A 72,089-nucleotide genomic window follows, 5' to 3' on the forward strand; every position below is an offset into this window, starting at 1 on the left:
GTAACCTGTAAGGCTGTTGACTATATGCCTTGCAGTCGTGTATGTGTATCAGCGGAAGCCACGTACAACATGTTAATGGGCTGGCAAGCAGTCTGTAGTGAATTAAGTGAAGTGAATTATATTTTATATAGCGCTTTTGTCAAGTGACTCAAAGCGCTTTACATAGTGACACCCAATATCTAAGTTGCATTTAAACCAGTGTGGGTGGCACTGGGAGCAGGTGGGTAAAGTGCCTTGCCCAAGGACACAACGGCAGTAACTAGGATGGCACAAGCGGGAATCGAACCTGCAACCCTCAAGTTGCTGACACGGCAACTCTACCAACCGAGCTATGTTGTAGAAAGCGTCAAAGGCAATGGCTTCATAGCACGCCCTTATTATTGTTATCTGGGTGACCATCAGTAGATATTAGCGAGAATGGTTGCGGCTCCCATTATCTTCATTATTTTGTGAAACTGGTCAAAATGGTTCTTTGAATGGTAAAGGTTGCCGACCCCTGACTTAAAAGAAAGCCATTGCAACTATTTGGGATACTACACTTCTCAGATAGCAAGAGGACTTTCCAATGTACGGGTTAACTGTGATTCTACTTAGCGGAAAAACTTTGTCCATTTGTCGAAAGAGAGACAACGAGAATGCGAGCTCCTGTGGATGTGATAAAAAATATAGTGTGTGCTTTGTGTTACCTGACCACCGAAGAAAATGGCGAATGCATTTGGACTGGCAAAGCAGACTGTATCAGATATTGTCCGCCCTGTATGTCGCGGACTCAACGTCTAGGTCCAGAGTATATAAAGTCTCCAACAAGGAATGGACAATGAAGGTGAAGGCAAAAGAGTGAGGAGTGTCCTGACCAGATATCTAGATCCTTAGATTGATTAATGTTAAATGTTCTTTATCACATTGTTTACGTGTCCATTAAAGATTTGATTAATTTATGATGGCTCAGGTGTGATTCACTACAATAGGGCCCCACAGCACACTGGATTCCAGTTAATCGAAATACCACAAAACTGGATATTGTTCAGATAAGTTAAATGAAAGAAGTTGCACCCAAAGCAACACTGGAGGTGACTATGACGTGTGCATTTTCCGGAATTGCGTACTAGGGCGAGTTGCGCCGGCGTACGGAGGGAGGCGGGGGTCTTTAAACGGTGGCATTGTTGTGTGTGGACACGGATAAAGTTAGGTGTGATTTACCCTGGATAACCTTATCCGGCTTAGTGTAAACGAGGCCTAGGGCCCCTTCTACTAAGGTACATAAACGGAATACAATGATTTGCAAATCATTTTCAACCCATATTCAGTTGAATATGCTACAAAGACAACATATTTAATGTTCAAACTGATAAACATTTTTTTTTTTTGCAAATAATCAACTTTAGAATTTGATGCCAGCAACACGTGACAAAGAAGTTGGAAAAGGTGGCAATAAATACTGATAAAGTTGGGGAATGCTCATCAAACACTTATTTGGAACATCCCACAGGTGTGCAGGCTAATTGGGAACAGGTGGGTGCCATGATTGGGTATAAAAACAACTTCCCAAAAAATGCTCAGTCCATCACAAGAAAGGATGGGAAGAGGTATACCCCTTTGTCCACAACTGCGTGAGCAAATAGTCAAACCGTTTAAGAACAACGTTTCTCAAAGTGCAATTGCAAGAAATTTAGGGATGTCATTATCTACGGTCTATAATATCATCAAAAGGTTCAGAGAGTCTGGAGAAATCACTCCACATAAGCGACATGGCCGGAAACCAACACTGAATGACTGTGACCTTCGATCCCTCAGACCGCACTGTTTCAAAAACCGACATCAATCTCTAGAGGATATCACCACATGGGCTCAGGAACACTTCAGAAAACCACTGTCACTAAACACAGTTGGTGGCTACATCTGTAAGTGCAAGTTAAAGCTCCACTATGCAAAGCGAAAGCCATTTATCAACAACATCCAGAAACGCCGCCGGCTTTTCTAGGCCCGAGATCATCTAAGATGGACTGATGCAAAGTGTAAAAGTGTTCTGTGGTCTGACGAGTCCACATTTCAGATTGTTTTTGGAAATATTCGACATCGTGTCATCCGGACCAAAGGGGAAGCGAACCATCCAGACTGTTATAGACGCAGAGTTCAAAAGCCAGCATCTGTGATGGTTGGGGGTGCATTAGTGCCCAAAGCAAGGGTAACTTACACATCTGTAAAGGCACCATTAATGCTGAAAGGTACATACAGGTTTTGGAACAACATATGCTGCCATCTAAGCGCCGTCTTTTTCATGGACGCCCCTGCTTATTTCAGCAAGACAAGGCCAAGCCACATTCAGCACGTGTTACAACAGCGTGGCTTCGTCAAAAAAGAGTGCGGGTACTTTCCTGGCCCGCCTGCAGTTCAGACCTGTCTCCCTTTGAAAATGTGTGGCGCATTACGAAAAGTAAAATACGACAGTGGAGACCCCAGACTGTTGAACCACTGAAACTCTACATAAAACAAGAATGGGAAAGAATTCCACTTTCAAAGCTTCAACAATAAGTTTCCTCAGTTCCCAATCGTTTTTTTGAGTGTTGTTAAAAGAAAAGGTGATGTAACACAGTGGTGAACATGCCCTTTCCCAACTACTTTGGCACGTGTTGCAGCCATTAATTTTTAGTTAATTATTATTTGCAAAAAAAAAAATGAAGTTTATGAGTTTGAACATCAAATGTGTTGTCTTTGTAGTGCATTCAATTGAATATGGGTTCAAAAGGATTTGCAAATCATTGTATTCCGTTTATATTTACATCTAACACAATTCCCCAACTCACATGGAAACGGGTTTGTAGTTCTTTTCAAATAATAAGTTGCTGTTTTACAATTATCGTAAAGTAATATTTTAGTAACAAAATGCTAAAGATTACCACGATTGAATGCAAAGCAAGGGGTTTTTATGCGCGCCATGACGGTCCTCTGCATGACAATTCCAGTGTTTGAATGGGGACTGACTGGGAGCGTAATTGCACACCAGCACAAGCCTCTCTCTAGCCCTCGCTATCTTTCATCAACACTATTCACTCTTCTTTGGTGACCTGCACCTCGTACCCAAAACGCCGTCGCCTTTGCTCTATCAGCACCTGCAAAAAAACAAAAACACACACTGACACAGCCCCCAGCTCATCATTGAAACCTGTCTTAATGTGCGACCACAGAGTAGCCTTTTGTTAAAAGGGGGGAAGGAGGGACCCTGGAGGGCGCCGCCAAAATTGGGTGACTCCCTGGCTCCATCACCCCCCCGCCCCCACCCGTCATCATCAGCCCCTCCCGTTACCCCCGACCTGTCTGCTGCACACACACCTCTTTCTTCAGGGGTATCAGATCACTCGTCCCTCAGGGTGCGTTGGTTAGCATGCTGCAATGTTCTCATGCTAGCAGGTGCATTTAAACGTATCCAACAGGTGGGATCAATAACACCAGACTTGAACTGAAATCCGATATGACTGGTTTTTTTGCTCATTTGTTTACATGGCAACAGCCTTTCTAGAGCCTGAAAGCGCAAAGATTTGAATACTCCGTGCTGAGGACCATTGTAACATTGTAACTTGACCATTCTTTACATCTAACTGTATAAAGTATGGACAGCATTATTGAAATAAAATAAAAGTGAAAAAACAGTAAAAATATAAGAAAAAAAGAGCAAAAAGACTTGAAGGAAAACTGCACTTTTTTGAGAATCATTCACAATCCATGGGTAAGACAAGAACACATATGTGTTTCGTTTTTTATGCATTCCAAATATTAAATAAATGTGATCTAAAGCTCCGCCCGAAGCAGCTGAGATGGGCTCCAGCACCCCCCGCGACCCCGAATGGGACAAGCGGTAGAAAATGTATGGATGGACGATCTAAAGTCCGCTTACAAAGGAGCTTTGGTGAGTCACTCGTTTCTTCCTATAAAAGGCCTTAAAAAGCATCCAAACACCTCCATTGAAGTTTTATATCTAACGGCTACATTAATCCATCCATCCATCCATTTTCCACCGCTTTTTCCCTTTTGGGGTTGCGGGGGGCGCTGGCGCCTATCTCAGCTACAATCGGGCAAGTCGCCACCTCATCACAGGGCCAACACAGATAGACAGACAACATTCACACACTAGGGCCAATTTAGTGTTGTCAATCAACCTATCCCCAGGTACATGTCTTTGGAAGTGGGAGGAAGCCGGAGTACCCGGAGGGAACCCACGCATTCACGGGGAGGACATGCAAACTCCACACAGAAAGACCCTAAGCCTGGGATTGAACCAAGGACTGCAGGACCTTCATATTGTGAGGCAAATGCACTAACCCCTCTGCCATCATGTCTACATTAATAATAACATTTAGTATTTTTAAGGTATTTTGCTCATTTTAAGCTTACTTGGCACATTTGGGGACGGCGTGGCGTAGTTGGGAGAGTGGGCGTGCCAGCAATCTGAGGGTTACTGGTTCAATCCCCACCTTCTACCATCCTAGTCACGTCCGTTGTGTCCTTGAGCAAGACACTTCACCCTTGCTCCTGATGGGTCCTGGTTAGCGCCTTGCATGGCAGCTCCCGCCATCAGTGTGTGAATGTGTGTGTGAATGGGTGAATGTTGAAATACTGTCAAAGCGCTTTGGGCTCCTTAAAAAGGGGTAGAAAAGCGTTATACAAGTACAACCATTTACCATTTTAATTTTTTTTTAAAGCATCACAATATTCGCTTTTTTTTCCAACACCATTACTGATTATTACTCACTGTTTAATTCATGAGAGTCAACAAACATAATAAAACATCACTTACTGTACAAGTTCTGCTGTCATTAGGATGCCGACTGATAGAAGCTTGCTATAATCCTGTTTGGATGAAGAATTACTCAACATGCTTGCGAAGAAAAGGGGGGCGGGGGGTGAAAAGTGTCTTTTAGTGTCGTTCTCGCTATTTTCAGGTCTAAATTGGCTGTCAAAGTGCACCGACATGGCAGATTACATTCTCATCCTTCTACTATCCGGGTGAGAGGCGTGATTTATGATCTACAATAAAATTCCACGAGCAGGGAAGCGAGGAAACAGGTTATCACTCGATGACGTCAACGTAGCCACACACGCTAGTGATCACGGCGCCACTATAAACGGTGTGTCTGCGTTAGCGCTTATAATAACAATATGCCCAATATTTGTAAAGAAATTTCACAAAATGTAAATTGAGTGTTATTGGTGCTTTTTGGATGTTTTATTATTGGGTTTTATGAGCGTAATAGAGGACCTCCCATTGGCTCCGCTGTAAACAGACTTTTATTTACATTTGTCTACAAGTTAGAAATGCATTAAAAAAAGACATCTGTCGTCATGTCCTTCGTAATGATTCTGAACGATAGGCCAAATTCCAAAAAAAGGGCAGTTCTCTTTAAAGAGGTTCTACATTTAGAACGCTCACTTGTGGTCTACATGAAATATAATGCTGGTTAAATGGTCAAAGTTATGCTTACGTTATATTTTACGGACCTATCTTCAAGCCACTTTTTGACTCCTTCAGAAAACGAGCTGTTTTGAGAGGCGGAGTTGATAGATGCAAATGAACGCATCCTGACCACGCCCCTTCACCCTGGCTGAACCTTCTCCCCTGGCCCAGCAGCCATGTTTATTATTGTTTTGCTGTTTCACAGTAAAAGAAAAACAAGACTTGTTTCTATAATAAAATCCCAGCAAAAGTTTTTTTTTTTATAACATACTGAATGTGCTCCTTAAAACACAAGTGGTCATCAATTAAAAATCCTAAATATTTAAAAAAAAAAGATACTAACACAATTTGTTGCTCATTTCTTGTTAAAATGTTCTCACACAGTGCTGATCTGACAGTTTTTGATGGGGTATAGAACATACACTTTGTTTTTTCTGCATTTAAAAACAGTTGAAGAATGCAAAGTTGTTATTTTACTCTGTCAAATGCATGTTGTAAATATTTAAAGGCCTCAGCAGGAGTGGGTGCTGTACAGTATATGACAGTATCATCAGCGTAGAAATGGAAAGTTGAGTTTGGAATATTCTGTCAAGATTATTTATGTATGTAGGGAATAATAATGGGCCCAACACACAACCTTGAGGAACTGATAGATTGTCACTGCCAAACACAGTAAGCATTGATCCAATTCAAACTAGTTTTGAGGAAAACTATTCTTTATATTGTGGCAGGACGGTGACGCAGTTGTCTTATGTTAGAAGGCTAAGGTTGCTACACTACAAATCAATCTAACATTGCTAACGTAATTACTTGCCCTTTCATTGTCTCCATTAGTGCCATAAATTGCAAAAACTAAGCCCGCCATTTAAAGTAGTTCATTAGAAAATCCATCCTTATATTGACAACGGTTTGTGAAGCAGGAGTCTTTGAGGTGTTTTGCGCACACTCAGAGCGACTTTTTCACAGTTGAAGGCACATTTCAACGAATCATAAAAGTTAAAAGTAAGGCACTTCTTTCCTCAGATTAGACTGTAAGTTTGTGTAGTGACGTGTGCTGGTTAAAGCAACAAACATAGCATTTTCCTTCATTAGGCTCCATCGTGGAGATGTTGTGGTCTACAAACGCTCCTACATACAGTATATTACAAATGGCGGACTCGTGCAAAGATGCCTGGGTAAATGGGTACCATATATGGAGATATCCGCTGACGACACTGGGCAGAAAATGTCACAGGACAGAGCAAATTCCAAACGGTTTGTTACGAAGGAAGGCAAAAGTATTTTACAAATGTCTCTACAATCCCTCCACGGTGTGATTTCAAATTTTCGGGACTTATGGGCACCTAAATACATATAAGCAGGTACTATCAGGTTAAAAAAAATTGGTTTTGCATTATAGTTCCTCTTTAAAGCAATGAGAAAAAGCAGAAATGTTGATACAAAAAAATAATACGAATATGCGTGGTAACGTACCCCACAAACCTGACAATGGGTTTTTTTCCTCATAAATGGAAGCTTGTTTTCCCAACTGAAAATAAAATCCCCTCGCGGTATGTCATAATTACAAGATAAATTGTTAAAAATTCTAAATTACGAGAAATATAGTCATACTTATGAGATTAAAAAGTCTATATCTCCTCATTTAGGCTTTTTATGTAGAAAATTATGACTTTTTAATCTCACACTTTGGGTTTGCCTGTCTCATAATTTCAACTTTATGTCTCATGAATACGACGTTCTATCTCAAAAAAAGTTTTTCTAATTTCTTATCTCATAATTTCGACATTTTATCTCATGAATTTTTCATCTTACAATTATGATTTTTATCTCATAAATCGTTTATTTGACTCTCCTATCTCATAATTTCAACTGTTTATCTCATATTGTATTTTTTACTTACCATGTTGTTTTTTTTTGGGTGGGGGGGGTTCAGTGTTGGAAAACACTATACACAGATGCTTTGTTATTATTACATTATATTATAATTCATTTTGAATATGCGTGTGGGGGTTTTGATTAGATCAGTGAAGCAGGTGTCAAAGAATGTCACTCCGCATACATTGCGATTAGCAAGGATTTATTTGGTCATATTCAAGCAATTTGTACTTGGTTGTCATGTTTAAAATAGTAAGATCAGGAAAGAGTCTCCAGTAATTTGTGTTTTAATCAGTCAGGACTTGAATTTGTGTGGTTATGCTTTCAATTAAGAGGCATACATTCTGGTTTTGGACTGTTTTTTAAACCTAATGAGGCTGATAATTTGAATGATGAAGCGATGCATGGTTTATAATAATATAATAAATTATTAATTCCATGAGGGGATGACCAGTTGTGACATGAAAATGGTATTAGGGAGTTAGATAACCATACCAAAGGTGGTAAATATTCCCTCCCAGATGCATGCTGATTGATTCTCTTCATTTCCTGCATGTAGCCACAGACTAATGAACAGCAAAAGTAAAAGTAGTCGCTCTGGTGACTCCTAAAAAAGAGGCGCTTTCTTTCCTTTCTTCTTTCTTTTTGCACTCAACTGTTGCGACAAGCAAACATGGATGCAAGAAGCAGCTGAATAATTAGAGCGTGCAGGATTTTAGCCATTCTCGCCAACACATTCATGCATGCAGACATATGCATGAGCGCTTGCACTTGCTTTTCTACACACACACACACACACACACACACACACACACACACTGATTCATGCACATTTCAACCTTGAGGATTTTGGGCCTATATCTGCACATGTATGCAGGCTAATCAGGGCCTCTTCACTGACAAAAAGCAAAAGGTCACTCAGGGTGAGATGTTTGTGATGGAAATTTGGACGGCAGGCGTAGGAAAACAAAACGAGTAGACAGGACGTCCCAGAGACGACATATTTTACACATGACATAACATGCAGGATTTGGGGGAGGAATAAATCCATAAATGAGGACTAAATAGCGTGTCATATTGCTGATAAAGCACATAATGATTTCTCTGAATTATAAGATAATTTTTGGATTGCGTCAAGTTCTGAAATAATATTTTGTCAGGCAAGAAACTTTGTTTGTACTTTATGAGGTAATTGGTCATTTTTACCCCAGCCAGTCAGAGAATAAAAATATAATAAAACAATTAAATTAATATACAAAAATTAACTATACTAAAATTCTATGTTTTATTGGTAATATTAGCTAGTTATATGAATAAAAATAGGTATTTTGATTTAAACAATATTAATACATCTAATACATTATACTCTTATAATATATTTAAATATGGAATGATAATCACATCACATTTTAAGGAAGTTCCATTATAGTTTGATTATTTAGTCCGATAAAGATCGTGTTTGTAAAAAAATAAAAAATACATCAATGAAAATTATAATATATATTAAAATAATGAAATTAATATAAACAATGTAACTATACTAGAATGGTGAGTTCTATTTGTAATATTAGCTAGTTATATGAATAAAAATAAGTATATTGATTTAAACAATATTAATACATCTAATACATTATGCTCTTATAATATATTTAAATATGGAATGATAATAAGTGGGAGAGTGGCCGTGCGCAACCCGAGGGTCCCTGGTTCAAATCCCATCTAGTACCAACCTCGTCACGTCTGTTGTGTCCTGAGCAAGACACTTCACCCTTGCTCCTGATGGGTGCTGGTTGGCGCCTTGCATGGCAGCTCCCTCCATCAGTGTGTGAATGTGTGTGTGAATGGGTAAATGTGGAACTAATTTCAAAGCGCTTTGAGTACCTTGAAGGTAGAAAAGCGCTATACAAGTACAACCCATTTATCATTTAACATTACATTTTAAGGAAGTTCCATTATAGTTTGATTATGTAGTCCGATAAAGATCGTGTTTGTAAAAAAAATAAAAAATACATCAATGAAAATTATAATATATATTAAAACAATGAAACTAATATAAAAAATGTAACTATACTAAAATGGTGAGTTCTATTTGTAATATTAGCTAGTTATATGAATAAAAATAAGTATATTCATTTAAACAATATTATTAATAATAATATAATACATTATAATCTTATAATATATTTAAATATGGAATGATAATCATACCACCTTTTAAGGAAGTTCTATAATAGTTTGATTATGTAGTCCTATAAAGGTCTTGTTTATAAAAAATAAAATAAAAATGAAATATAATAATGAGTTGTTTTTATCAAATTAAAATTAATTCAATAAAAAAATACATGCTTAAAAATAAAATGAATCAAAGCATCATTATGAATTACTGTAGTTAAAATAAAATGTATTTAATCATAAAAATACATTAAGGAAAACAAAATAGATCAAAACATAATAATGGGTTATTTTAATAAAACATGTATAATTTATTTAGATACAATGAAACCTTTGAAATAAATCATTATATTTTGTTATGTAGTCCAATAAATATACTGTGTGTAATAAAACACCCCTAACCAAAAAAAGAACATATGTACATTTATATACATCAAATCAAGGCACGTTAAAATGCTTTAGCAGCGTTAAATATGATAATGATATGACATTACAAAGATTTAATATAGCTTTAAAAGTGTTCTTTTTTTTATCTTAAAAAGTATCTTATGTGTAAAAAAAAAACCCTGAGCATATTATAAAAGTTTGTTGGCTTGAATATGTCATTGGAAATACAGCGAAACAAATCATATTTAACAGTTGCAACATGCAGCACAATACACATTTTATCCTCCACTAGAAATAATAGATAAATACATTTTAAGTGTAATTGTAATAGTAATGAGTCTTATTTTGTATCGTTCAACAAACAGTGTGTTAGTAAAAAATTATAAACAAAGACATAAAATCCTGTATGGTAATTTATCAAATGTAAAAATAATGACACCACATTTGAAAGAAACCTTATCATTGTTAAAAGTATTTCACTGCTTGACTAATTTGTGCTGCGTTCACTGTCGCCTCCATGCATGGACAATCCAGTGTTGTGTGTATTTGTTGATGACCACTGCACGTAAAGTATGCACTGGAACCTCCTCGCTTAATATACCAAATCACACAAAGATAGATTTTAATAGTGCTACAATTGAGCGGCTATGAAAGGCCGACCTTTGACCCATCATCCCCACCACACCCGTACTCTTCCCCACCATACCCTTACTCCCCCCGCCCCCTTCAAGGTCCACAGTGCTTGTCGTTGGTCATTAGTCAAACCCTAAGCACTGATCTGATTAGCGTTCAATTTGGAATGTGCCGACAACACACTTGCAAGGGTGAAGAATGCTGCATTCAGGAAAACAAGAGGGACTGGGAAAAATGGGCTTTTGGTTGGATTTAAATGGACACAAATTGGCAAATTGGAGATTAACTGTTTGTGAAAACACAAAATACTTATATTTCATATAGAATAGTGACAAAAGCATAATAGCTCTATATTTTTATGACACAATTAGCTTCTGTAGCTCATTATGCGCTTCTTTGGCTGTGGGTTTGGGGGGTTGGTGACCCCAGTGCATGACCCAACTTAAGGGACGGGGCGGGGGGGGGAGGACCACGGTGTTCCTAGTGGGAGGCGGGAGGGTTCATTCAGGGGGAGAAAGTCACTTTTTGGTGCCCCTGCTGGTTGCCTGAAGCTTCCTTGTTGATTGTCAAAACTACCTTTGACTTGATAATGCGGCCAAGACAAAGGCAATTTCATTAAAACAATTGATCTTGTAAACAAATATTGTCCCCATGCGGAGATGAGAGCTGGTATTGTTTTTGAGGTGAGTGGCGGGGGGGGGGGGAGTTCCCTCCTCATCCTCACCAAGAGTCAGGAGGTTTGGTTTCCCTCCAAAACGTCCATTGTGGACCCCCTAGCTGCCACTCAAGCCACTTCAGCAGCCCCCCTTCAGCCCTCACACATCAATCCACTGTGTGTGTGTGCGTGGGTGTGTGTGTGTGTGTGTGTGTGTGTGTGTGGGGGTGGGGGTGGGGGGGTGATTACCCCCCCAGATCCCCGAGGGCGTGACTGATTTTTGTGCAAACATGCCAAGTTTTTAAAAACACACTTGAAAGTAATTGTTGTTTTTCTGCTGTAAAGTTCTCTTTCTGACTTTGGCTGTGCACATCCTTTGTCAGGAAGCTTAATCAGAGGTGTGTAGACGACCTTTAACCCCTGGGTTATGTCTCTGCGCATAGCATCAGGATGTCCCTCATTTAGCTCTTAACCCCACCTAATGCCAAGTCCATTTTGAAACCGCAGGACTGAATACTTAGACTGACAGAAGGATACCAGAGGTGATGACGTCATGTTAAGTGCAAAGGCGGCATCTGCAGCTTCTAATCTCTCATCACGTCGCTCCTTGTTTTACTTCCTGTGAGCTCCCTGCTGGCTCCTGCATGTCAAATTAGTCACATGTTACTTGCATGGCGTACTTTTATTTGTCTTTGCAGTGACGATGGTTGAAAACACATCACATGCCTCCTGCCAGTGGAAATAGATGCTTGATAACACTGTTGGGTTCATGTGCTCACGTACGTGTGTGTCTAAATATTGCCATGCTTTGTGTTTATTCATGCAATGATAATGAAAAAATATGTTCTTTTTTATGAAATATGGTGATTTGAGTTTAAAATTTACAAATGTTGTCAATTAAAATTGAAAGTCGAATAGAAATATATTTAAAATAAAAAATTTAAACCCAAAATATATTTGAAAACAATAGTATAAAGAAATAAAGGAGTGGACAGTAATTAATTTGATTCAATGAATAATTGAAAATATGTGCATTTGAAATACAGGTACATAAATGTGAATATAATTGTCATTATTTTATTTTTAAAAATCCAATCTTTTACCACGTTGCACCTCAAATTTTGCAGCTTCATCACATCGCTGATTTCATATACATATATATATATATATATATATATATGTAAGTGTGGGAAAAATAACAAGACTACTTCATCTCTACAGAACTGTTTCATGAGGGGTTCCCTCAATCATCAGGAGATTTCTCCTGATGATTGAGGGATATGTTTATAAATATATATATATATATATATATATATATATATATATATATATATATATATATATATATATATATATATATATATGCATGTGTGTGTGTATAAGTGTATAAATGTGTATATGTATATACATATATATATACATTTATTGTAGTCCATTGCATAGTGTAAGGTGTAAAGGAGCAATTATTCTTGAACTTCAGCATAAGTCCATCCAGCCATCCATTTTCTACAGCTTGTCCCTCTCTGGGTTGCGGGAGGTGCTGGAGTTTATACCAGGTACTTAAATATTCTCTCCTGTATTTACAGTGCGTTGTAATTAATATACTTTACATTTAGGTTTATATGCTCTGGTTGTGTGTATGTTTGAGCATACATGTAGTGATCTGATGAACGGCGTGGCGTGGCGCAGTGGGAGAGTTGCCGTGCGCAACCCGAGGGTCCCTGGTTCAAATCCCACCTAGTACCAACCTCATCATGTCCGTTGTGTCCTGAGCAAGACACTTCACCCTTGCTCCTGATGGGTGCTGGTTGGCGCCTTGCATGGCAGCTCCCTCCATCAGTGTGTGAATGTGTGTGTGAATGGGTAAATGTGGAAGTAGTGTCAAAGCGCTTTGAGTACCTTGAAGGTAGAAAAGCGCTATACAAGTACAACCCATTTAACCCATTTAACGTCTATTGAGGCAAAGAAAACCAATGATTGTATATCAATTGTGGTCACAGGAAACTGGACTATGTGAGTCAGGGGCAGACTTGAATAAGAAATAGGCTACAGCCTACTCCTCTCTGAGCTGCTACCTTACCGTGGTAGAGGAGTTTGCGTGTCCCAATGATCCTAGGAGCTATGTTGTCTGGGGGTTTTCATGCCCCCTGGTAGGGTCTCCCAAGACAAACAGGTCCTAGGTGAGTGATCAGACAAAGAGCAGCTCAAAGACTTCTATGGAATTACAACGAAATGAACCCAGATTTCCCTCGCCCGGACGTGGGTCACCGGGGCCCCGCTCTGGAGCCAGGCCCGGAGTTGGGGCACGATGGCGAGCGCCTGGTGGCCGGGCCTGTTCCCATGGGGCCCGGCCGGGCACAGCCCGAAGAGGCAACGTGGGTCATCCCTCCAATGGGCTCACCACTCATAGGAGGGGCCATAGAGGTCGGGTGCATTGTGAGCTGGGCGGCAGCCGAAGGCAGGGCACTTGGCGGTCCGATCCTCGGCTACAGAAGCTAGCTCTTGGGACGTGGAACGTCACCTCACTGGGGGGGAAGGAGCCTGAGCTAGTGCGCGAGGTAGAGAAGTTCCGGCTGGATATAGTCGGACTCACCTCGACGCACAGCAAGGGCTCTGGAACCAGTTCTCTCGAGAGGGACTGGACCCTCTTCCACTCTGGCGTTGCCGGCAGTGAGAGGCGACGGGCTGGGGTGGCAATTCTGGTTGCCCCCCGGCTCAAAGCCTGTACGTTTGAGTTCAACCCAGTGGACGAGAGGGTAGCTTCCCTTCGCCTTCGGGTGGGGGGACGGATCCTGACTGTTGTTTGTGCTTACGCACCAAACAGCAGTTCAGAATACCCACCCTTTTTGGGTACACTCGAGGGAGTACTGGAAAGTGCTCCTCCGGGTGATTCCCTTGTCCTACTGGGAGACTTCAACGCTCATGTTGGCAACGACAGTGAAACCTGGAGAGGCGTGATTGGGAAGAATGGTCGCCCGGATCTAAACCCGAGTGGTGTTTTGTTATTGGACTTTTGTGCTCGTCACAGTTTGTCGATAACAAACACCATGTTCAAACATAAGGGTGTCCATATGTGCACTTGGCACCAGGACACCCTAGGCCGCAGCTCCATGATCGACTTTGTAGTTGTGTCATCGGATTTGCGGCCTTATGTTTTGGACACTCGGGTGAAGAGAGGGGCGGAGCTTTCTACCGATCACCACCTGGTGGTGAGTTGGCTGCGATGGTGGGGGAGGATGCCGGACAGACCTGGCAGGCCCAAGCGCATTGTGAGGGTCTGCTGGGAACGTCTGGCAGAGTCTCCTGTCAGAGAGAGTTTCAATTCACACCTCCGGGAGAACTTTGAACATGTCACGAGGGAGGTGCGGGACATTGAGTCCGAGTGGACCATGTTCCGAACCTCTATTGTCGAGGCGGCTGATTGGAGCTGTGGCCGCAAGGTTGTTGGTGCCTGTCGTGGCGGTAATCCCAGAACCCGTTGGTGGACACCAGCAGTGAGGGATGCCGTCAAGCTGAAGAAGGAGTCCTATCGGGTTCTTTTGGCTCATAGGACTCCGGAGGCAGTGGACGGGTACCGACGGGCCAAGCGGTGTGCAGCTTTAGCGGTCGCGGAGGCAAAAACTCGGACATGGGAAGAGTTCGGGGAAGCCATGGAAAACGACTTCCGGACGGCTTCGAAGCGATTCTGGACCACCATACGGCGCCTCAGGAAGGGGAAGCAGTGCACTATCAGCACCGTGTATGGTGCGGATGGTGTTCTGCTGACTTCGACTGCGGATGTTGTGGATCGGTGGAGGGAATACTTCGAAGACCTCCTCAATCCCACCAACACGTCTTTCTTTGAGGAAGCGGTGCCTGGGGAATCTGTAGTGGACTCTCCTATTTCTGGGGCTGAGGTCGCTGAGGTAGTTAAAAAGCTCCTCGGCGGCAAGGCCCCGGGGGTGGATGAGATCCGCCCGGAGTTCCTTAAGGCTCTGGATGCTGTGGGGCTGTCTTGGTTGACAAGACTCTGCAGCATCGCGTGGACATCGGGGGCGGTACCTCTGGATTGGCAGACCGGGGTGGTGGTCCCTCTCTTTAAGAAGGGGGACCGGAGGGTGTGTTCCAACTATCGTGGGATCACACTCCTCAGCCTTCCCGGTAAGGTTTATTCAGGTGTACTGGAGAGGAGGCTTCGCCGGATAGTCGAACCTCGGATTCAGGAGGAACAGTGTGGTTTTCGTCCTGGTCGTGGAACTGTGGACCAGCTCTATACTCTCGGCAGGGTTCTTGAGGGTGCATGGGAGTTTGCCCAACCAGTCTACATGTGCTTTGTGGACCTGGAGAAGGCATTCGACCGTGTCCCTCGGGAAGTCCTGTGGGGAGTGCTCAGAGAGTATGGGGTATCGGAATGTCTTATTGTGGCAGTCCGCTCCCTGTATGATCAGTGTCAGAGCTTAGTCCGCATTGCTGGCAGTAAGTCGGACACGTTTCCAGTGAAGGTTGGACTCCGCCAAGGCTGTCCTTTGTCACCGATTCTGTTCATAACTTTTATGGACAGAATTTCTAGGCGCAGTCAAGGCGTTGAGGGGTTCCGGTTTGGTGGCCACGGGATTAGGTCTCTGCTTTTTGCAGATGATGTAGTCCTGATGGCTTCATCTGGCCGGGATCTTCAGCTCTCACTGGATCGGTTCGCAGCCGAGTGTGAAGCGACTGGAATGAGAATCAGCACCTCCAAGTCCGAGTCCATGGTTCTCGCCCGGAAAAGGGTGGAGTGCCATCTCCGGGTTGGGGAGGAGACCCTGCCCCAAGTGGAGGAGTTCAAGTACCTAGGAGTCTTGTTCACGAGTGGGGGAAGAGTGGATCGTGAGATCGACAGGCGGATCGGTGCGGCGTCTTCAGTAATGCGGACGTTGTATCGATCCGTTGTGGTGAAGAAGGAGCTGAGCCGGAAGGCAAAGCTCTCAATTTACCGGTCGATCTACGTTCCCATCCTCACCTATGGTCATGAGCTTTGGGTCATGACCGAAAGGATAAGATCACGGGTACAAGCGGCCGAAATGAGTTTCCTCCGCCGGGTGGCGGGGCTCTCCCTTAGAGATAGGGTGAGAAGCTCTGCCATCCGGGAGGAGCTCAACGTAAAGCCGCTGCTCCTCCACATCGAGAGGAGCCAGATGAGGTGGTTCGGGCATCTGGTCAGGATGCCACCCGAACGCCTCCCTAGGGATGTGTTTAGGGCACGTCCAGCTGGTAGGAGGCCACGGGGAAGACCCAGGACACGTTGGAAAGACTATGTCTCCCGGCTGGCCTGGGAACGCCTCGGGATCCCCCGGGAAGAGCTAGACGAAGTGGCTGGAGATAGGGAAGTCTGGGCTTCCCTGCTTAGGCTGCTGCCCCCGCGACCCGACCTCGGATAAGCGGAAGATGATGGATGGATGGATGGATGGCTACAGCCTACTCCGTTTGAGCATTGTGTTGCTTTTTTCCACTTATCTATTATTATTTATTGTTCGATTTACATGTTTGATGTCAACCCAACTGCTCAGATAAAGTAACTAACTTTGTTAAGCTTGTGACGGAGTAAGTTGAATGATAGGGACACCTTTGTTACTGTATACTTTCTAATATGCTTTTACCTTCGAGACTCAGTATCTGTAAGAAATATACTATAATTATTTAACATTTGTCTCTGTAGACAAACGTGGTGTTTTAGTTAAGGACATCTATTGCGTATGTCTAGCTTGTGTGCTATTGTGTGCTTAGCTGTTGTGTATCTGCTAGCTTTTAGTAGCCTTTTTTTTGTAAATTACTTCACTAAAACAAGAGAAAAGACTAACCTTTTGTGCTATATGGCTGTTCAGCTTTGCAGAAGTAAACAGTTATTATCGAAGTTTTTATCAGAGATTTTAGCAAGACCATATAATCCGTTTTATTTCTGTTAGCGGACCAATATCCGATATCTTTATCCTTGATCCGTAAAAGCCTACTGAAACCCATTACTACCGACTACGCAGTCTGATAGTTTATATATCAATGATTAAATATTAACATTGCAACACATGCCAATACAGCCTTTTTAGTTCACTAAATTGCAATTTTAAAATTTCCCGCGAAGTGTCGTGTTGAAAACGTCGCGGTATGATGTATGATGACGCGTGCGTTTGACGTCTCGGGTTGTAGCGGACATTATTTTCCAGCCCGATCTAAGCTATAAGTAGTCTGCTTTAATCGCATAATTACACAGTATTCTGGACATTTGTGTTGCTGAATCTTTTGCAGTTGTGGGTTCTTCCGAGGATGTTGTAGTCGTAATGGTTTGTACAGTCCTTTGAGACATTTGTGATTTAGGGCTACATAAATAAATATTGATTGATTGATTGATTGAGTTTGTTCAATTAATAATGGAGAAGTCAAAGTAGATAGATGGAGGTGGGAAGCTTTTAGCCTTTAGCCACACAAACACACAGTGTTTCCTTGTTCAAAATTCCCAAAGATGAATCTTTACTATGGATCATAGCGGTCAAGCGAACATGGATCCCGACTACACAACCGGCAGTTTTCGGTGAGAAAATTGTGGTAATAAGTTGCCTCTTACCGGAGACATCAGCAGAGATGGCGTCCAGCTGCAGCTACGTGACTTCCCTCAGAGACTCTGGCGTCAACACACCCGTGGCCACACCCCTCCGACTTTCAGGTACTGTATAATCTCACTAAAACAATAGGCAGATAAGGGATTTACCAGAACTATCCTAGTAAATGTGTCTAATAACATCTGAAACGCTCCCACTGCAATTGCCTTTTTTTTTTTCCAACTTTTTTTTCAACTTTTTTTTTTCTGGTCCTTCACTCTAAATTTCCTCATCAACAAATCTTTCATCCTCGCTCAAATTAATGGGGAAATTGTCGCTTTCTCGGTCCGAATAGCTCTAGCTGCTGGTGGCTATGGTTGTAAACAATGTGAGGAACCCTACAACCCGTGACGTTACGCGCACATCGTCTGCTACTTCCGGTAAAGGCAAGGCTTTTTTATTAGCGACCAAAAGTTGCAAACTTTATCGTCAATGTTCTCTACTGAATCGTTTCAGCAAAAATATGGCAATATCGCGAAATGATCAAGTACGACACATAGAATGGACCTGCTATCCCCGTTTAAATAAGAAAATCTCATTTCAGTAGGCCTTTAAATGGAGATCCGAGAGCACAGGGGTCATGTGCGCCCATTGCCTGGTCCCTGTTAACAAGCGGGCTGCTGCATTCTGTACCTCCTCAAAGGGAGGACCGACCAAGGCCAAAGTAAAGTGAGTTACAGTAGTCTTGCCTCGATGTAATAAAAGCATGAATTGCATAAAACAATATCCATTCACATGAACAACCAACTGTTTTTCCTCTTCCATGTCTTATTTTATATTTGCTGCATCCAAACAGTCTAACAGCCTTTACCTCTCTCCAAATGAGCAAAGGCAGCCCACAAAGGGCCGTCAACGTGACTCAATGCTACTTTTGTTTTACTCATTTGAACCTGAGCTTTCCCTTAAGAAGACTTCCCTTTTTTTCCTCCCCTCTCTTGCTCTCTTTTCAGCCACATTTTGGCACCGAAAAACAGAGGGGAAAGGATAGAAAGAATCAATCAGGAAGTGGCTGCCTTTCAGCTGTTTGCCAGAAGAGAGCCGGGCAACTTCCTCATCCCGTTGCCACGGCGACAGGAAGCTCAGCCAGCTGGTGCAGCAGGCAGTATAGGTTTGAATTGAGGCGAGGGGGGACCGGCGGTTGGGATACGAGGGACACAATGGCAGCGAGTGAGGGGCAGGCGGTTTAAATGTAAACAACTGAAACAGTATTTATATGAAGCCTGGCCATACTATTAAACTTTTCAAACAAAAATCGAGATTATAGAGAAAACAAAATGACACAGAAAATTGACTTCATGAGCGCTGTCACGAAACATTTAGCACCCCTGTGCCAGTTTGGGCCTGTACTCCTACAGCATAGGTGGGTGTTCTATGGGATAAGGAGGGAACCAGTCTGGTAAACACAGCTGGGGACACACACCAATACCCCCCACCCACCACCCCAACCTTCACTCATTTATTTATCAGTGTGTTTGCACTAAGGATGTGCACTAATCTTCACACAAGGCCTTTGCCGAGGCTTCACAACCTGGAATGAAAGTGATCCCGTCCACAATCACTATCTTGCTAATTCATCTAAAATCGAAATGGCCTTTGTATTATAAAGGGGGCCACAGGGGGTCAGCTATAGACGTATCTCTGGTCGTGTGTTTGTGTGCATGCGTGCGTGTGGTGATTTTTCTTCATGGGTGGGATGCCCCTGATACGATACACCAACGCAAATTATTACGGATTATCTTCCTTTTGAAATTGCTATAGTGATAATGGCGCTGAACAGGCAACAACACCCACTTTGGGATCTAATCAGAAGAGAAGTGCATAATATAACACTTTTAAAGACATATACACAGTAAAATCCCCAGTGTTAAATATGCAGTGTTAACCTGCATTATATCTATCAGAAGGGCTTCACGGTGGCAGAGGGGTTAGTGCGTCTGCCTCACAATACGAAGGTCCTGCAGACCTAGGTTCAAATCCAGGCTCGGGATCTTTCTGTGTGGAGTTTGCATGTTCTCCCCGTGAATGCGTGGGTTCCCTCCGGGTACTCCGGCTTCCTCCCACCTCCAAAGACATGCACCTGGGGATAGGTTGATTGGCAACACTAAATTGGCCCTAGTGTGTGAATGTTGTCTGTCTATCTGTGTTGGCCCTGCGATGAAGTGGCGACTTGTCCAGGGTGTACGCCGCCTTCCGCCCGATTGTAGCTGAGATAGGCGCCAGCGCCCCCCGCGACCCCAAAAGGGAATAAGCGGTAGAAAATGGATGGATGGATATATCTATCAGAGTTATTACGACAACAGCTGGAGTAAAACTCCCCCCCAGTGTTGGTGTTGATTTCCATCGTTGAAGAGACAGTGTTAGATGTACACTGATTAGCCCCGCCATCCAGCCCCTCCTCGTGGCCACACCCTGAAGAATGTTCTGGAAGCCATTTTCTGAATTTTTTAGGACTGTGGTAAGTTGCTTCTCCTCACTTACTGTATCAATTATTTGTAATTTGTAGCATCATGTCAGAATTTACTTTATATTGTTGCTCAATATGTAATGAAGCTATTTGTGTACGGTTTTGTATCTAAAAAATATGGTATTCTAAGAGGGCTAATGTCACCCAGTGAATGCCAGCTAAAATGTTAGCCACCTCAGACTTGGTTTTTGTGACGGATGTGGGACAGTTTCAAACATTATATGAAATAGAATATTTAATATGTAAATTGTACATAGTTATGCTCTGGGGATGTGGCGAAAAAAATAGTGAGTAACCCTGGTTTAGGCACTATTGAGCGTGGGTGGCCAGAGCACAAAATCATGAGGTGTGTGTGTAAATATTTTTGCTTCTACATTGTTAATAGTGAAGTTACTAAACAATCATCTGTTAGCTTACCAGCGTGAAGATATGCAGATAAGATTACAGGTATCATAAATCATGTTTAATTTTATGTGTTTTTTGAATTGAGCGTGCAATTTCACATTTGTTGGGCCTTTTTTTTGGTAGCCCTATTTGAAATTATATATAGGAGTATCAAGTCATTAGGTTTTTCTAATGATCATTTTTCTTATATTTGTGTATACAGTATTTGTTTTGAATGGGCCTTTCAACTTTGGCTGTATGTTTCGCTTCAAAATAATTGATTGGAAACTCATTTAAAAAAATACATCAAATGACCTGTCAATTTCTGCTTTTTTTCTGTTTCCTAGCATTTGCCAAATTCGGTGTCCCAGCTGTAAATGAAGGTGTCAAAGTTGTTGACAGTTCAGCGACTGAGATAGATGATGTTTTTGAGGAAATTGTGAAGGATCCAGCCACTGGGGTACTAACCATCAAATACAAAACAGGTTTGTTGCCGCTTTAAATTTGTAAGCTATATTAACATTTTTATTCCAATATTGAGAAGAGGTAAAGCTTTGTTTATAATCAAGCTAAGTAGCTTTTGTTTTTAAAGTAAACCAAGATTCTCCATTAGATTAGGTGTGGTTTTATGAGCAAATTGTGTCCAACATGTCTTATTTCTCCTTTTTGCAATGGTGGTTAGAATATGTCTCCATGGTAACCTCTCCAAAGTCACAATCATCCGTTTGTCCATCCGACTCAGACACAATCATCCTTGAAGACACCAGAAAGCGTCAGAGGCTGGACTCTGAAGCTATGCAAGTAAGACTTCATACAGGCACTAATGCTTTCTATTGAACAAGGATTCAAATGGTTCAAACAATGATCGTAAATTGCATCGTATGAGGGCTATGTTTAAGTTCTGTCCAGATTTTAACATTGTATTGTACTAAATATAGATTTCTTAAACTGTTTTATATTTTGGTTTGATATTTTTATTTAAGCTGGTGAAATCCATTCTTACCGAGAAATCGGTTGGAGAAATATATAATAAATGAATACAACCAAACTAAGTCCTTGACAGAACAGAGCAGAAGAAAATTGGTGAATATACTGGCAGCTGAGATGACGGAGAAGAATGGGTAAGCTGTTTATTGGTTTTGATTGGCACATGTGTTCTTATTTAGGTTTCAGAGTAATCTAAAGTAAATAATAAACATTTCACTTCATCTTATAAAACGTGTGTATGACGAATAAACTTGAATGCAATATTTTTTAAGTACATCTCCGTCAAGACAGGTGAAGGAAATGTATGCACAAGGAATTGTGAACTTGTTCCCCAACCTCAGACACCCATTTTCCAAGAATGGCTATGTGGGTTACACACTCTTAATTGTAGTTATTGTCTTTATTTTGAGTTTTCCCAAAGTATGTGGTGACTAATAGTGCCTATGTTTGCAATTCTCTTAAAGGAACATTTTTATGGAGAATCAAAACTATTCAGAGATGCAGTGCTAAAGAAAGGCGATCATCATTTGAAGGTAATCCTATATTATTCTTGAAAAATGTATTGAATAGAATAGTCATATGAGCACTTATTGGTTTTGTTGCATTTGTTGCAATGCTTTTCAGCCAATAGCCAAACATTTTTTCATAAAAGTTGGGTCACATTCAACTGACGAAGTGTTTTGAACTGTATGTGATTGTCATGAGTCGTATGTCCCTATATTGTTTAGCTTTGGCGGAAGGACCATCTGATGAAGACAAGTCGGGAGGACCAACTGTTGGACGAGTTACCCAATTCCATCCAGAGATTGTCCTGTCTTGGAAGCGATGTCACTGATGAAACATTCGGCTGACGTGGACATGGTCATCAAAAAGATGAAGCTGACATTTGCCCATCGGCATAACATGGTCCTGGACCAACAGCAGTCAAGCAACATTCTATCTTATTTTCCTCGTTTTAAAGACATCAATGGCTTGGTAATTATCTCAACATTTTCTGTTTTAATGTTGTACAACTATTGCACATTTTAACTGTCGTTTACTGTGTAATTTTAAAATTGGTAACTAACTTCCCGCTACAGGTTGAACAGGATTTTGTTCTAATGTTTGGAGAGGATTAATCGTGCAAGTTTCTGGAAAAGTGGTCAACCACATTCAAAAAGAAGATCTTCCAACAATACAGAAAGCTTCCCTCCATTTTTGAGCTTGAGGAACTCCTGATGGCAGCTGACCCTCCTGAGGATGGGGCTGAAGTGAACGTTGACTTTGGTAAGATGTTTGTAAGGATACATTCATTTAAATGAGAAAGCATGTTCAAAATGCGGACTTACAACCATAACGACCTCTCATGGATTTTGCCGCTCTTACACTTGATCCCACCGACTGCTCTAGGTCGGAAGAGGCCAGGAGAAGTTTCTGCATCCCGGGCTGAGAAGCATCTTGTGGTCTTCAACAAGGTTTGTATTGTTCTCTAATGAAGGATATTTAGTTTACAATAATTTATGTAATCATTTCTATTATATAACCACAACCGTGTCGATTTTTTTATTCTTCTTTCCAAAGACTGGATAAAGCATCTTAGAACATCTTGACACCATTATTACCAGCACTCAACCCTATCTCCTGGCTGTTGGAGTGAGGAAGAATACAATCCACGAGTTCTTCATAATTCTCGACAAGAATGCCGTACCTTGCAGGACACACTCCTCTCTTGGTGCTTTTGATGAACTGTTTAAAGCACACTTTGTGTTTGTGACATCATACCGCACCATGCTCCGCAACATGTACACATTCATGCCTTACTCCAAACCATTTGATGTTCAAATGGCGTATGGAACATCATGTTCCACATTGTATGTTGTCCCATATTGCCATTTCATGCAGACCTAAGTCCACCCTTTATGTATTCTGTCCCTAAAGTTGATTGTCCTGCCTGACAAATAAATAAAGGTTACTAAATGTAGGATATTGTATTACTTACTGTGTTTTGCACTCACTTGCTATTTACAAGACAAGGTTGGTGAGACTTAATTTGACACTGCACAAGAGTAAATCAAGTAGAATGAGCACCATTTTTTTTTTCAGAAATAGTGTGAGGTTTAATAAAAACTGCAATGTTTAGCACATTTTTACTGTTTACTAAATATTTTTTTCTTCACTGCAAGGGAGTGAATAATCATCATATTAGTGTATTATAAAACCTTATCAGAGTTTTATTTCAACACGAAAGCAGTGTTAATGAGCAAATACATTTAACTTGGTGTACAATTATCACCACAGAAGAGTCATTTATCAACACTACTCAAGAGTAATAAGTTGAACAACACTCCACAGTGTTACAATATTGACTCTATTTAGTGTTCATTTAACTCTATAAATTTAACACTATGGAAAGAGTAAATTTAACACCAGCTCAGGTTAGGACCAAATAGACGTTTGAGTAGTGTTAAATTTAACTCTGTGTTGATTTTACACTATAGAATTTACTGTGTACGGTATATTTTTTAATCAGTTTACCCTTGCGCAGTGTAACATATATTTATATATACACACACACACACACACACACACACATATATATATATATATATATATATATTAGCATTAATTGTGCCAACTGCAGACATGTATATAACCCCTGGCAAAAATTTGTGGAATTGTAGGATGTTTTGATTGATTGATTGATTGAAACTTTTATTATTAGACTGTACAGTACAGTACATATTCCGTACAAATGACCACTAAATGGTAACACCCGAAAAGGTTTTTCAACTGTTTTTTTTTTTTGTCTTTTTTTCCCTGGGCCTCAGTCTGCACCCCCTCTCCAAGGCCCAGGCTAAGACCGATTTTTTTATTTCATTTTAATCTTCTATTACCCCCTCCCCCCACCCCCCCTTGTTTACCTGTATTTCATCTTTTTTTGTAAGGGGCGCTGGAAGCAAGCAGACCCGCCAGCGATCCTGTTCTGTCTCCCTGTAATGTTTGTCTGATCTTGAATGGGATTGTGCTGAAAATTGTAATTTTCCTGAAGGAACTCTCCTGACGGAATGAATAAAGTACTATCTAATCTAATCTAATCTAAGTAGGGGTCCATGTAAATCAATTCATGGTACATTCATCAATTCATGTTCATTCAGTTATTTAATTTTGAAAATAAAAAAGCAGATAACAAACATGACACAAAAGTATTTACTTCTTGGCTGAAAAAAAAACAACCAAATAGATCAAGAAAATAAATTGTGGTATTCAGTAACAGATACATTTTTCAATCAGAGACAAAATATGAAATCAATCAATTCTGAGCAGATAATTATGGATTAATGAAAAACAAACAAATAAAAATAGTATGTTGCACCACCTCTGGCTTTTATTACACCTGCCCTGCAGTCTCTGATGCAAGGACTTAACAAGTGACAATCAGTCCTCTTCATCAATCTTGCTCCAACTTTCTCTGGTTGCTGTTGTCAAATCAGTTTTGCAAGTCGGAGTTTTGTCATGAAACTTTTTCTTCAGTTTCTACCACTGATTTTCAAAAGAATTGAGATCCAGACTATTAGAAAGTCATGACATTAACCTTGGGTGTTTTTCTTCAAGGAAAGTTTTTACAGTTCTTGAAAATATTGCCATCATCCTCAAACATCCGTTCGATTGATAGAATAAAAAAAAGTGTCCAGAATGCCAGCGTAAACTTGTGCATTTATTGAAGATGTAATGACAGTCGTCTCCCCAGTGCCTTCAGCTGACCATGAGCCCCATATCATCACTGACTGTGGAAATGTGCATGTTTTCTTCAGGCAGCCGTGTTCATATATCTCATTGGAACGACACCAAACAAAAGTTCCAACATCATCATCACCTTGCCCAATGCAGATTCACCATTCATCACTGAATATGACCTTGATCCAGTCATCCATAGTCCATGATTGCTTTTTTTTAGCCCGTTGCAACCATGTTCTTTCTTTTTTGGTTTTAATGGGTGGTCCAGGGGTTTGTGCGTCTGCCTCACAATACGAAGGTCCTGAGTAGTCCTGGGTTCAATCCCGGGCTCGGGATCTTTCTGTGTGGAGTTTGCATGTCCTCCCCGTGACTGCGTGGTTTCCCTCCGGGTACTCCGGCTTCCTCCCACTTCCAAAGACATGCACCTGGGGATAGGTTGATTGGCAACACTAAATGGTCCCTAGTGTGTGAATGTGAGTGTGAATATTGTCTGTCCAGGGTGTACCCCCTCCTTCCGCCCGATTGTAGCTGAGATAGGCACCAGCGACCCCAAAGGGAATACGCGGTAGGAAATGGATGGATGGATGGTTTTAATGACAACTTTCGTTTTGCAAAAAATAACAATGTTTACCAGTTCGAACGTTAAGTATCTTGTCTCTGCGGTGTATACAATTGAATATAGGTTGAAAAGGATTTGCAAATACCGTATTTCCTTGAATTTCCGCAAGGCATATAGTATGCGCCTGCCTTGAATTACTGCCGGGTCAAACTCGCTTCGCAAAATAATTAGTGCATGCTTAGTATTACCGCCTGGTCAAACTGGTGACGTCACGAGTGACACTTCCCCTGTCATTATTTTAAAAATGGAGGAGGCTGATTTCAATACCGGTAATTTGAAATCGCATAAAGGGAAGAAGATTAAGAGCTATTCAGTAGGATTTAAGGTCCAAGCTTACATCACACTCAAATTTTTCATGCATGCCTTTGGTAAGTGCCGGAGTGAGAAGAGGTTTTAAAATAATTAGCGCATGCTTACTTTTACCGCATGCCTTTGGTAAGCGCAGGAGTGAGAAGAGGTTTTAAATTAATTAGCCCCCCGGCAGCAATTCAAGGATATACGGTAATCGTATTCTTTTATTTATGATTTATACAACGTGCCAACTTCACTGGTTTTGGGTTTTGCACATTTTCTCTATTCAAATTCCATTTTCTTCAGGCACTTTCTTACAGTTCGGTCACAAACGGTGATTCCGGTTTCCGCAAATTTGTTCTTCATGTCATGATCTGACAGCTCTGCTGCGGTCTATCTTACTTTTTTTTGCAATGCCTGTTTTATGGGCTATGGGGCAAACACAACTGCGTGTACACCTGATACTCATTTTCTCATGGCTACTTCAACTCTCCAGTCCCTTCACTCGGCTCTAGTGGATTCTTGATAGTTTAACTGTTCAAGTTGCGTACATCTCCTATGCTTTGGCTCCACTCACGTTTCTTGTTCTGCCATGCGAGGCCCTAACCACAAACCATCAGAAGCAAGGGTAAAGTGTCTTGCTCAAGGACACAACGGACGTGACAAGGTCGGTGGAAGGTGGGGATCGAACCAGGAACCCTCAGGTTGCTGGCCCGGCCACTCTCCCTAACAACTCCACGCAGTCTCCAGATTGTTTTCTTTGTTTAAAAATGGAACAAGCACATTCTGAAATTGTACACATCATAATGTTGTAGTTGTTGTTGTTTTTTTACAATTACCTGTTGTGGTAATAGTATATGTACTTTATTTGTCATTATTTATATTTTCTGAATGAATTATGTGATAATGTTCAGCACTCAACTCAATGGTGTTAATTTTCAAACTATCAAGATAAAAGAATTATACCAAAATCAAATTAGAGTATGTTTTTTATGTAGTCTGACTATTTTCTTTGACTGATGTGCTAACATCATGTGGTTTATTTTGTACATATGTAGCATCATCTACAAAGATACAAAGAATTGCTATTGAGACATCTGGTGGATACATTTAGAAAAACGGTTTCTTTCATTCAAAAAAATTCAGGTTAATTTTTATACTGGGCAAACTCATCCCGCGGGCCGGATAAAACCTGATTTACATTTTTGATATCCCTGGACTAAAGTTTTGTGTCATGTCTGCTATCTGCTTTTTTTCTACAAAAGTCTGGTGATTCTACATCTTACCAGAGGTTGTATACACAACCATCCATCCATTTTCTATCGCTTATTCCCTTTGGGGTCGCGGAGGGCGCTGGTGCCTATCTTAGCTACAATCGGACGGAAGGCGGCGTACACCCTGGACAAGTAGCCACCTCATCGCAGGGCCAACACAGATAGACAGACAACATTCACACTCACATTCACACACTAGGGCCAATTTAGTGTTGCCAATCAACCTATCCCCAGGTGCATGTCTTTGGAAGTGGGAGGAAGCCAGAGTATTCCCGGAGGACCTGTCAGGACCTGCGTATTGTGAGGCAGACGCACTGACCCCTGGCCTATCGTGCTGCCCATGCCCAACCATACATACATACATATATATACATACAACCATGTACATAGTGGGGAAGACATAGTACAAAAACAAAGCATTTTTATTTTCGTTTTAAAACAACCTAAACAAACCCCACAGGCGAAAAGCGAAAGAAACTTAATAAAAAAAAGTTTAAAATAAAGTTAGTTTATTACTTTGGTACATTTTGGACTTTAATCCAAACTTCGTTTAATTTAAATCTTAAAACTAAAATGAGTTAGTGCATGTGCCTCACAATACGAAAGTCCTGAGTAGTACTGAGTTAAATCCCGGGCTGGATCTTTCTGTGTGGAGTTTGCTTGTTCCCTCTGGGTACTCCGGCTTCCTCCCACCTCCAAAGACATGCACCTGGGGATAGGTTGGTTGGCAACACTAAATTGGCCCTAGTGTGTGAATGTGAGTGTGAATGTTGTCTGTCTATCTGTGTTGGCCCTGCGATGAGGTGGCTACTTGTCCAGGGTGTACGCCGCCTTCCGCCCGTGACCCGAAAGGGACAAGCAGTATAAAATGGATGGATGGATGGAAAACTAAAATGAGAAACTGGAAATTGTGATGTATCAAGTTGTATGCATGCATGTTCGAAATAAACTAAAACTCAATTCAACTCATCAATGTTGTAAGCACAATACCAATGGCGCGCAATTTGCAAAATGAGCAACCGCATTTTGCAAATTTAATGTCAAATCAAATCAAATCAAATCAAATCAAATGTTTATTGGATTCATCACTATACAGTGTACATCCACGACTAAACCACTGACTAAACTACTACCAAGTGTGGATTCAGGCCGGGTGGCCTATTTCAAGTTCCAGGTAAACCTACATTATTATATTTTATAAATACTGTATAGTAAACCAAGTTGTAGTAATAGTTTAGTCAGTAGTTCTGTCGTGGATGTACACTGTGTAGTGATGAATCCAATAAACATTTGATTTGATTTGATTTGATTTGACATAAAATATTCAAAATGTGCGCCATTGGTATTGTGTTTACAGCATCATCACTGAACGAAAAGGAAAGCTGTAATTAGAACGCCCTCTGCTGGTGTTACGTTGCACTGCGCTGAATGTGACTCAACAAATATTGAGTTCAACTTGATGAATGAAAATACATTTTTTCTCCATATTAGGTAATGTTGTTGAATATGCATCAAAAATACGTGTTGATAGAATAGTTCCTCTTTTTTACAGACAAGGAAATAGCCATTGCGGCTTCCGTCCACGTCTCTTAGCGTGACGTCAGCACAATAACAATCTGTCATGATAGCTCACCGGAGAGACATTGAACCCACCACAATTTCATAGCGGATCTTATGAAACGCGCTTTGTTTAGATGTGACACATCTTTTCTAAGGTGGGTGCTGGAACTGCCATCACATAACCGCGATTAAACGGCAGCTGTCGTCGGAAACACAATTATAGTTGTTTTGTAAGCAACACACCGCCCAGCATATTAGCTAACTTAGCACTGTTGATGTTGCCTAGCGGTAGTATTTAAACTACACGTTGAGGCCTTAAAAGGCCTGCTTTTGAACTATTTCGAAATATTATTCGCTTTTCGTGCTGCTGAAAGTGGTTTATGTTCCACAGTGAGTGTAAGTGATTCGTTAACTGACACCAAGGACAGCGTTTGTGGTTATGCTAGGTGGCTAATTAGCTAACGTCAATGGGAATGCTGTATGCTAACATGATAGCAGCGTTGTCATTGCCTCTGTTGTTGCTACTTTTGTTTGCAAAGAAAAAGAAAAAGCCAACCTCGGTTAATGCAACACGCCAAGAAACATCGCATTGTAGTTTGCTGTGATTGTGCGTTGGCGAGCCGTTATCTGCCTCGTGAAGCGTTAAATTGCTCAAGTCAGCGAAATATAGACATTTATTTTTCGGGTGCTTTGAACACGCACTGCAGATGCATTGCAGGGGACATGGAGTTGTTGTTTGTTGAGTATGTCATAGTCAGCTCCACATCATACATCCATCCATCCATTTTCTGGCGCTTATTGCCTTTTGGGGTAAACTACAATCGGGCGGAAGGCGGGGTACACCCTGGACAAGTCGTTAACACAAATAGACAGACAACATTCACACTCACATTCACACACTAGGGCCAATTTAGTGTTGCCAATCAACCTATCCCCAGGTGCATGTCTTTGGAGGTGGGAGGAAGCTGGAGTACCCGGAGGGAACCCACGCATTCACGGGGAGAACATGCAAACTCCACACAGAAAGATCCCGAGCCTGGGATTGAACCCAGGACTGCAGGACCTTCGTATTGTGAGGCAGACGCACTAACCCAGGGGTGTTAAACTAATTTTAGATCGGGGGCCACATGGAGAGAAATCTACTCTCAAGTGGACCGGACTGGTAAAATCACGGCACGATAATTTAAAAATAAAGACAAGTTCAAATTGGGTTTTTTTTGTTAAAAAATAGACCAAGTACGTTCTGAAAATGTACAAATCATATTGTTGTTGGGTTATTTTTTTTTACACTTACATGCTGTGGTTAAGAGTATTCTATCTTTATTTGCCGTTATTTATACTTTCTGAATACATTATGTAACAATATTCATGAGTCTACTCACTGGTGTTAATTTTCAATCTACCACGATAAAAAAAGTAATACAAAATCAAATTACAGGATGTGATTTATGTAGTTTACTCATTTTCCTCAACTGGTGCACTAACACCATGTTTGTTTGTTTTGTTTTTTTAACATATGTAGCATAATCTACAAAGATACATGTTGCTATTGCGACATTTAGTGGACACATGTAGAACAATAGTTTCTTTGATTCACTAATTTCAACTCCTTTTTATACTTAGCGAACTCATCCCGCGGGCTGGATGAAACCTGTTTGCGGGCCTGATCCGGCCCACGGGCCGTATGTTTGACACCCCTGCACTAACCCCTCTCCCACTGTGAAGCCCCACATCTTACATGTAGTCCATAATATACATGCATACCTCCAGTGAGCAGTCTTGTGCTCAATGGCAATATTATTATTTCACAGTAAAGAAAAGAAAATTGAATTAATAAATCCGTCCATCTATGATTGATTGAAACTTTTATTAGTAGATGGCACAGTTCAGTACATATTCCGTACAATTGACCACTAAATGGTAACACCCGAATACGTTTTTCAACTTGTTTAAGTCAGAGTCCACGTTAATCAATTCATGGTACAAATATATACTATCAGCATAATACAGTCATCACACAAGTTAATCATCATAGTATATACAGTACATTGAATTATTTACATCATTTACAATCTGGGGGGTGGAATGAGGAGCTTTGGTTGATATCAGTACTTCAGTCATCAACAATTGCATCAACAGAGAAATGGACATTGAAACAGTGTAGGTCTTAACTTAGTAGGATATGTACAGCGAGCAGAGAACATAGTGAGTTCAGATAGCATAAGAACAAGTATATAGATTAGAAATACATTTGATTATTTACAATAGGTTATTTACAATCCAGGGAGATGGGATGTGAATGGAGAAGGGTATTAATAAAGGGTTGAAGTTGCCTGGAGGTGTTGTTTTAGAGCGGTTTTGAAGGAGGATAGAGATGCACTTACTTTTACACCTGTTGGGAGTGCATTCCACATTAATGTGGCATAGAAAGAGAATGAGTTAAGACCTTAGTTGGACCGGAATCTGGGTTTATCCATCCATCCATTTGCTACTGCTTGTCCCTTTCAGGGTAGCTGGAGCCTATCTCAGCTGCATTTTGGCGGGAGGCGGGGTACACCCTTGACAAATCAACACCTCATCGCAGGGCCAACACAGATAGACAGACAACATTCACACTCACATTCACACACTAGGGCCAATTTAGTGTTGCCAATCAACCTATCCCCAGGTGCATGTCTTTGGATGTGGTAGGAAGCCGGAGTACCCGGAGGGAACCTACGCAGTCACGGGGAGAACATGCAAACTCCACACAGAAAGATCCAGAGCGCAGGATCGAAATTGAATAAAATTAAATCAAACATCTCAAAAGGGTATTGGGAAGAAGATTAAACTTTTTGTAAGTCATATAAGTAATTCACACTCGCATTCAAAACAAGCCTCGACCTCACATGCACACCCCTAACAAAACTTGCATGTATGCACACCTTTAACAAACCAGCATGTCCTCTCTTGGAACAGCATTCGAGATCCAGAAAGGACAGGGTGTTCTTAAAACCTGTCAGTTCAGCCAGCCGAAGAGACGGGGAACAGGATTGGGAAGCAGGGCGAGGCGGGCCCCGCAGAGCCGGTGGAGAAGATGGCTGGCAGCCCGGAGAAAAGTTCCACCGCGCAGGAGCTGAAAGAGCAAGGGAACCGCTTGTTCCTCTGTCGCAAGTACCAGGAGGCTGCTACATGCTACAGCAAAGCTATAGTGAGGGAATTGCATTGTTATTTGATGCATTTTGGAATTGTTTCAATGTGTGAAGTTTGCCATGTCCTGCCTTCCAGATCCGGAACCCGTCCGTGGCAGTGTACTACACCAACAGGGCCCTGTGCCATGTGAAGCTGCAGCAGCATGACAAGGCTTTGGCAGACTGTAAGCACGCCCTAGAGCTGGACAGTCAGTCAGTCAAGGCCCACTTCTTCCTGGGCCAGTGTCACCTGGAGCTAGAGAACTACGACGAAGCCATCGGGAACCTGCAGAAAGGTCAGATGGTGTTTTTTTCTCTCTGTCTTGTAGGAAACATGGCAGCACATTCACTGATCACAAAATCAGGTACACCGGTGTCCTCCAAGGGATTTTCAATATAAAAGCTGTATCATAAAATCTTACATTGTCCTTATTGTCCTTAATAGGAGGGTTGCAAATGACGTCACATCAGTTTTTCTTCTTTGTGGCCTAATTCACACAATGATCAAGCAGCTAGAGCGTAGCATTTAAACAAGTGAGAGTGCGTGTAGCTTTTGAGTAGAATATGCCGTATTGCTGTTCTGTACTTTGTTGTCCCAGTTGTTCAAATGGAGAGATAGGAAATACATTTCATAGAGTCCCGAAAGAAGTGGCTCATAAAGGTAATAAAGTCAGGATAAAAGTGCATCAAAGGAAATGGCTCCTAAAATAATCAAATCATCTTGTGGAATACAATCGGATCGCTCTGTGATGCATTCAAGTTTATTCTCTACTATATTAGTTGTGTTTGACAGCAGAACCAAACGTAAAGAAGTGGCAATAGACCGCATTAGTTTTTTGTTCTTTTGTGGTTGCTTTGCCTAAATATAAATACGAAGACTTGGTTGTGCAAATAAACTTAACGTCTAACTAGTAATGAATATTGTGATTGTTGGTCCAATACACCGTATTTTTGTTGTTGATTTTCTTAACAGAAACTAAGAGCTTTGTTGTTATTGTGTAGGAAAGCCAAGTGCTTTATTCGACACGGATGATTGAATTATAGCCTCTTTAGTGATATTTGTTAGCATCAAGGAAATATCTTTAATAGTATTAATAAACTAAATGAAGAAATCTGACGTATGCTCAACAACATATACTGAATCTTGATACTGTATCACTAGCAAACATTGCTGAAAAACAGGGACATAGAAAACTAAATAATTGGACAAAATCGGAACATTACAACATAAAAACAACTGCAGACATGAATTGCAGATGAGACTAAAATTTGTAGCAGGAAATCAACTTCAAAAAAATGTATCCTTTTTTTCGTTAGCCTCACGATCACAGCAGCACCATACTCGTTATGTCAATCAAATATGGTACTTACCGATGCACAAATAAATCCAACTTTGTCTTTCACGATTATTGCTTAATCTGTGGACCCCTCAGATGTAAAGACATGATTTGCCTCCAATCTTTTCTTCTCTTAATACCGTAAGTGTCAATTGAAGTGAGGTAGCAGGAACCTCTTGGTGATGATAAATGGGTTAAATCATTAAAACATATAGTTTTCTTAAGAGTGTAAAAATCCACTCCATCCCATTTTACATCTTTTTTCATTATCACTTTTATATTTGCCTCTAAACCTTAAAATAAGCCTAAATCTGCACGGATTCAGCTAAATATACAATAGCCTATTGGGGCTTAGAACATCGCCTGGAACCCAGAAGTGCCTAGATGTGGTGCTACGTCACGTGATTTCAACCTACCTGTTAAAGTGTGAAACATTAATCAAAACATTGTTGAAATAATACCAATAAAAGGGCAGAATATTAGATACAGCATTTGTATTGAATCTTATTAAATTGTGGTTAACATTATCAAGAATACAATAATACTGGACCTTTGGTCATTTTTTAAAAAACAAAGTGGGTATGCTCATATTACAGATGTTTACAAAATAAAAATATTAATGGTTGGATGGACTACAACACAAGTTGTAGTCCATCCAATCATTAAAATAAAAATCCAATCAAAAAAAAAAAATAATGATTGGATGGACTACAACACAAGTTGTAGTCCATCCAATCATTAATATTTTTATTTTGTAAACATCTGTAATATGAGCATACCCACTTTGTTTTTTAAAAAATGACCAAAGGTCCAGTATTATTGTATTCTTGATAATGTTAACCACTCACAGAGGTCCCACAATCGTGTATTGGAAGTGTGTTGTCTAACCTTAATACTAGACTTTTTACAGTTTAAAAGTGCTTTTTGTAAGTCGTACTAGAAACACGCCATTTAGCGTGTTTGTAGCTTTAATAATAATTAGCTGTTTCTCCACCCCTGTCTTCGACAGTGTGTGGATTAAAAAAAGGCTGTTGTGCACTCAATCCAAATTGTACATACACACTGTAATTCTGCATTGTTCCGAAGTAATTGATGACATATTTTACATACAACAATATAACATTAAGGACTGTGACTGCAAACACAAACATTAGTAACACAAACAAAGCTATGTTAGCTATGGTCCTAACTCTACACTCACATTTTAACAGCAACATCATGCTAGGTCAGCTTTTTTGCTCAGAAAAAAAATAAACTTTATACAAAACTGGATGGATGGTTTACAGCTCTCTTATATGCAGCTTGCTTCATTTTTAAGATGTGTAGCTATGTCTGCCTTGGCGGAGTCCAACCCTCACTGGAAACGGGTCCGAATATACGCCGGCAATGCGGACCAAGCTCTGACACTGATCGTACAGGGAGCGGACCGCCACAATCAGACAGTCCCTTGCCCCTTACTCTTTGAGCACTCCACACAGGACTTCCCAGGCTACACGGTCGAATGCCTTCTCCAAGTCCACAAAGCACATGTAGACTGGTTGGGCAAACTCCTATGCACCCTCAAGGACCCTGCCGAGAGTATAGAGCTGGTCCACAGTTCCATGACCAGGACGAAAACCACACTGTTCCCCCTGAATCCGAGGTTCGACTATCCGGCGTAGCCTCCTCTCCAGTACACCTGAATAGACCTTACTGGGAAGGCTGAGGAGTGTGAACCCACGATGATTGGAACACACCGTCCGGTTCCCCTTCTTAGAGAGGAACCACCACCCCGGTCTTCCAATCCAGAGGTACCGTCTCCGATATCCCCGCGATGTTGCAGAGTCTTGTCAACCAAGACAGCCCCACATCATCCAGAGCCTTAAGGAACTCTGGGCGGATTTCATCCACCCCTGGGGCCTTGCCACCGAGGAACTTTTTAACTACCTTGGCAACCTCAGCCCCAGAAATAGGAGAGCCCACCACAGATTCTCCAGGCACTGCTTCCTCATAGGAAGACGTGTTGGTAGGATTGAGGAGGTCTTCGAAGTATTCCCTCCACCGATCCACAACATCCGCAGTCGAGGTCAGCAGAACATCATGTCCACCATACATGGTGCTGAAATTGCACTGCTTCCCTTTCCAACGCTGCCCTTTGTCACCGATTCTGTCCATAACTTTCATGGACAGAATTTCTAGGCGTTGAGGGTATCTGGTTTGGTGGCTGAAGGAGTAGGTCTCTGCTTTTTGCAGATGATGTGGTAGTGATGGCTTCATCTGGCCAAGATCTTCATCTCTCACTGGATCGGTTCGCAGCCAAGTGTGAAGCGACCGTGATGGGAATCAGCACCTCCGAGTCCATGGTTCTCGCCCGGAAAAGGGTGGAGTGCCATCTCCGTGTTGGGCAGGAGATCTTGCCACAAGTGGAGGAGTTCAAGTACCTCGGAGTCTTGTTCACGAGTGAGGGAAGAGTGGATTGTGAGGTCGGCAGGCGGATCGGTGCGGCGTCTTCAGTAATGCGGACACTTAATCGATCCGTTGTGAAGAAGGAGCTCAGCTGGAAGGCAAAGCTCTCAATTTACCGGTCAGTCTATGTTCCCATGTTCCCATCCTCACCTATGGTCAGGAGCTTTGGGTTATGACCGAAAGGACAAGATCACGGGTACAAGCGGCCGAAATGAGCTTCCTCTGCTGGATGGCGGGGCTCTTCCTTAGAGATAGGGTGAGAAGCTCTGTCATCCGAGAGGACCTCTAACTAAAGGCGCTACTCCTCCACATCGAGAGGAGCCAGATGAAGTGGTTCGGGCATCTGGTCAGGATGCCACCCGAACGGCTAGGGAGGAGTTTCGGGCATGCCCAACCAGTAGGAGGCCAAGGGGAAGACCCTGGACACGTTGGGAAGACTATGTCTCCCGGCTGGCCTGGGAACGCCTCTCGATCCCCCGGGAGGAGCTGGACGAAATGGCTGGGGAGAGGGAACTCTGGGCTTCTCTGCTTAGGCTATTGCCGCCGCGACCCAACCTCGGATAAGCGGAAGAAGATGGATGGATAGCTAGGTCTGCATGCTATCCAGTATTATACTTAATACTGGTATATTTTAGAAAGCGGTATATACCGTATTTTCCGCGCTATAAGCTGCACCTTCAATGAATGGTATATTTAAAAACTTTGTTCACCTATAAGCTGCACAGGGTCATAAATTGCGCCTATGCTGCGCTAAAGGGAATGTCAAAAAATAGTCAGACAGGTCAGTCAAACTTTAATAATATATTACATACAAACCAGTGTGCAAATGTGCAATCACAAAAATAGTAACACTCAAAACATAATGCGCAAATGTGCAATCACAACAAAAGTAACACTTAAAATATTGCAGAGCAGTAGCAACACAAATAACGTTGCTCGAACGTTAATGTCACAGCACACAAAATAAACATTTAAAGCTCACTTTCTGAAGTTATTCCTCATCCATAAATCCCTCAAATTCTTCTTCTTCGGTGTCTGAATTAAAAAGTTGGGCGAATACGGCATCCAAAATGGCGGGCTCCGTCTCGTTGAAGTCATTAGAGTCAGTGTCGATGTTGTTGTCCAGCAGTTCCGTGAATCCTGCCTTCCGGAAAGCTCGGACCACAGTTGAGACCGATATATCCGCCCAGGCATTTACAATGCACTGGCAGATGTTGGCGTATGTTGTCCGGCGCTGTCTCCCTGTTTCAGGGAAGGTGTGTTCACCTTCAGTCATTCATTGTTCCCACGCCGTTCGCAGTCCAGCTTTGAATGCCCTGTTGACACCAATATCCAGCGGTTGGAGTTCTTTGGTTGATCCACCTGGAATGACGGCGAGTGTTGAATTAGTGTGCTTCACTTGTTTTTTGACACCATCTGTGATGTGGGCGCGCATGGAGTCGTAAATCGGAAAGTAGCCAGCTTTTCTTGAAAGTCTTTTGGCAGTTGCTGTGAAATAGTAGTTTGTGTGCGGATGGAGAGATTGAGTCTTTTCATGAACCGGACACACCAAGAAGCACCACCTTTAAAATCATCCAAGTGAAGTTCGCTTGCTAGCGCTGTTGCCTTCATTCGAATAGTGATGGTACTGACACTTCTGCTTGCTGCTCTCTGCTCAACAACCCACTGTTCGAGTTCGCCCTCCAACTTTTGCCATCTTGCTTTGTTCCCTCGGAAACTCTGTTTTGTCTTCTTTACTGTCATCTTGTTGCTTCCTACACCTACGCACCATTGATTCATTTATGTTCAATTCTCTCGCTGCTGCTCTATTTCCGTGTTCTTCTGCGTGACTTATTGCCTTGAGTTTGAATTCTGCGTTGTACGCGTGTCTCTTAGTAAGAGCCATTTTGTGGTCGTCTTTACAGAAACACACAAATGAAATGAACCGTTTAAGCCGTGCGCTTCTTCTTCTACGTGGGCGGGTGCTTACCTTGGCGGTTGCGTACCGTAGAACAGTGGTCCCCAACCTTTTTGTATACGCGGACCGGTCAACGCTTAATACTCTGTCCCGCGGCCCGGGGGGGTGTCCTTTTTTTTTCTTGTTTTTTTTTCTCTTCTTTGTCATGAAAAAGGGAGGTTTTTGTGGTTGGTGCACTAATTGTAAGTGTATATTGTGTATTTTATGTTGATTAAATTAAAAAAAATAAAAATGTTTTATTTATTTATTTTTTGATAAAAAATTCTTCTGCGGCCCGGTACCAATCGGGCCACGGACCGGTTGTTGGGGACCACTGCCGTAGAAGAAGAAGCGCTTCTTCTTTCCAGGTGGGTGGGTGCTTACCTTGGCGGTTGCTTACCGTAGAAGAAGAAGCGCTTCCTCTTCTACGGGGAAAAAAGACGGCGGCTGTTTACCGTAGTTGCGAGACCTAAACTTTATGAAAATTAATATTTATATTAATCCATATATAAGGCGCACCATCTTATAAGCTGCACTGTCAGCTTTTGAGAAAATTTGTGGTTTTTAGGTGCGGCTCATAGCGCGGAAAATACGGTACTTGAGACAATACAACCGGTATCTTTTGATGAAAATTACAACGTTGTTTTTGCAGCATACAATCTGGCAAAAGAACAGAGGCTGAATTTTGGAGACGACATCCCGAGCGCCTTGCGTATTGCCAAGAAAAAGCGTTGGAACAGCATTGAGGAGAAGCGCATCAACCAGGAGAACGAGTTGCACGCTTATCTCAGCAAACTCATATTAGCTGAGAAGGAGCGGTGAGAGCATGGACTATTCGCTAATTTAGTTTTTTGCATAAAACTAATTTACTGGTAATTTACTGCAGAAAACTTGAAGACTACAAGGAAAAGCAGGATGACAATCAAAACGGAGGCGACGCGGCCAAGATTGCATCCAAACACGTATGTTTTGGAAATATTTGTAACGTCCTGATTGGCTTTTTGTTACATTTGACTAACATGAATGTGACTTGATTAGGACAAGTACTTAATGGACATGGATGAGCTCTTCTCTCAAGTCGACGAGAAAAGAAAAGTGAGTACAGTGATGATACCAGCACAAACCTATGGTGTGTGTACTGTCAATAATCATCAGTTTTGTCCCTCTGGGAATCAGACAATAATTTTGCTGTTTGTGGCGAAACAATCACATTATGAAAATATAAAATATACTGTATACTGTACATCATGATATAAGCATACAGTTTGCCTGTTTATTTATAGCTACAACCAGTCTCTTATAAGTTAAGATATGATATCTCAAAGAAACTTAAAAAAAATGTTTTCAACTATATATTATATACATATACATACATATATATATATATAGATAGATATATATGTATATACATATATATATACGTATATATATATACGTATATATATATATACGTATATGTATATATATATATGTATATATACATATATATATATGTATATGTATATGTATATATATATATACATGTATATGTATATATATATATACATGTATATGTATATATATGTATGTATATATATATATATGTATATGTATATATATGTATATATATATATATATGTATATATATGTATATATATGTATATATGTATGTATATATATATATATATATATATATATATATATATATATATATATATATATATATCTTGATTGGATTATCCAGAGAATAGTGCTCGATACCGTGGTAGAGCGCAATATGTATGTGTGGGAAAAATCACAAGACTACTTCATCTCTACAGAAATCTACAGGAGATTTTAAATATTCCTGATGATTGAGGGAACCCCTCATGAAACAGTTCTGTAGAGATGAAGTAGTCTTGTGATTTTTCCCACACATACATACATACATATATATATATATATATATATATATATATATATGTATGTATATATATGTGTATGTATATATGTATGTAATTTCAACTATAATCCTCCTTTGATACGTTCCTTTTTTTAATGTTATTTTTAGACTTAAAGGTCAATGGATTAAATAAGCTGTGGCCACTAATGGTCTCCAACTGTTCACTGAAGATCCCTGGCTTTTCGTACTTTAAAGTGTGTGTGCACCCACTTGCATTTTGGAAATGCTTGTGAAAATGCAGAACATCTCTAATGTACACTGTGGTAATTTTTAGTTGTATTTAGGTTGAATTAATCTTAAATGCAAATCGGTGTTGTGTGTAAAAGGTGCAGATGAGTAAATACAGAATCTTCTGGCCAGCAAGCTGTGTTTTGCGTTTCACCAGAAACGCGAGATCCCAGATTATCTGTGTGGAAAGATCAGCTTTGAGTTGATGAGGGAGCCGTGCATCACACCCAGCGGGATCACCTACGACCGCAAGGACATCGAGGAGCACCTGCAGGTACAAATATTTAACAGTAGACGGTCAAGACGTACATGGGAACAAAAACCTTTGAGAATAATACCATAACATGAATTTATTGAGAAGATTTGTGTTCAAATACACTTAAAAGTAGCATTAACAAATCCAATAGTCTGCTCACTTATCAAATGTGTATGGTGTGTTAATCAGTAGTTGCTTTATAAAGAAAAGCTGTAGTTAATAGAAAACCTACAGGGAAACTTCTGTATTCATTGCCTCATTTCTGGCCAGTGGGCTTGGAATACTTAGGGCCTGATTTACTAAGATCCAAACCCCACGTAATACAGCGTGTGCAATTTATAAAATTGTATGTACTGTTAGTGGGCGTGTTGCAATTGAAAAGTGGTGCAGAGCACCTTATCTAAATGAGGATTTTATGTGTACTATACGGGACATCACCACAGAGAAACTAATTTACTTTACATTCATGTCATCATGCTCCTTATCAGTGGGGTTTTGCTATGTTTTCAAACAAACAGGATACATCTACCCCTTTTTATGGACATTTTAGAAGCAGTCTTGCACTGCAATTACAATGAGACCTCGTTTTTCTACTTTTTTCATTACCGCTGAAGGTGCATGGAAGGGAGGCGCTGCACTTATCACTCTGCTCTATACGCAAAAAATTCATACTACAATAAGTTTTATTCATACTAAAAATATTTTAATAAAATATATCATATGTGTAAAAAAAAACAATCATCAGTAAAAAATACTAAAGGAGTTCAAAATGTATCAATTAATTCGTTTTAATTAGCCATTAAGTCATCTAGCAAAGTATAAAGTTATAAAATGATGTTGCTGAATAGACGACATGTTGAATATTTTATATATCTGATCGTCCAAAGTGTTGACACCTACACAAATGACGGAGGATTCTCGTCTGTCTATGCAGCCGTGGTACTGATCATGCAGCCGTAGGTGGAACTGTCAGTTTCCACACCCTTCTGACACTTTCTTGAATAAAACAGAAAATAGTCCTTGAAAAATCACATTGTGCATGCTAAATAATTATATTTGCATCATCTCCATCCAGTATTGTGGACGTTTTGATGATCAGCATATCACGTTGTACAGACGCAGTCTACTTTGCATATCTTTAGTAGATCAGCTTTGCATCTGCTATCAGGGTTGCACGTGTTTTTTTTAGTACATGCAAACCTTTAATAAACCAAGCCCTTAGTGTTACTTGTTAAAAGAAGCCTGTCATCTTCACATCATTCTTAAAAACTGGTGGAGATAAATCTTATAGACAAAAAAATCTAATCTCAAGAAATAATCTGAATGAGAAAATAGGCTCTTTGCATCTATGCATATTTTCTAAACACAGGAACAAGGCAATATATAGAAAAGAAGTGGACAATAGTAAGGCCATGTCCACACAAATAGGCATATTTAAAATACACATTTTCCCTTGTGTTTTGGCATCTTGTCCAGACGCAAACAGTTTTTTTCTCCTTAAAAACAGAGTTTATTGGGAAAACTCAGGCCGGAATGTACATTTTCTAAAACTCTGGCGTCAACATTTGTGTGTTTTTATGAGTACAGCGGAGCTTTGTGGCAGTAGAAAGGTGCAACAATATTTTTAATGTTTTTAAACTTTGTTTAACCAAAGATAAAGATATTGACTTCTGGGTTTTTGTTTTAATTTTGTACACCTTATAACATGCACAGACAGGCGAATTAAAAAATAAACATTCATGTTTCCTTGGCACCGTGTAAGTGCGTGCTTATTTTAAAAATAATGTACACCCAAGAATAAATTAAAAAAATGTAGTGTATAAATCTATTTTTTTAAGAATCCGTCTTTAAAAATATTCTTTTTAGGCCATTTTTGCGTTTAAGGCTGGTATATACTCTCGCATCACTAAGCTTGCATCCCTTCTAACAGTGTCGTAATTAGTTTATAGCTCTTTTGTGGGGGCTAGTGCTTGACTTGTAATTCTCATCAAAAACACTTAAGGGCAGTGTGTCTTAAAGTAGCTGTCATCGACTTGATATTTACCTTCTTGTGAAGAGTGACAATGACGGATGCAACATAGACATTTCTGTTGGCACTGGAACTAATCATTCTAAAACATCAGTTTACTTTCAATGGATGTATTATTCAGAAACCAAAGGATAAGATATTCCTCAAGGTATTGACTTAGAATAGCTAGTACATTTTCCAGACTGGTATCCTCTCCTTGCAGGAGAAGAGGGCAAAAAGAGAGAAGCGGCAGGATATAGGATTTTATAACTTCTACTGGAAACAACAACAACCGAACAAGCCACAAAACAACACATTTAATAATTATTTTTGTTGAGCACTGAGATATTAAGTACACAATATTAGTCTGCATGCAAATGTTCAATCACGTTTCCTTTATTACATGCAATAATTTGTGCATTTCAAGCACAACGTCTGCTCTCCTGTGCTCAGGGAACCTGATTGGCAAAAGCTGATCAATCACAGCTCTGCAATCCATGTCGCCGTTAGGATTTTTGGGAGGCGCAAGGGGGGAGGAACAAGACGCCATCGTTAACATAATTTACGTGACGAGAGAGTATATATCAGGCTTTACTGGCTGTGCGTGTACGTCATATGTCAGCAACTAAAGGAGATTTTGTAATCCATAACCTCTGTTATGTTATACCAAATAATATATTTTGACAATCAGTTTGAATCGAGGATTGATTAAGAATCGAATTGTCACTACAGGAATCAGAATCAAATCAAATTGTTAGTTATTGCAAGATTACCCTCTCTAATTTCTAATATATCACTATATTGATTACACAGGTCAGCTGTGGTAGCTTTTTCAGGTTTATGCAGATTGCGCCTGACAGGCAGTGAATGTTTTTATGTGGACAGGGTTTTTATTTTTAACTCCACATTTGTTGGATATTTTTTTAACAAAGTGTGGAAAATGTGAGTTTAAAAAAAAAAAGAAATATCCATGTTGGTGTGAACATGGCCTAAGTGGAAATGTGTAGTTTTGAAATAACAAGGTGGAACTCCGGCACTTTCAACATCCCATTTTAACACTTTATTCAGCGAGTGGGTCATTTTGACCCGGTCACGCGAAGCCCCCTGACCCAGGACCAGCTGATCCCCAACCTGGCAATGAAGGAAGTGATCGATGCCTTTATCCAGGAGAACGGTTGGGTGGAGGACTACTAAGAGTTGGAACCCCCCCTTGGCCACCTTGTCCCCCATTTCTCCATCTTAAATCAACATGAGACTGTTGAGGACATTTCACCTATGCGCAGTTATGAATTGTCTCACTATGGACTACCAAACAGGAGCTGCCGCAACCTTTTGAATCCTGCTCTGAACTTGTGAGGCTGTACTCCCTTTAAGACTGTCCCACCGTCTACACTTTCGTCCTCCGATTTCTTTCCACACCATGGAGGCCGTTCTCTCGGTCTTTTTCTTATCTCGAGTGCCACAATTCCAGCAAAGCATCACCAAATGCTCTCGTGTCCTGCCAAGGGAAAATATTTTTTTGCATTCATTGAAACACTTCAACCTGAAATGGTAACTATGCCAAAACATTACGTTGTCATTGAGGGGGGTTACTTTGTATGCAAGTTTACATGACAGTGGAGAGGGAAAAAATGTGTGTTTTCACTGTTACAATCTTCACCTCTAGATGGCGACACAAATCCTTTTGAGCCTCGGCTGCACGCTTTTGATTGATGAGCTCTCCTTGTTACACTCACGTACAGACAATTGAATAAGATGAATGTATGCATTCTGTATTGTTTAGTATGGAGCTGAACATGTTTTTTAACAGGACACGTTCTTCTCTTAAAAATCAGGCTTGAACTGGAGAAATTAATTGAAAAAAATGGCTGCTGGATTTTTATAAATGCTGAATATTCCAAAAATGTGTGAGTTTTGTTTAAAGTAAAATAAAATGAACTCAACTGATCTAAAGACATCACATAAAACAAGCCACTTTGAATGCACACAAAGTTGCACAGCGACGCATACAACATTGCTGTTAGCGGTTATCTTTTCATTAGAAATCTGTTGCTTAAACAATCATCGGTGTGGAAAGGTATAGGTCAAAGTTCACTGTGTCATCCGCGATCCTGAAATGCTGGACAGATAGTGTAATTTATCATCCATACCTCCCAGATTTCCTGAAAACTCCACTTTGCATTGACTGATATTTTAGCAAAGTACATCAAGACCGGCTGCAGACAGTGTACATAATTATTAGCTTTGTGTACCTCTTCGTTTCTGACGAAATGGGTTATTTTGTTATTTTTTTCTTTTTTGCTGTCCTCCGGTGTATTAAATGTAGATATGTTGATAACATAAAGGCCCGGTTCAGGTTTTTTTTCTTGTTCAACCCCATTTATTCAAGCTTGTGATATTGCACACAGAAGTATCATTCAAAAGACATTGATGATTTTGACATGCCAACTCTTGCTTTCACGTTAGTATTGTATTTTTGGTTTGACGTCAATTTACACTGCAAGCGATTATCATAGCTATACGACAAAGCAAACGACATTAACCTGTGAATAAAATCAAAATCTTTGAATTATCTGTCCCCTTTATTTTGGGCATAGCTATATATTTTTTATTTTATGTTATGTCTCAAAAAAGTGTCTCAAATTCAGGGTTGTGTATTCAAATAGCTTCCGGTTCACATAGTCAAATATACAAATAGCAGCTAACAGGCTCCACATCCTCTCCATAATTCACAAATTGTCTTTTCATGTTAATTGGAATGTCATGTAAAAGCGGGTATTTACTCCGTGCCTTTATTTGCTCATAGAAGCTAGATTAAAGGGGAACTGCACTTTTATTTTTTTATTTTTTTTATTTTGACCATCATTCACAATCCCCATGTAGGACAAGAACACATTTTTCGTTTTATATGCTTTCTATCTAGTAAATAAATGTTAGCAAAAGTCAGCTAACAATGGAGACAATATAGTTGCTCTATTCCGCCTATAAAGCGCTTTAAAAAACACCCACAACACTCCTAACGTTTTATACACAAGCTATATATTTAATGTTATAATTTAATGTTTTCTTAACAACATGTAATATTTACATTTTTTGCACATTTTAAGCATACAGCAGCAGAATAATTTCACAGACTCATCACAACGTTTGCTTTTCCGTTCAACAACAACACTACTAATTCTGACTGGCTTAATGAGAGACAATAAATACTACTTTATGACAAATTTTATTTCAGAACTTTTTCTTTTTAAGCCTCAATATAAGGAGGAGGCTGCGATGAAGTTGTGGCTTGTCCAGGGTGTGCCCTGCCTTCCACCCGAATGCTGCTGGGATAGGCTCCAGCCAATTTAGCTGTACGTTTGACAACATCTAGAATTAACTTTAACCAGCTCAATACTGTAGCTACTAGTTACCTCTCTATGATCACTGATAAAATTAGTTTGCCTGCGTTAGCGCTTGTAAGAAAAATATTGCTTATACTTGGTTAATATGTAGATCACGACATGTAATAAGATGGGGCGGCATGACCCAGTGTGTGGAGCGGCTGTCTTGTAACTGAAGGATTAACAGTTCGATCTAAAGCGTTGATGGTGTATTTTAATTTGCACTTAAATTTTATTGACAATTTGTTTAAGAAACTTATAATTATTATTACAATTATTAATAAATTGTTTTTTATTTTAGCACTGTATATTTGTATGTACATTTATTTTTTATAATACAACTCTTTTTCTTATTAATATTGTCATCAATTTTTGAGTTCCCTCTTTTGCAGTATGTTTGAGTATGTATTTTGTGATCAGTCTTACCTAAGCCTTGATGATCTTTTTTTTGATTAGCATGGTTTAAAATTATTTGATAAGGTTTATCCTAGTTCAACTGTAAGTAGGTTAGATTTAATCATTGAATACGATTAGAATAAAAAGTATGATTACTAGTTCAGTGTTAATATTTAAGTGGGCTCCTGTAGTGGAAAAGTTGGGCCTCAAGGTCAAAAAGGTTAAGAACCCCTTATATAAAGCACTTTTTGTGTTATTCCAGGTATATTAAAGCGCTATATAAATACACACCATTTGGGGTATTGTTGGTGGTTTTTGGATGTTTTTAGAAGGCTTTATGGGTACAACAGAGTACTTTCATTAGCTGCATTGTAAGCCACCTCGTGCCGAATTTTACAAGGTAGAATGCATTAAAGAAAAAAAGGAAAAATACATGTTCTTGTCTTATATAAAAATTGTAAAAAGGTTTACAAAATTCCAAAAACAAGTGCAGTTCCCATTTTAAGTCCAGTTATCTTAGCCTAGCACAGTGCTTCTCAATAATTTTATTTTACGCCCCCTGAATGAAGAAGAAAATATTTTGTGGTTACAGTGAAGCCAAGTGCTACATACCCTCCGTCATATTCTGGTACGGCAAAAAAAAAAGCATATTCCCTGAGGTCACACGCGCCCCACTATTTAAGAAGGACTGGCATAGCATGAGTTATAACCACTTCAATCAAATCAAACAGATAATCCATTAAAATATTAGCATATAACCAATTTGTTTAGATGAAATACAGGAAAAAAAACAGAGAGACAAAAGCCTATTAACAGATATTTAATGTTGTTATACAATTCAATCAATCAATCAATCAATGTTTATTTATATAGCCCTAAATCACAAATGTCTCAAAGGACTGCACAAACCACTACGACTACGACATCCTCGGAAGAACCCACATAAGGGCAAGGAAAACTCACACCCACAATTAAGGTCCAACAAATGTTTTGTCTAAATATGATTTAAGTTTTATGTAGATATTAGCGCTACAACCGAGACCAACAATGGAGGACATTTGTGTACTGTAGTACCTCAATTTACGAGCTTAATTGCTTCTATAATGGAGTTCTTAACTCAAGATACTTGTATTCTTACTTGGAGAGTGGACTTTTACACTACAGTATCTCCTTCTAACTGCTTCTCCATCAAACACCATAATCAGCTTCTCCATATTTTCATGGATAAATGTCTGACGTTTGGATATGTTAACATTTTTTGGCTGACGTTAGACTCATTATGCTTCAGTATGGTGCAGACTACCAGTGATACTCTCAACTCACTCACGTTTTTGATGATTTCTTGCTTTAATTCAATGAATATAAACAATGTCTTCTTATCAGCGCTGTCCCTGACACTCACTTTCTTTCCTTGTTAAAAAAACAAAGTTATGTCCATTTTTAGTAAATAACACCAGATGTTTTAGGCAGATTTTCACTGTGACATTTTCTAAGCCAATTTATGACAAGGATGCTTGTGACATAAAGCATGACAATTAGCAGAAAGACAGTTCTTCTCTTAAATTGGGGCACTTTCAAGTTCGAGATACTATTTATTCATCATTTATTTCTGGAATGTGATAAAATTCAGCTATGTAAACCACTATGCTACCAATGGTCGTATGGTGCAATTTGTGTTCCTACGATCGCTGTTCCCAGCGTTGTGTAGAAATCTTGATTCTCTTTTCCATGAATCTTGAGATACCGATTTATGAAGTTAATTAGTTCTTGAACGTCGTTCGCCAACCGAAAGGTGCATATCTTGAAACAGATTTCCCCTTAATAAACAATGTAAACATGAATAATTGGTTCTAGCCTGAACAAAAGTCCTTATTTTATATTAAAAATGCACACTTTGAAGACGCTATCATGTGTATACATATTGTATATGGATCAAAATAACATAACAAGCGGGTTATGTCTCAACAATCTATTATTTGATCCAAACACAACAACAGCCAGCTCAACTGTCAATGTGTCCGCACACACACAAAAGTCATTTTGGTTCATGTTACCAAACATGTTGCTACAATAAAAAAAAAGGAAAATCCTTAAACGTCTCCTTGGATATTTGTGGTATTTGTTGAACAATCTTGGAGTGGTAAACAAGCATAGCGTCACCTTCCGGCCACAGCTAGCGTGAGCACAAACTAGCAGTGTGAGGTGGTCTTCTGTCGCCTTGTCTTTGTCCTTTGCTGTTAAAAGAGGTCCCCAGGCATTTTTTTTCCAGGTTCGATCTTATCACAGTTAAAATCTTGTCAAGTTGGCAGCTTTCACTGAGCAGCCTTGCAATGCCGCACCGTCGCTGTGAATGACGGCTCCTCTTTTTATAAACTTTTCCAAACACCCACGGCTCGCCTTAAATTGATCTTGCGTGCTGGGTCCCAGTATGGTCAGTTTTGGACATCAAGTTGCCATATAGATGGCGAGCCTTCTTTCAAGTGATAGCCTCGGAAATGCTATCGCAGGTTAGCTGTTTCTCATTTATCCAATCTAAATACAGCTTTTCCACTTTGTCTTGCACTTTGTCTCTGTCCTTGTGGAGGTATTTTCCCCTTTTGCAAAGTCGGCAACCATATAAACGTAATTTTTCTGATAATGGTTGCAATTGCGGACATTGTTCTTCCATATTTGTAAGGCAATCCATGTGCCTATGGCACCACCGCCACAGTCTACTCCTTGCAAATATGTAAACGTCGGGGACCACCCTCTTCAAAACAGTGTGTAAAGGTAGCGATGTCATCAAATTGGCAGCCTCCATAGAGCATCCAGCGGCACACAAAATTAATAAATAAATAAAAGAAGCGATCGTACACCGAGACATGGGTTGCACATCGAGACATATTTGCCTCGATTTAAACATTCCTATACCAGAAAAAAACACGCAAAGAGAGGCGTCCGTAGACTGAAGTTCCACTGTACCCTGCCACGTACCAATAAGTGGTGCGGTACAGATCAGTTATTAGGGACCGAATGTCCCTTTGGGACAGAGGACCCTATCTTACAAAAAAAAAACCTCAAAATTGCGCTCTAGCGTCCCCTAGGAAAAAACACAGACACAACTGCTTGTAACTTTCGTTATGAATGTCGTAAAGACATGAAACAAAAACCTCTATGTTGGTCTGACTTAGACCTAGATTTCATACATTGACATCCTTCAGCAAAAACCAACAAGAAGTTGGCAAAAACCCCTTCAAAAACAAAGGTTTCCTAAAAAAATGTCCTTTTTGCCTCTTTGAGCTGTAATTTGACCCCTTAAAATGCTTCAAAACTCACCAAACTGGACAAATACATCAGGACTGGCGAAAATTGCGATCTAAAAAACAAAACAAAAAAAAACTCCAAATTGCGCTCTAGAATAAATCAGACAAAACTGCTCTTGGGAAGAAAACACAGACAAAACTGCTTGTAACTTCCGGTAGGAATGTCGTAGAGACATGAAACAAAAACCTGTATGTAGGTCTCACTTAGACCTACATACAAGAAGGTAGGTAATGGGCAGGTAAAGATATGTTTTCTGGGTGATGGCAGGAAGCACCAGTGTGTATGGGTGAAAGAAAGAAGCACCAGTGTGACCCCAGGATCCAGGGAAGGTAAGTAACGTGCAGGTAATGTTATGTTGAATGGGTAAATGCAGGAAACACCAGCAAAAGTGGGTCTCGTTCATCGCTGTTGCAGCTTTAATTTTAATAGAATTCACATTTGTCAATGGAGACGTAAAAAATTGTGACAGAGCCTCAGTCTTTAAAGCCTTTTGTGTTTGGCTGTTGGTCATGAGATGTGAACGCTCAGTCGGACAGCGAGCCCATTGTTTTAGCTGACATCATGGCTGGTACTAGGAGGGCAGAGGACAGGAGGAGACATTAGTGTTGACTAGCAGGCAACAAACAGCACAGCATCGTAATGGTAAGAGGATATTTTTTAGTCTTTGTTGTGACTTCTATACGCTGATTCCCTGTCTGTGTTTGCAGACTTTCGCTATGTTAGCTGTTGTTCTGTTTGGTGCCTTTGCTTTGGCGTCTTCAGCCACGCAAGGTAAAATGTCCCACTGATCAGCTTTGTCGTGTGAGGGTGTAGCAAACTGTCCTGACGCTTGTCTGATGTCCACCAGTGGGTCTGAGCGCCAAGGTTCTGCTCTTCCCGTATGAGACAGATTTCAGCTACGTGACGCTGACTCCACTCAAGGAGATGACTCTCAAGGCCTTCACTCTGTGCTTACGTGTGGCCACCGAGCTGCCAGAAGAGCGCCAGATCATTCTGTTTGCTTACCGCACGGACGACTATGACGAGCTCAACGTGTGGCGAGAGAAGGACGGGCGTATTTCCTTTCACATGAGCGGCGACGGCACTTTCTTTCACCTCCCACCGCTGGGAACCTTTCGCACTAGCCTGTGCTTGACATGGGAGTCAGTTGCTGGACTCACTGCTTTTTGGGTGGACGGGAAGCGCAGTACATACCAGGTTTACAAACCTGGACACAGCATCCGTCCCAAAGGCACTGTCCTTCTGGGCCAGGACCCTGACAAACACCTAGGGGGCTTGGAAGCCCTGCAGAGCTTCGTGGGGGAGATGACTGATGTAAATATGTGGGACTTTGTTCTGTCCGGGAGTACCATTCAGGCTTGGCATTATGGCCGCAAGGTCCCTGAAGGCAACATCTTTAACTGGGCCACTATTGAGTATGAGCTGACTGGCAACGTGAAGGTGGTGGATGACGACTGACTCAGTGTGGCATCGTGTGGAGGGGTGATAAACATCAGTGTTGGACTGCTCCTGAAGTGTGCCTTACTTTTCTATATGTAATCTTACCTTAAAGTCCTCAATGTGCTTGGTTTCTGATATACAGTCATTTTAAATATAACAATTGCAGTCCAGCAGTAGGTGTTTTACTCAAAGCAACACGATGCATCCATAATAATAGTAAAAATTTAATAATTATTAGTAATTTTTTTTGTAATACATTTTCCTATTTTTTTAATCGATATAGTATTTAAGATTTTTTGTTTTAATTTTGTCATTATTGTTAATATCTATGATAACAGATACCGTATTTCCTTGAATTGTCGCAGGGCATATAGTATGCGCCTGCCTTGAATTACTGCCGGGTCAAACTCGTTTCGCAAAATAATTAGCGCATGCTTAGTATTACCGCCTGGTCAAACTCGTGACGTCGCGAGTGACACTTCCCCTGTCATCGTTTTCAAAATGGAGGAGGCTGATTTCAATACCGGTAATTTGAAATCGCATAAAGGGAAGAAGATTAAGAGCTATTCAGTAGGATTTAAGGTCCAAGCTTACATCACACTCAAATTTTTACTGCATGCCTTTGGTAAGTGCCGGAGTGAGAAGAGGTTTTAAAATAATTAGCGCATGCTTACTTTTACCACATGCCTTTGGTAAGCGCAGGAGTGAGAAGAGGTTTTAAAATAATTAGCACCCTGGCGGCAATCAAGGAAATATGATAGATAAACATTTAATCTTCTTGTCATTACATTGTACCTTTTTGCTGTTTTTCCCCCCAATTGTACTCATTTGTACAATAAGCGTATAATTGATAGTATTTTTATTTATTTTTCACATCTACTAATTTTTTCATACTTAAAAGAATAACAACAGTCAACAATAGGGATAATTATATTTATTTCATTTATTGCATTATCCATGTATCCATCGGGTGGCAGTCCCGCTCATGTCAAACTGAGTTGTGTATTATTATTTACTCTATTTAAATGTGAAATTTGATTCAACACACTTAATAAACAGAACCAAATAAGAACCAGATACTGACAATTTTTTTTAAGAGTTGTTATATTAGGGGTGTTGGAAAAAATCGATTCAAATCGAATACGCTGTGCGATTCAGAATCGATTCTCATTTTTAAAAAATCGATTAAAAAAAATTAATAATTTATGGTTTATTTTTTTTAATCAATCCAAAAAAACAATACACAGCAATACCATAACAATGCAATCCAATTCCAAAACCAAACCTGACCCAGCAACACTCAGAACTGGAATAAAGACACAAACACGACGCAGAACAAGCCAAAAGTAGTGAAACAAAAATGAATATTATCAACAACAGTATCAATATTAGTTATAATTTCAGCATAGCAGAGATTAAAAATCCCGCATTGACATTATCATTAGACATTTATAAAAATAAAAAAAAGAACATTAGTGTCACAGTGGCTTACACTTGCATCGCATCTCATAAGATTGACAACACACTGTGTCCAATGTTTTCACAAAGATAAAATAAGTAGTATTTTTGGTTCGTTTAATAGTTAAAACAAATTTACATTATTGCAATTAGTTGATAAAACATTGTCCTTTACAATTATAAAAGTTTTTTTTTTTTTAATCTACTACTCTGCTTGCATGTCAGCAGACTGGGGTAGATATTGCTGAAATCCTATGTAGTGAATGAATACAGAATCATTTTGAATCGGAAAAATATCGTTTTTGAATCGAGAATCGAATCGAATCCAAAAAATCGATATATTATCAAATCGTGACCCCAAGAATCGATATTGAATCGAATTGTGGGACAGCCAAAGATTCACAGCCCTCATATATATATATATATATATATATATATATATATATATATATATATATATATATATATATATATATATTCATACAGTACATAAATAAAATGCAACACCAAAAAGTTCTATTTTGGTTTCATCTGACCACATGACATTCTCCCAATCTTCTGCTGTATCATCCATGTATCCATTTTGGTATAAACTCAACTCGTCGTGTTTGGAGGAAGAAGAATACTGAGTTGCATCCCAAGAACACCATACTTACTGTGAAGCATGGGCTTGGAAACATCATGCTTTGGGGCTTTTTTCTGTTAAGGGGACAGGACGATTGATCCGTGTTAAAGAAAGAATGAATAGGGCCACATATCAGGAGATTTAGAGCCAAAACCTCCTTCCATCAGTGAGAGCTTTGCATGGTTGACCAAATACTAATTTTCCACCATAATTTACAAATAAATTCTTTAAAATTCTTACAATATGAATTCCTGAATTTTTTTTTCACATTCTGTCTCTCACAGTTGAAGTGTACCTATGATAATAATTACAGACCTCTGTCATCATTTTAAGTGGGAGAACTTGCACAACCGGTGGCTGACTAAATACTTTTTTGCCCCACTGTGTGTGTGTGTGTGTGTGTGTGTGTATATATATATATATATATACACACACACACACAGTGTATTTATATTATATATGTATACACAGTATATTATTGCAGAGGGCATCTCATATTACAACTTTACTGAAGGTTTTAGTTTTGCAATTTAACAATCTAATTTTAGGGATAAAATGAATGACAAACCAAAAAGAAAAGGCATTACTGTAAGAAAAAAATAGTATCATCTTTAAACATGTACAGGACCAGAAGGGAATTTTGTCTGCTTGTCAGATCTTTTGGAACGTTAAGCCTTGTAGGAGATTTAGTGCCATGGCAGTTCTAGGTATTTCTTTTCATATTATGGTAAAAGGAAGAAGTTTAGGTCCATGTAACTCTCAGCAGAGACATGAAAGGAAGGATTTGTTACGACCAGAATCCATATGGAGTAGCAAAGAATGAGCTTTAGGTCAGATGTTCTCCATCCAAGTGTAAGTTGCACTTTGTGTCCATGGCTCCTTGCACTCATTATCCCTGCCTGCTCCAACCATTGTGACCTCCTTGCAGAAAACCCACCGAGAAGTTTGCGGCGCACAGCCCAGGCTCCCTTGAGGGTGGGAAAGTGCCGTGTTTTGTGTGTGTGTGTGTCTGTATGTAGAACGTGTCTGCCGTGGGCTTTCTCTCTCTCTTGCTCCTGCTAAATAAGAAGGCAGGGCCAATGAGTTCTGACTGCGGGTCAGCAGCCAAATGTTCCACCTTCTTGGATGTTGCAATGCATCAATCGCGGTGCCCGCTCACTGTGTGGTAACACCTTTGTGGACCATCTGGTGGACCAAGCCTTGCCTCCCTCCACACACACACGCCTTCATGCATTTCCACCCAAAAGCGATACTAATTCCTCCTACGTGGAGTTAGAAATATCTTGTTTGAAGGAAATATGTCCTGTGGTTTACACCCACTAACATTGTACTGATACGCAGATATTTCTGATCAAATTTGAAGAATTGAAATGGTAAACCATTATACCAAAATAATTGCTTTTACTTACATCATTTTTAGATTGTTTTCAAAATGTTTGTCATTTGTAATATGTAAAATAACAGATTTACTGAATTTTTTACTTTTTGTTTTATAATCATTGTAGTCATTGTTCAGAGTTTTCCAAATGTTTTTCATGTACTGAATTTATTTATTATTAAATGTTCTTATTTTTTTAATGTTATAGTATTAAAAAAAAATGGATCGGTAATACTTATGATAGATTTACTTCATTTATTTAATACTATGTTTTCTTATTTCATTATTATTATAGTATCATTGAAATACTTTTTAAAAATTCATTAATATATGATAGTTGTATCTAATTTATTTATAATAAAATGTTTTTATTTCAATATTATTATAGTATCATTTAATGTTTTAGAAAATCTTTGTAATTAGTAATATATGGCTGATTAATTTGTAGAATGACGCACAAGTCTATTATTACATTTTGACTGTTTTATTATTATTATATTGTCTTTTTCACCATTAATATCAATGGTAGATTTACTTGATTTAGAATTACATTTTATAATTTCATATTATTATAGTATCAAGAAAGATATTTGTCACCAGTAATATTTAGGATAGATTGACCTAATTTATTTAATATTATATCTTCTTAGTTATTTTTTATTATAATATCATTTAAGATTTTATTCCAAATGTTTATCATCAGTAATATTTACAGTTGCTATTATTCATTCAACATTAAATTTTGTTTTTTATTGTATTTATTTGATATATATTTAACCTTACAGAGCAGACAGTCATGGAAGTATATATATATGTATGCGTATATCCATCCATCCATCCATCTTCTTCCGCCTTTCCGAGGTCGGGTCATGGGGGCAGCAGCCTAAGCAAAGAAGCCCAGACTTTCCTCCCCCCCGCCACTTCGTCCAGCTCTTCCGGGGGGGATCCTGAGGCGTTCCCAGGCCAGCCGGGAGACATAGTCTTCCCAACGTGTATGCGTATATTACAGTATTAATAACAAATTATATTTATACATATGCATTAAAAATGACCCAACAGAATTACTGTAGTATGTTTAAAAACTAAACAAAAAAAATAATTTTATTGTAAAATATATTTACCTATTTTTTTAAATGTTTAATCATAAAACTTCATGTATATTGAAATAATTGAAAATATAATGCAAAAAAAACACTTGAAATTGTTCGGTGACATGTTAAGACTTCAAATAAAAAAAATAAAAAAGTATTATATTTCTGTCTGTAGAAACAATATCTGCAGTATCCAAGGGAAATAATAGGAAAAATTACAACAAACAGCTCATAGGTTAGTCTGCTTGTTAGATGGATAAATAAAACAAAACTTAATCTTTATGAATGGGTACCTTTTTGCTACTAAAAATGGTTGTTTATACTTTATTTTAATGTGTGTTGAGATATTTTCAGATAGTAACTTTAAACTGCTATACAAGCTGTACACGGACTACTCTAAGTTCCATAGTATTGCCCCTTTAAGATGGTTGCTGAAAAAGGAGATACTAATAATAATAATAATAATAATGGATTAGATTTATATCGCGCTTTTCTATTGTTAGATACTCAAAGCGCTCACAGAGAAGTGGGAACCCATCATTCATTCACACCTGGTGGTGGTAAGCTACCTATGTAGCCACAGCTGCCCTGGGGTAGACTGACGGAAGCGTGGCTGCCAGTTTGCGCCTACGGCCCCTCCAACCACCACCAATCATTCATTCACCAGTGTGAGCGGCACCAGGGGCAAAGGGTGAAGTGTCCTGCCCAAGGACACAACGGCAGCGATTTGGATGTTAATAGGTGGGAAGCGAACCTGCAACCCTCAGGTTTCTGGCACGGCCGCTCTACCCACTACGCCATGCCGCCCCCCACAGTATAATGCCGCCATGCATTATACTGTAGCATAATGCATCTTGAAATGATGTAAAGTTCAAATAAGTGCTTAAAAGAGGGAGAAAAGGGTGAATGAAGTCTGTGCTCAAGCCAAGCGTGTTCATTATTGGAGATGCAGGAGATAAGTAGCTTTTGAATTATTCCTTGTGTGTCCAATGTGACATGTTTCATCCAAGTGAGCAAACAGTTGCAGGCCCAAGCCCACACCCCCTCACCCCTCCATGTCCCGCTGGCGGCCAGCCCCGCCAGATCTGCATATTGGCCCATGGTGCTTTGAGCTGTCTGCGGTGGCGAGGAGGTGCCGCTGACTCCACATGCGTGTGGAGCTGGTGAAATGTTTTCCAGGCGAGAGGAGCTAGACGACGGGCGGGAGGAAGGAGAAGCGGCGTGAGCTGGGTGCAGGGGGAGACAGAAGGAGGGCCGTTCTGGATTCCTTCGAGCAACTCCAAATAGATTTCCAGGCAAAATGTATTTGCATACGGCAAGACGGTGCTACGAGCTATCCCGGCGAGCTGTGTGTGGCATGTGTGCACTGAGCAGATGGCTCCTTTTTTCTACAGCTTTCTTGCAGACATTTCTGCCCATTAAATTGAGATCTTGTGCATTTTGTTGGTTTGGATCGAGCTGCTCTTGTTGATCGCACATCCTTCCTAATTCATGGCAGCGACGTAGCTTTCCTTCCTCCACGGGAATAAGATAGTGGATGTAATGTGCCAGTATGGCCGCTCGTCCTCCCCCTCTGGGCTGTATGAAAAATTCACCAGGCCTTCCCATTAGAGTCACTCCGAATCAGCGAGCAACGCGTCGCTTTGGACCGACACGACACTTTTATCTCTTGACACTTAACAACGCAAATGTTGTGTTTATCAAACATAAAAATCACTGCAAAGATGTTCCCCTTTCAGGTTAGGTCAGCTGCATTTTGAGTGTGCACACACACACACACACACACACACACATTCTTGCACTTGTTACTTTCTCGAGACCTTAGAAAAATGCCTACCTCTTAAGGACCACCCTTTCTAGATATATAAATATTTGTATTTTACAACATTAATAATGTATACTGTACATACTATGCAAATATAAAAAAGCTTGTTGTGAAAAATTAGTGGGAATTTTATAAGAAAAACTTTGAATTTTGGCAGTATTATAATAAAAGTCGTCATTTTACTCAACGCAAGTCAAAATTTTACAAGAAAAACTGAACATTTGTGCAATATTATGATAAAAAGGTGAATTTTGCGAGGAACCCTTAAGATTTTTGGCAATTTTATGAGAAGAGTCGTAATTTTACGCGACAAAAGTCACAATTTAATAAGAAAACTTTCAAAATGTTGGCAACATTAAAATAGCAATCAAGATTTTACTCCAAAAAATTTCACTATTTTACAGGATTAACAAAAAAATTGGCTACATTGTGATAAAAAATAATTATAAATGACAAATGTCACCATTTTGCATTAAAAAGTAATCATTTTACATATAAAAGTGATAATTTTACGAGAAAATATTGCAATATTACAGAAACAGAAAGAAATTGTATCAGAAAAAAGTCGTCACATCGTGAGAAAAAGACTGCTTTTTGTTTGTAATTGGTTTTTAATTTGTTTTTAATTGGTTTTTAATCTGCAATATTTACTTCAAGTTATTACAATATGTCTCTATATACATATTTATTTTATTTTTTGAATAATTTTTGGGCAAAGGGGACGCATTTCGATTTCTTACACACACTTGTTATTTCATATGTTGGCCAGAGGGGGAGCACTTCAATTTCTTACACACACTTGTTATTTCATATGTTGACCAAAGGGGGAGCACTTTTAAAACCGACACACAATTTTACAAGAAAAACTGAACATTTGTACAATATTATGATAAAAGTCTGAATTTTACTCAATAACAGTTGCAATTTTACTAGGAAACCTTAAGATTTTTGGCAATTTTATGAGAAGAGTCATAAGTTGACTCGACAAAAGTCACGATTTAATAAGAAAACTTTCAAAATGTTGGCAATATTAAAATAGCAATCGGAATTTTACTCAAAAAAATTTCACTATTTTACAGGAACAACAAAAAAATTGGCTATATTGTGATAAAATAATTTTAAATGACAAATGTCACCATTTTGCATTAAAAAGTAATCATTTTACATAAAAAAGTCATAATTTTCCGAGAAAATATTGCAATATTACAGAAACAGAAATAAATTTTATCAGAAAAAAGTCGTCACATCGTGAGAAAAAGACTGCTTTTTGTTTGTAATTGATTTTTAATCTGCAATATTTACTTCAAGTTATTACAGTATGTCTCTATGTACATATTTATTTTATTTTTGGAATTAATTTTGGGCAAAGGGGACGCATTTCGATTTCTTACACACACTTGTTATTTCATATGTTGGCCAGAGTGGGAGCACTTCAATTTCTTACACACACTTATTTCATGTGTTGACCCGAGGGGGAGCACTTTTAAAACCGACACACAATTTTACAAGAAAAACTTAACATTTGTGCAATATTATGATAAAAGTTGGAATTTTACTCAATAACAGTCGCAATTTTACGAGGAAAGCTTAAGATTTTTGGCAATTTTATGAGAAGAGTCTTAATTTTACTCGACAAACGTCACAATTTTATAAGAAAACTTTCAAAATGTTGGCAATATTAAAATAGCAATCGAAATTTTACTAAAAAAAAATCACTATTTTACAGGAACAACAAAAAAATTGGCTATATTGTAATAAAATAATTTTAAATGACAAATGTCACCATTTTGCATTAAAAAGTAATAATTTCAGGGACGGTTTGGCACAGTGGTAGAGTAGCCTGCGCAACCCGCGGGTCCCTGGTTCAATCCCCACCTAGTACCAACCTTGTCACCTCCGTTGTGTCCTGAGCAAGACACTTCACCCTTGCTCCAGATGGGTGCTGGTTAGCGCCTTGCATGGCAGCTCCCTCCATCAGTGTGTGAATGTGTGTGTGAATGGGTAAATGTGGAAGTAGTGTCAAAGCGCTTTGAGTACCTTGAAGGTAGAAAAGCGCTATACAAGTACAACCCATTTATTATCATTTATTTTACATAAAACAGTCATGATTTTATGAGAAAATATTGCAATATTACAGAAACAAAGAAATTTTATCAGAAAAAAGTCGACACAACGTGAGAAAAAGACTGCTTTTTGTTTGTAGTTGGTTTTAAATCTGCAATATTTACTTCAAGTTATAACAGTATGTCTCTACATACATATTTATTTTATTTTTCAAATTAATTTTGGGCGAAGGGAGCGCATTTCGATTTCTTACACACACTTGTTATTTCATATGTTGGCCAGAGGGGGAGCGCTTCAATTTCTTACACACACTTGTTATTTCATATGTTGACCAGAGGGGGAGCACTTTTAAAACCGACACACAGTCACTTTGAAAAATCCTTCCTTTTTGGGACCACCCTCATTTTGATAGTTTTCACCACCAGGGGTGCAAATGATTTATGTCCTAACTTATTCACCAGTCCTCATATGGTAGGTACTTTTCCCAGTTGATGTCTCAAGAAAGGTTGAAATACAAGAACACACACACACACGCACGCATGCACGCACACACGCACGCACTTATACAGCAGTCCTGGTTAGTTAAAACAAAGCGGACAAATACCCTTTTCAGTCGCGGCCTTTCACACCGACGGTGCGAGGCTTGACCTTTACAGTAGGTAAGGGTGCAAGCACCGTTGTCACACCTTAAGGCAGATTACTGGACTTTAAAGATACACAATGTAACAAGTTGACCTTAAAATAACCACTTTGGGCTAACGTGAACATTTTTGCTACTTTTCAGCGATGTTTCTGTAGCTCTTGACCATGTCTTTGTTATTTCTCTAAAGGTAAGTGTTTTATCCAGGCAGATTACTGGACTTTAAAGATACACTTACATGGAGTGATTTCTCCAGATTCTCTGAACCTTTTGATGATATTATGGACCGTATATGTTGAAATCCCTAAATTTCTTGCAATTGCACTTTGAGAAACGTTGTTCTTAAACTGTTTGACTATTTGCTCACACATTTGTGGACAAAAGGGTGTACCTCGCCCCATCTTTTCTTGTTAAAGACTTAGCATTTTTTGGGAAGCTGTTTTTATACCCAATCATGGCACCCACCTGTTTCCAATCAGCCTGCACACCTGTGGGATGTTCCAAATAAGTGTTTGATGAGCATTCCTCAAGATATAAGTATTTATTGCCACCTTACCAAACTTCTTTGTAACGTGTTGCTGGCATCAAATTCCAAAGTTAATGATTATTTGCCAAAAAAAAAATGTATCAGTTTGAACATAAAATATTTTGTCTTTGTAGCATATTCAACTGAATATGGTTTGAAAATGATTTGCAAATCATTGTATTCCGTTTATATTTACATTTAACACAATTTCCCAACTCATATGGAAACGGGGTTTGTACATACAGTATTTGATTCATTAGTAAAAGCAAAATCGAATGAGATGTAAAAAAAAAATTTGCATCATAATTAAGGTGAAAACAGAAAATTAGTTCTGATGACCTCACAAAATAAATACAATTCAAGTAAAATAATACATTTAAAAAATGATAAATAATACAATCAATTAGCATCATAATTTAAGTGGTAAAATATGTTGCTTAGATGAACTCCAAAAATGTGGGTAAAATATTAATTTAACATATATTAAAATAATTGCTATATAATTAAGGTGGGAACAAAATTGTTAAGAGAAAAAAAGTAAATACATTTTAAAATAAATAGCTGTGATGATCACATAAAATGAAAATAAATACCATTTAAGTAAAATAATAAACTTTTTTTTTTAATCAACACATTTAAAAAAAAGGGTAAAACAGAAAATGTAGTTTGGATTACTTAACAAAAGAAAAGAACACAATTTTGAGTAATAAAAAACAATAACACTTTTTGAAATTAGCATCTAATTAAAATAGAACAAAAACTAGCTCTGATTGCCTTACAAAATAAAAGTAATGAAAAATGTAGGTTATGAATAAAGATGACCAAAAGTATTTGTACCATAATTTGTGTTCAAAATTGGGGGGGGGGGGAGTACAAAAATTGGCCCATCCAATCAGCTGGTACATGATTGGCAAATACACATCAGGCTTCAAACTCTTGCATGGATAAAAATGAACGATAGAAGAATACATTGCCAAATTGTCTAACCTCCGTGGACATCTGTGGTCGAGCGTGCTACGGCTTTTAGCGTCAGATTAGCCCTTCTTCTTCCTCCTCTTCCTCAGTGGCCTGTGGGCTCCTGCACCCCTCACCCCCGCCCCAAAAAAACATATGAGTGTTGCCAGTGTGCACAAGGCTGCGAGACGCTCCATGGCCTCCTGATTAAATATTACAGCCCTCTAAATGGATGGAGATTAGACTCTGTGGGAATGTTAGGGCTTAATTTACCCTGCGGCCACAAGCCTGTGTGTGTGTGTGTGTGTGTGTGTGTGTGTGTGTGTGTGTGTGTGTGTGTGTGTGTGTGTGTGTGTGTGTGTGTGTGTGTGTGTGTGTGTGTGTGTGTGTGTGTGTGTGTGCGTGTGTGTGTGTGTATGTGTGTGTGTGTGTGTGTGTGTGTGTGTGTGTGTGTGTGTTTGTGCGTGAGTGTGTTTGTGCAACCAGGCAGGGAGGCGGTGGTGTTCTACATGAATTAAATACTTTTCTACGTTTTTGGGGTTCTTTTACTGGCTTTTAACAATGGTTAATGGCAGTGTCACAGAATTATTTCTTTATCAATAACATGTTTTTGTTATTGATGCTTCCATGTAAGATAACCACAATATTACAAACATCTCACTGTCGGATGCAGTGCACCAGGGATTGTAAATAATGTAAATAATTCCATGTTTATACTATGATGATTAACTTGTGTGATGACTGTATTATGCTGATAGTATATATTTGTACCATGAATTGATTAACATGGACCCCGACTTAAACAAGTTAAAAAATGAGTGTTACCATTTAATGGTCAATTAAACGCAATATGTACTGAACTGTGCAATCTACTAATAAAAGTTTCAATCAATCAATCAATCAAACCACACTATAAACAATAATAAACATTTTCCTGCTCTTCAGGGGAGTTTATATGTATATATATATATATATATATATATATATATGTATATATATATATATATATATATATATATGTATATATATGTATATATATATATATATATATATATATATATATATATATAATTAGTATATATAATATATGTATATACATATATTATTGGTATATATAATAAAAGTATATGTATGTATATATATATATATATATATATATATATATATATATATATATATATATAAACTAGTATTTTTTTATTCATGAAATAGACATTTTTTGTTAAAGGTGTTTAATAAAAATACAAGCATGTTTAACACATGTATCATTATGTAATTGTATGCATGTTCAAAATAAACTCAAACCATCAACATAACTTATAAATTCCTTTCTTTCATGAAGACATGAAAATAAGTTGGTGTAATATCTTATTCTGATGACTTGCATTGATTTAAAATCAGACAGGATTCACATTAGAGCTGATAACTTCCACATTTCCAATTTACAATTTACCTTCATTCTTTCCAATGAAAGTGGTTGATTTTGGCATCTTTTTTGTCCAGCTTCCATATTTGTTTTTATAAACTTTACAAGCAACACATTGACGGCAAACACCGTAGCATGCTAACTTGTGTGTACTCTGGCTTCCTGAGACTCTTATTTTATTAGCGCAGGCAGGATGTAGCAGCACTTTTATTGTGAAAACAAGAACTGTGCGGTCCGTCTTTAGGGATTTGACAGCCGGTACGATGCAAGAGTTTGTTGAAATAAAAAGTATTTCTCGCCTTCCTGTCTGTCATTTTTTCTTAATAATGATCTCACATTAGCCGGCGTCATCTCACAAGACCCTCAGGTGTCGCAAATGTCAATCAAGTGACGAAAGTGACGTCATGGTGAAGATTGATGATCGTTCATTTTTCGGAATATTTTTTAACTGACACACCGTGCGCTAGAGATGCGCGGATAGGCAATCATATCACCCGCAACCGCATCAGTAAAGTCGTCATCCACCCGCAATCCACCCGAACCAACATTTCATCAAAGCCACACCCACCCGCCACCCGCCCGTTGTTATATATCTAATATAGACGATGCAAGACATTAGTGAGGTTAGAAAGTGTAACTCCCTCCAAATAGCACAGACCCAATGGCTTTCTTGAACCGATTTATTTGAAGGCCTACGTTCCCTTCAAATTCACCGTGAAAACTGTAATAAATAAAGCAGGTTACAAACGTAAAAATAATAATATGCACAGCATGTGGATCAAACATTTTACCAAGTAAAATACCAACAAATGACAAATACTTCGTTGGCCATACCCGGAAGTAGCTTCCTTACATCCGTCGACAGACCAAACGAGACACCTCAAAATAAAAGTATGCCCACATACTGTTTCAAAGAGTGCTGTTCGTTTTTCGTATGTGGGTAACAACATTTAACTATTTATAAATGGTTGATATTTATAGGCTAGTAAGGTAAAGTGTTGTACCTGACAAGTTTGGGCTACCTTGCTTCTGCAGCGTTCATCAGAGGTGTCACGTGATGTTAGCGTGACGTTGTCTGTGAGGTGATATAATAATTGTACCATCAAGTACTGTCAGGCACAACACTTTACCTACTAGCCTGTATAAATCAACCAATTATAAATACACATCAGTAGGGTAAATGAACCTCTTCAACATAACATTTAACTATGTATAATGTAGCGGCTGGCTACGGGGTGGGACTTCCGGGAGAGATAGGGAAGTGACGTTATCGACAGGAAGTGAGAGTTCGCGTTGTCCCGGGAAAAGCATTAGAGACATGAGAGCTGTTGTGTGGTTGTATTACATCTTGTGCAATAAAGACAAGACAAACAAAGAAGTTTTATGAGCCTACATTCCTGGGATTATTACAATATATATTTCCGAATTGCTTCAACCGCCACCCGCCCGAATCTATTTAAAATCTATTTTTTCTTCATGTGTTGTGACCGCAAACCGCGCATCTCTACCGTGCGCGATCTACGATCGACATAATGGGCACACCTGATCTAGTGGTACGCCAAAGAATCACTCAATTAATTAAACTACAGTTTGTTTTCCTGTATTCAAAGAAGGGAGGGAGGTCAAAAGCATCCATCATTTTGTTGTCCTCGGGGGTGTTTTTCAGAACAGCCTGGTCCTCAGGGCCATTCGAGGGAGTCAAATCGTAGATTAGGATGTTTGTTTTTCACGAACAGACAAAACAATGGCTTGTCTGTTCTTAGTCCATGCCGACTCTCTCAAATTCAATTCAATCTTCCTTTTTTAGCAAACTTCTCCATGATGTGATCCATCTTGCGATTCAGTTCTGAAATCACCACAGTCTGTGTTCCCACAGCCTTGCCCAAACCTTCCATTGCGACAAACAGCCTTTGGGCTCCTTGAGTGGCTGCCATTGTCTTACCAATTTTACGATAGACCAGAGCAATGCCCAGCCCAATCAGCAGGTGCCCCGCGATCACGGTTCCAGATAGGTAGATGTCTTCCACATCCTCGATGGAAAGGACTGAGAGGCACATGATTCTCCATTTATCCCAGGAATCGCTCATCAGGGCAGCCAGGCTCCCCCGAACCTCTTTTCCTCGTCGAAAAAACTTTGTCAATTGCATCGAGAGTCCAGCTGATCATATCCATGTCTGATGTTTTAGATTTGAGGACAGCGCCAAGAAAGAGGCTTCAAAAAAGTTCAGTATCTAAATGAGTGTTTAATTTTGAATTCTTAATTCAAATTGTGGTTATTTTTCCAGGTGTTGTTATGCCATGTCGGCATTTTGCCGTGAATTATTGATGTCTTGGTTTTGTAGTTCACCCCCTATAAAATGCTTTTAAGGACACGAGCGCATGTTTTGAGGTCTTTGCATGAAATGCTGGAGTTTTATTATTTATAGACACGCGGGAGCTCTAAGGAAAAAGGTTTATTTAATCATAGGCACCATACTCTTTAATGAGAACACACACACTCACACCGTTTGGTGAGAAACATATGTGCATCTTATGTAGCACTGCAAGGCCTTTATTCTCCCCTCCTTTTGCTTATAATGGACAAACACATCCATCACTTACACATATGTGAGGAGCATCCTTAGACAAGCAGCACGTAAACACGCCACTGGTACACACACACGCACACACACACACACACACACACACACGCACACACAAGCAGCCTGTGCCAGTGGGCAGAGCCTAGCCTGAAAGATTGAAAGCAATTAAAACTATCATCTGCAGTGGCTCTGGGCTGGCCCGTGGCTGCGAGGGGGGAGCTGCCATTGTGCATCAGCCTCTCGCTCTCACCAACGCTCTGCGACATGAGAAGTCACAGAGTGGCAACACAGTCGCACAGCAAACACACACATGTACCGGCGCGCACACAATGTTTGATCGATCACTTTAGTGTGTAAACACATGAGCACGATGACGCATTCTCTTACTCTGGATCAGCAAAGTATTCATGCTGATAATCATGAATCAATCTAAGGTTAGTACTTTACACATTAATAATACTGTTTTCCTGAGGGGGGGAAAAAAGCATGACTTTATTATCATAACACTTTCTTTATGTAACTAACTTTTTTGTCTTTCAATTATTTTTTTAAATACTACTTTTTAATAAATCTCATGATAGTATGACTTTTTCCTAGAGACTGTTGGGATTTTTTTGCTTTTAAAGGCCTACTGAAACCCACTACTACCGACCATGCAGTCTGATAGTTTATATATCAAATTACAATTTTAAATTTCCCGCGGAGTTTCTTGTTGAAAACGTCACGGAATGATGACGCGTGTTTGTGACGTTTCAGGTAGGAGGGGACATATTAGCTCAGCACCAGTTACGGCTAAAAGTCGTCTCTTTTCATCGCCCAATTACACAGTAATTTGGACATTTGTGTTGCTGAACCTTTTGCAATTTGTTCAATTAATAATGGAGACTATAAAGAACAATGCTGTTGGTGGAAAGCGGTGTATTGCAGCTGTCTTTAGCACCGAGACACAGCCGGTGTTTCTTTGTTTGTTGTGAAGCTTTAACACAGAGCGGTCAAGCGAACATGTTTCTCTATGCCAACCAGCATGTTTTTGGATGGGAAAATTGTGATACATATCTTACCGGAAACATTAGTGGAATATTCGTCCTCCTGCAGTAGCTGTCAAAAAAGGCATCAGTGAGCTTGGCTCCTTGGCTTCTCTCTGAGACACTGGCGTGTTCACCGCAGCCATCCGACCTCTAGGTATGTATTTACAATCTCACTAAAACACTATTAAAACAATAAACAGATAAGGGATCTTCCAGACTTATCCTACTAAATGTGTCTAATTACATATGAAACGCTCACACTGCCGCCACCCGGAGCCGTCACTTTTTATTTTATTTTATTTATTTATTTATTTTCTAGTCCTTCACTATCAATATCCTCAGCCACGAATCTTTCATCCTCGCTCAAATTAATGGGGAAATTGTCTTTTTTTAGGTCCAAATAGAGCTTTTGGTTGGAGGCTCCCATTATAAACAATGTGAGGATGTGAGGAGCCCTCACACGGGTGACGTCATCGCCTGCTACTTCCGGTAAAGGCAAGGCTTTTTTATTAGCGACCAAAAGTTGGGAACTTTATCGTCGATGTTCTCTACTAAATCCTTTCAGCAAAAATATAGCAGTATCGCGAAATGATCAAATATGACACATAGAATGGACCTGCTGTCCCCGTTTAAATAAGAAAATCTCATTTCAGTAGGCCTTTAAATGCAACTTTATCCTTATAATATTACAAAAAAATCAATCAATCAATGTTTACTTATATAGCCCTAAATCACTAGTGTCTCAAAGGGCTGCACAAACCACTACAACATCCTCGGTAGGCCCACATAAGGGCAAGGAAAACTCACACCCAGTGGGACGTCGGTGACAATGATGACTAAGAACATTGGAGAGGACGAAAGCAATGGATGTCGAGCGGGTCTAACATGATACTGTGAAAGTTCAATCCATAATGGATCCAACACAGTCGCGAGAGTCCAGTCCAAAGCGGATCCAACACAGCAGCGAGAGTCCCGTTCACAGCGGAGCCAGCAGGAAAACATCCCAAGCAGCGCAGAGATGTCCCCAGCCGATACACAGGGAAGCAGTACATGGCCACCGGATCGGACCGGACCCCCTCCACAAAGGAGAGTGGGACATAGGAGAAAAAGAAAAGAAACGGCAGATCAACTGGTCTAAAAAGGGAGTCTATTTAAAGGCTAGAGTATACAAATGAGTTTTAAGGTGAGACTTAAATGCTTCTACTGAGGTGGCATCTCGAACTTTTACCGGGAGGGCATTCTAGAGTACTGGAGCCCGAAATGAAAACGCTCTGTAGCCCACAGACTTGTTTTGGGCTTTGGGAATCACTAATAAGCCGGAGTCCTTTGAACGCAGATTTCTTGCTGGGACATATGGTACAATACAATCGGCAAGATAGGATGGAGCAAGGCCGTGTAGTATTTTATACGTAAGTAGTAAAACCTTAAAGTCACATTCTAAGTGCACAGGAAGCCAGTGCAGGTGAGCCAGTACAGGCTTAATGTGATCAAACTTTCTTGTTCTTGTCAAAAGTCTAGCAGCCGCATTTTGTACCAACTGTAATCTTTTAATGCTAGACATGGGGAGACCCGAAAATAATACGTTACAGTAATCGAGACGAGACGTAACAAACGCATGGATAATGATCTCAGCGTCTTTAGTGGACAGAATGGAGCGAATTTTAGCGATATTACGGAGATGAAAGAAGGCCGTTTTAGTAACGCTTTTAATGTGTGACTCAAAGGAGAGAGTTGGGTCGAAGATAACGCCCAGATTCTTTACCGTGTCGCCTTGTTTAATTGTTTGGTTGTCAAATGTTAGAGTTGTATCATTAAATAGAGGTCGGTGTCTAGCAGGACCGATAATCAGCATTTCCGTTTTTTTGGCGTTGAGTTGCAAAAAGTTAGCGGACATCCATTGTTTGATTTCATTAAGACACGCCTCCAGCTGACTACAATCCGGCGTGTTGGTCAGCTTTAGAGGCATGTAGAGTTGGGTGTCATCAGCATAACAGTGAAAGCTAATACCGTATTTGCGTATGATGTCACCTAGCGGCAGCATGTAGATGCTGAAGAGTGCAGGGCCAAGGACTGAACCCTGGGGAACTCCACACGTTACCTTAACGTAGTCCGAGGTCACATTGTTATGGGAGACGCACTGCATCCTATCAGTAAGATGAGAGTTAAAAAAAAATTGTAAAAACGAAATTCCCCCGCATTCTGGGAAAAAAAGCTATTTATTCATCACAAAATATTTCCTTGTCCTATAATTAACATGCTTAGGATTTTAGTTTTTTATTTAAGAACGAAATTCCACATCATTTCCTCATAGTAGCTGCTTATCCTGTACTGGGGGATCGCACAGCTCGGTTGGTAGAGTAGCCGTGCCAGCAACTTGAGGGTTCCAGGTTCGATCCCCACTTCTGCCATCCTAGTCACTGCCGTTGTGTCCTTGGGCAAGATACTTTACCCACCTGGTCTCAGTGGCACCCACTTGACTTAGATATTGGCGACTTGTCCAGGGTGTACACCGCCTTCTACCCGAGTGCAGCTGTGATAGGCTCCAGCAACCCCCGCGACCCCAAAAGGGCCAAGCAGTAGGAAATGGATGAACAGATATTGGGTTTCATTATGTAAAGCGCTTTGAGTCACCTGAGAAATGTGCTATATAAATATAATTTACTTCACTTCACTTATAATCCAGAAAATACGGTATATATTAAAAAAATAGTTGATTTCCTTTATGAGGACTTTTCCCACAAACAAATGAATCTATATTTTTATTACAAAAAATGTTATCTAAAAAATTTAACTTTATCCTCGTCATATTACTCCTTTTTTTTCCCCCTAGTATTACTTTTGTCTGGGAAGTTTTTTTTTTCATGTCAACATAGCTCCTTGTTAGTAACATTGCTGAGGCTTTTTTTAAAAATGTGTTTTCTAACTAAAATACGACCTTTTTTCTTGAAAAAGACAATTTCATTTCGTCACATTCCGACTTTTTTGTTATAATATGACAACAAAAATAGTATTCGTCGGTGATGACTGTTCCATTATCTTAAGAATTTGATGCCAGGAACACGTGACAACGTAGTTGGGAAAGGTGGCAATAAATACTGATAAAGTTGAGGAATGCTCATCAAACACTTATATGGAACATCCCACAGGTGTGCAGGCTAATTGGGAACAAATGGGTGCCACGATTGGGTATAAAAGCAGCTTCCATGAAATGCTAAGTAATTCACAAACAAGGATGGGACGAGGTCACCACTTTGTAAGCAAATTGTCGAACAGTTTTAGAACAACATTTCTCAATGAGCTATTGCAAGGAATTTAGGGATTTTACCATCTACAGTCCGTAAAATCATCAAAAATCTGGAGAAATCACTGCAAGTAAGCGATGATATTACGGACCTTTGATCCCTCAGACGGTACTGCATCAAAAATCGACATCAGTGTGTAAAGGATATCACCACATGGGCTCAGGAACACTTCATAAAACCACTGTAAGTAACTACAGTTGGTCGCTACATCTGTAAGTGCAAGTTAAAACTATACAATGCAAAGCCAAACCCATTTATCAACAACACCCAGATGGACTGATGCAAAGTGGAAAGGTGTTCTGTGGTCTGAAGAGTCCACATTTCAAATTATATTTGGAAACAGAGGACGTGGTGTCCTCCAGAACAAAGAGGAAAATAACCGTTCGGAATGTTTTAGGTGCAAAGTTCAAAAGCCAGCATCTGTGATGGTATGGGGGTGTATTAGTGCCCGAGGCATGGGTAACTTACACGTCTGTGAAGGCACCATTAATGCTGATAGGTACATACAGGTTTTGGAGAAACATATGTTGTCATCCAAGCAACGTTATCATGGACACCCCTGCTTATTTCAGCAAGACAAGTGTTACAACAGCGTGGGTTCATAAAAAAAAGAGTGCGGGTACTTTCCTGGCCCGCCTGCAGTCCAGACCTGTCTCCCATCGAAAATGTGTGGCGCATTATGAAGCGTAAAATACGACAGCGGACACTGTTGAACGACTAAAGCTCTACATAAAACAAGAATGGGAAAGAATTCCACTTTCAAAGCTTCAACAATTAGTTTCCTCAGTTTCCAAACGTTTATTGAGTGTTGTTAAAAGAAAATGTGATGTAACACAGTGGTGAACATGCCCTTTCCCAACTACTTTGGCACGTGTTGCAGCCATGAAATTCTAAGTTTATTATTATTTGCAAAAAAAATAAAGTTTATGAGTTTGAAAGTCAAATATCTTGTCTGTGTAGTGCACTCAATTGAAAATGGATTGAAAAGGATTTGCAAATCATTGTATTCCATTTATATTTACATCTAACACAATTTCCCAACTCATATGGAAACGGGGTTTGTAATAGCCGAACATATTTTATCTGAAAAATATGATTTAAAACAATATTTCCTGTATCATTACAAAACAAACACACCATTATAATCTTTCTCCCTAAAATACACCTTTTTTATCATGTACCTGGAAATAAAATAATTGATCATCACAGCATGACATCATTCTCTGATTTTTACCTTCTCTTTTGTTTTATTTCTTGACCATAATACTTTTAATTGCATGCGCGTAGTCTAATATCTGCTTTTTAACTTTTTCTCCCGTTTTTTTTTTTTTTTTACTTTTTCTCCTTGTGTTACACAGTTATACTATTTACTGTATGTACATACATGTATGTACGTATGTATAAAATACAATTTTATGATACAGTCTATTGTAGATCAATTGGGCATACATATTAGATATATCAACAGTCTTTGTAATGTTTTTTTGTTTTCAGTCATTGAAGTTGAACTGTAAGTGTGTGTGTGTGTGTGTGTGTGTGTGTGTGTGTGTGTGTGCGTGTGTGTGTGTGTGTGTGTATGTGTGTGTGTGTGTGTGTGTGTGTGTGTGTGTGGGTGCTTGCGTTTTCTTGAATTCCTACCCTTCTTGAGACATCAACAACAAAAAGTACCTTCCATTTGAGGACCGGTGAACAAGTTAGGACATAAATCATGGTCCAAATACGTAAAATCATTGCTTCTTATAGAGAATGTCTCATTTGCACCCCCTGGTGGTGAAATCTATAAAAATCAGGGTGGGCCCAAAAAGGAGGGATTTTTCAAATTGACTGTGTGTCGGTTTTAAAAGTGCTCGCCCTCTGATTAACATATGAAATAACAAGTGTGTGTAAAAATTCAAAGTGCTCCCCCTCTGGCCAACATATGTAATAAGTGTGTGGAAGAAATTGAAATGCGCCCCCTTTGGACAAAATTAATTAAAACTATATATATATATATATATATATATATATATATATATATATATATATATATATATATATATATATACTGTAATAACTTGAAGTAAATAATGAAGATCAAAAACCAATTTCAAACAAACAAACAAAACAATTTTACTAAAAGGCTACCTTTTTTATATTTGTATAGTATGTATATATTATTAATGTTGTAAATACGCATCTTTTTATATCTGTCACGCCTGTAAATCTGGTTTTATGTTTGATCATGTTTGGTTTTGTTTTCTGGACTCTTGTTCCGTTTTTTTTCACTTCCTGGTTTGTTTTTGTTACCATAGCTAC

At 39.5% G+C, this 72,089-nt stretch overlaps 2 protein-coding genes and 1 long non-coding RNA gene across 3 annotated transcripts; all 3 read left to right on the forward strand.

Annotated features, from left to right (window-relative positions):
- Positions 1–20,979: 20,979 nt before the first annotated feature.
- LOC133557103 (uncharacterized) lies at positions 20,980–23,574 on the forward strand. Its single transcript, XR_009807694.1, has 6 exons — positions 20,980–21,112; positions 21,370–21,428; positions 22,343–22,589; positions 22,694–22,880; positions 23,004–23,068; positions 23,175–23,574. It is a non-coding gene; the product is annotated as an uncharacterized LOC133557103 (long non-coding RNA).
- A 5,520-nt stretch (positions 23,575–29,094) lies between these two features.
- Positions 29,095–44,942, forward strand: stub1 (STIP1 homology and U-Box containing protein 1). The gene is made up of 8 exons (XM_061909287.1): positions 29,095–29,227; positions 32,031–32,262; positions 32,340–32,538; positions 38,613–38,778; positions 38,847–38,922; positions 38,999–39,055; positions 40,267–40,383; positions 43,442–44,942. Exons 2-8 carry the CDS (start codon positions 32,149–32,151, stop codon positions 43,565–43,567), a joined length of 855 nt encoding a protein of 284 aa, XP_061765271.1. The 5' UTR covers positions 29,095–29,227; positions 32,031–32,148; the 3' UTR covers positions 43,568–44,942.
- Positions 44,943–45,099: 157 nt separating this feature from the next.
- On the forward strand, positions 45,100–53,220 carry crp1 (C-reactive protein 1). Its single transcript, XM_061909288.1, has 3 exons — positions 45,100–50,097; positions 50,163–50,226; positions 50,303–53,220. The coding sequence occupies exons 1-3, from the start codon at positions 50,095–50,097 to the stop codon at positions 50,911–50,913; spliced, it is 678 nt and encodes a 225-aa protein (XP_061765272.1). The 5' UTR covers positions 45,100–50,094; the 3' UTR covers positions 50,914–53,220.
- The last annotated feature ends 18,869 nt before the right edge of the window (positions 53,221–72,089 follow it).

Source organism: Nerophis ophidion, linkage group LG08 (genome assembly GCF_033978795.1).
Source record: "Nerophis ophidion isolate RoL-2023_Sa linkage group LG08, RoL_Noph_v1.0, whole genome shotgun sequence".
In the NCBI taxonomy this organism is placed as follows: Eukaryota; Metazoa; Chordata; class Actinopteri; order Syngnathiformes; family Syngnathidae; genus Nerophis; species Nerophis ophidion.

What these genes read in the sequence shown, in the direction of transcription:
- stub1 (XM_061909287.1), top strand. Translation starts at nt 32,149, where the DNA reads ATGGCTGGCAGCCCGGAGAAAAGTTCCACCGCGCAGGAGCTGAAAGAG. An exon ending in CATGCTACAGCAAAGCTATA is followed by an intron (nt 32,263 to 32,339) that starts GTGAGGGAATTG and finishes CCTGCCTTCCAG; the next exon opens with ATCCGGAACCCGTCCGTGGC. An exon ending in AAGTCGACGAGAAAAGAAAA is followed by an intron (nt 39,056 to 40,266) that starts GTGAGTACAGTG and finishes GCGTTTCACCAG; the next exon opens with AAACGCGAGATCCCAGATTA.
- crp1 (XM_061909288.1), top strand. An exon ending in GGCGTCTTCAGCCACGCAAG is followed by an intron (nt 50,227 to 50,302) that starts GTAAAATGTCCC and finishes GATGTCCACCAG; the next exon opens with TGGGTCTGAGCGCCAAGGTT.